Source organism: Nyctibius grandis, chromosome 13 (assembly GCF_013368605.1).
Source record: "Nyctibius grandis isolate bNycGra1 chromosome 13, bNycGra1.pri, whole genome shotgun sequence".
Classification (NCBI taxonomy): domain Eukaryota; kingdom Metazoa; phylum Chordata; class Aves; order Nyctibiiformes; family Nyctibiidae; genus Nyctibius; species Nyctibius grandis.
This window is the reverse complement of record NC_090670.1, coordinates 12,472,925-12,545,013: the sequence shown is the minus strand read 5'-3', so window position 1 is coordinate 12,545,013 and position 72,089 is coordinate 12,472,925.

Here is a 72,089-nt window from a genome sequence, read left to right as displayed (position 1 = left end):
AGGAAAAACAGTCACTAGATCTACATTTTCATCAAGTTTAATTGTAATATGATAAAGGTACATCAAACTGCATAGGAAGGCAGTTTATTGCTAACATTAATTTAAGTGAAATATCTTGGGTCAATCAGTAATCATTTAGATTTTATGAGTAACAGAACATTATACTTCACTATTTCCAAAATAATATTTTTTTTTTTTTCTCTTAGAAATTGATTTTCCCCTCCCAGTTACTGAAATGCTAATATAGTCTGCAAAACAGACAGTCTGAATAATACCAAGTCTGATAGCTTCCAGTACTGCTTCTTACTGATCTTGGATAGAGTAAGGTACTACCAGAAGTACCTTACAGCCAATGCTACACTAACATATGGCAACAAAGTGTTGGATCTGAAGGACCCAATGATAGCAGTTGATTTCACCTGAATTTACCAGCATAAAAGTATCTGGTCTATGGGAACTGTGTAGATTCCCTCTATGGTTAGGTAACGGGTCTATGGGAACTGTGTAGATTCCCTCTATGGTTATGGTTAGGAAAGGAGGTAGTGGGAGGCTCATCCTTCTGGTGATTCTTTTTCTTTGTCTCTGTCCCTTCCCACAATAAGAGAGGACCTCTGTGATCACTCTACAAAATACCTGATGTTTTGGTCTCGTCCTGGGCTGCGTCAAAAGTGTGGCCAGCAGGTTGAGGGAGGTGATTCTCCCCCTCTACTCCACTCTCGTGAGACCCCACCTGGAGTGTTGCATCCAGCTCTGGGCCCCCAGCATAAGAAACACATGGATCTGCTCAAGCAGGTCCAGAGGAGGGACATGAAGAAGATCAGAGGACTGGGCACCTCTCCTATGAAGACAGGCTGAGAGAGATAGGGTTGTTCAGCCTGGAGAAGAGAAGGCCCTAGAGAGACCTTATAGCAGCCTTCCAGTACCTGAAGGGGCTACAGGAAAGCTGGAGAGGGACTCTATCAAGGAGTGTAGTGATAGGACGAGGGGTAACGGTTTTAAACTGAAAGAGGGTAGATTTAGATCAGTTATTAGAAAGAAGTTCTTTACTGTCAGGGTGGTGAGACGCTGGCCCAAGTTGCCCAGAGAAGCTGTGGCTGCCCCCTCCCTGGCAGAGTTCAAGGCCAGGCTGGATGGGGCTTTGAGCAACCTGGTCTAGTGGAAGGTGTCCCTGCTCATGGCAGGGAGGGGGTTGGAACTAGATGATCTTTAAGGTCCTTTCCAAACCAAACCGTTCTATGATTCTATGAATCTAACTCTAAACAACTTCTGAAAGAGGACACAAGCACTTTTGAAAATATTGCCCTTTATATCTTTTGAGAAAATCATTATCTTCTTGTCAAACCTAAAAAAAACAGTAGAAAACGCAAAGTGCTGTGTTAGGTATCTAACATAGTCAACACCACAGTCACTTGGACTGTAATTTCCATTTTAATTTTTCCAGAGCAACTTTCCTGAACTGCCTCTTTCTGTCATTCTTCTCACTTTGAATTAAATAGCTTGAATGACAACCAAATGCTGTGTCCTGTAGAGCTGGCTCTATCCACTCATCCAATTGCTAAGTCACCTGCCACTGCCCCGCCTCTTCTTCTTTCCTGTTCCTTAGTCACTTCAATTTGCAGCTGCACTTCTGCTAAGGTTTTCTGTTCTTTCTTCCCCACTTTCCTCCTCCCTCCCCCGATGCTTATATTTACCTCTGACCCTCATGCTATTTGCTGCGTTTATTTTTTATTGTTGAATTTCAGTCCTTATTTTCTTTTTTTTATAAGATGGTCTTTGCTGAGCCATACTGTGCAACAGCAGCTTTCTTTTCTGCCTCTCAGTTCTGCACTGCTCTTGCTTCTTTTCTGGGAGGGCAGCCGGACTCTCCTTCCTGGGTTAGCATCCTAATTTGTACCAATGTAATCAGGGGTAAATATACTGATTTTCTGTGAAACAGATCATATTTTCATGTGAAAAGAAGAATCCAGTAAGACAAAGAAACCATTTCAGAGCGGTAAAGGAAATTTTCCTGACACTTCTCTTATCCTCTCTTTCATTCTATGAATTTAAGTGATATGCCTGAGATGCTGTGTGCTAGGGATCTCATGCCTTTCCATTCCTGGCACAGAAGGAACTAAATCAGTCAGTCAAGACTATAAAAGGTTCTGGGGTTTAGGTATGAGCTAAACTCAAATATCACTGAACATGCTGAAACCCCAGGAGAAGCTGCATAATACAAACTGTCAAAACGTCAGTCATTTAAGAACTGAAGAAAAAAAATGACACCAAAAGTTAATTGATGGAAAAAGGCAAATTCCCATATTTTCAGACTCCTTTTTAATTGTTTCATTTTATAACCAGAGTGAATTTTTCAGGTTTTTAAAATGTTAAGATTGCTAGCATGAAATGCAACTAGCTACAGATGCTCTGGGTAACAAAAAGTAAGCATTAACTGCCTCCAGACAATTTTTTTGTAACAATTATATGCTCAAAACAATGTAATTCCAGTCAAGACAGAATCTACTGATTGTGCTTCTAGTGTCTTTTGTTAAAGACTAACAGCAGCCTTTCTCTCCTCTATCGCTCCTCCCCCCTTTTCTTGCATGAATCAGATTTTTGGCAAAGGGGCTGCACCCTCCTCCTATCTAGAATTTCTCCCCATGTGCTGAACAAGATTTAACCTTTTGTACCCAGTTATTACATCAGCAGGCCTACATCCGCTGTTGTGCATTAGGAAAAAAAGCAGTACAACACTGAACAGAATGGTAATTACAGCACTGGCTCCCACCCGAAGCCTTTCTACAAACGTGCGCGTACGTGCACATACACGCAGGGTGAGGAGGGAGAGAAATATTGATATTGAGAAACTAGCTGAGCTTCAACAGGAGTGATCCATGGAGTTCATTCTCTTTTGAATTGTTCCCTTCAGAGGGAGTTACCTGCTTTGCCTAGGATGCACTTGGTGGACATTTACAAACTGATGAGTCTGAGACTCACACACTAGCACCACCTGCTCTTTTCATGAGGATGGCGTGTCCCCGCGTACGCACGATTCACAGAAGCTGTTGTTCTGTTATAATCGAAGCACACACACTTCTTTGCATTAGATCAAACCAAAGACTGCCTGTTCCTTGCAAGAGACTGCAGCCCTGAGTGAGCTGCTGCACTGTGAATCAGATCACCATCAGATTCTGTGATTTAATACACCATCTCTTACTCGCAGTCACTGGGCCATTCCCAAGTCAGCATCTCCTTCCTAAACCATGTGGTCTCATAGGTATCTATTGGATTGGGCCTCATCCCAGACAACCAGGACAAGAAGAAGTGTACTGCTCCCTGTTTACTCTGAAGGTGAAGATATGTTCTGAATTACCCTCCTGCCTGGTTGGAAGCAGAGACTTACAACCAGATTTCATGTAAACCACAGTTATCACCTGACCGTGAAGCTATGAGGTAGTCTGGACTGGGTTTCTCTCACTGTCTCCTGCTTAAGTTATTATGGTGCTGCAAATAAATGATTTATTCGATTCGTCTCTCCCATGTCCTAGCTGAGTGCCAACAACTACCCAGCCTATAACTCAGTTTTTCATTTTTAATCTTTCATTCTCACCTGTGGTCCAATTAATGCTTAATTAAACACACATTCAATAGCAAATTACACTGGCAATCAGACTCAGTCTGAAGCCACTGGGAGCTTTGTAAATCTGTTGTTGGGACTCAGATCAGAATATCTTTGAAAAGTCCATTTGTTTTCTCTCACATACTCTTGTATCCTTTCCTTACCAGGAACCTCTCTAGAAAAAAAAAATATGTAAATCAATCTTGCCACTGGCAATTAATAATTTTGATAACTATAAATTCATAAACCCTGTTCATCAGGATCAAACGCACAAGCACACTCATGTGCAAGATGTTGATGCAGAGGAACATGTATAAAGACTACTCACTAATAGTAAGCAAAAATGAGAGATTATTTTTAGACTCTATTTAATAATAAAGTCTGCAAAAAACATTCCCATACAATAAATTGTCTTTAATGTGCAGAATATTAGCAGAATGTCTCATTATTCTCCACACCTTTATCCTTTTAAGAGGAGGAAGTACATATGAATTTCTCAAATTACATTTCAGATGAGAGATATCTTATGCAAGTGAGTTAGCTCTTGACGAATGAGGCAAGGTATTAATTACTGCAGTGTTTTCCCTATTGTGGGAGAAATATTAAATCATAGCATCAAAGATATTATCCAGCAATATATGAATAAAGTTAGGTAAGAGTATGTACAGGTTAATTAAAATAATTCTCTAATTTCTTACTTAAACTTTGATATTATTTAATATACTATGAAAACACTTCCTAATTTAAGTATGACTACCATAATAAAGTAGCCATGAATGCTAGTGGCAAAAACTTTATTTACTATCAGCCTCTCCTGCAAGCTTGGATTTTTTGACTACTCAGACTGCACATTTCATGGAAATTTGGTACAACATTCTGGTCCATAGAAGTCAACAGGAGGCATGGTATTGATCATAACAAGGCCTGGATTTTACTTCCTATACTTCTGGGAGGAGACAATTTAAGATTTTTTTTTTTGCAGGGATTGATGAAACTTTTATCAAAATCAATATTTGAAGCTCATTCCATCAGTCGGCAAACTTGCCACAAATTATTTATCTGCTTATCTTTGTGTCATGGTTTTAACCCGGTAGGCAACAAAGTTACCATGCAGCCGCTCGCTCACTTTCCCCCTCACCCCTCAGGGAATAATAATAATAAAACAATAATAATATAATATACAAACAAGTGATGCACAGTGCAACTGCTCACCACCCGCTGACCAATGCCCAGCCCGTCCCTGGCTAGTGATCCCGGAGGAGAGAAACCCCGAAACTTCAATCACAGAAGAGTGAGAGCCAGCTTCCCGGCAACCCTCATCTATATACTGAGCATGACGTTGCATGATAGGGAATATTCCGTTGGCCAACTTGGACCCGTTGCTCTGGCGATGCTCCCTCCCAGCTTCTTGCACACCCGCATGCTAGCAAAGCAAGGAAAGTTGAAAAGTCCTTGATTTCTTATCAACTAAGAATATCAGTATATTATCAGCATTCTTCTCATACAAATTCCATACTAAATCCAAAACAGCGCTATTCTAGCTACTAAGAAGAAAAATAGCTCTATCCCAGCCGAAACCAGGACACTGCTCAATATGTTTAATAGCTACTTGAATTTCTGATAATACCTCTTGCAAATAGTTATCTTCTTTCTTCTCTTATCAGTGGCATATTAGGCTACCCTCTCAGTTTTCACTAAATAATTTCTTTTGAAACTGTGAGAGGGGAGCAAGGGAAGAGAATGTCAAACAACTGATGAAGTGTTTTGCAAATGTAGAGCCTTGGCCTAGTTCTTGTCAAGAGGAGGATTGTCCCATCTTAACTGGGATCATTCCTACATGTTTGTCAGAAATAGAAGTGATAAGAAATGTTGGTTTCATTAGTTCAATACCGTTAAATCTTCGTGAAAAAAAAACACAGTCTCCAGCACTCTGCCCAACAGAAGAATTTACAATCAAGCACAGACATCTATGCAGACTTCAATTTCAGTTCAGTAATTTCCCATAGCCACAGAAACTGCAGGATGTGCAATTCCCAACAGTATTTAGACCTTGAGCTCATCTCAGTAAGGTATGACATTTTGTATAAATGTTATAGGACAACTTTATGGACTGTAGAAAAGTTAATTTCATCCTCCAATCTAAAAAGAAAAAAAAAACCAACACTCTCCTTACAGCAAGTGACACCTGGAGGACTAATCAACCTGGTAATTTTCTAATCTACGCTAATGACAACAGTGATTAGCTGCAGCCCAGCTGGGTCACTAAACAGTTGATATATATCATATTTAAAGTGAGAGCTCAGAAAACAAAGGGCTTATACTTATCTCTGGTCACCAAAATTAAAGGTTAAACCTGATCTTAGGGTTTGGGGGCTTTCATTTTTTTTTTTTTTTTTTGCTCTTTACTTGGAATACTTGAGGCTCTTCATGGTCTTTGACAATACCATATAGAAGTCCAGTTCCACTGAAAAGAGGAGCTTTGTAAATTAAAGAATAAGGAAAACAGGGAAGCATTTTACTCCTTTACTAAATCTTCTGGTTTATTCTCTTCCTATTGAAATACAAGTATTTCAGCTAATCTCCATGTAGTGGATACATTCCTTCACTTGTTCAATAAACAGAATCCCAAGTTAATGGAGTTCATATTTTCATGACACTAAACTAAGATTAATAGAAAACACTGCAACTTTAAACTGCTAAAAACCCTCCTTCCAGTTAGGCAATCGTAACTAGTACTTTGATTTTGCAATAGGGTGAAAATCTTTGTTCTGTATCTTGGACAGTCTTTTAGAATGTTTGTTTGGATAGTACAATAGTCACAAATGTTTTATTTTACTTTATTATATTGGAAGCTTATGGCATTAAACCAAACTTATATGATCAATGAATTATCAAACACTTAAAGGAAAATAAATGGAAAAACAGGGACATTCATCTTCACCTACTGAACGATCCAAGGAAATAGACTTGATCTGCTTATTTTAGAGACAGAAACGAATAATGAATCTTATTTTAATTAACAGCAGCCTCTCTCTTTCAAGAATAGGGGAAAAATATAAGGAAAAATTTCTGGAGAACTGCAAATATTAAGGCCAAATCACACAACTGCAATGGTGTTTGGTTTACTTATTTTGAAGTTCCATTGGATTGAAGGTAAATTCCTTTTTTCAGCATTTTTTACACACAGTTGTAGAAAAATCTGTGGTAGCTTCTTGGGAGAAGTGACAACATTATCAGAGATATTCTAGACTACATGAGCTTTCTCAAGTTTACCCCCGCTGAAATGAATTAACAAACACATTTTTCCCCAGTGTTCCACATGCTAATAAAATGCAGAAAGTCGGCACCTCTCTCTCTCTCAATGAAATTAAACCCATTTATAACTCTCATTCTTCACCTGTCTGGTCAGAACAGGAGTGCTGTTAATTCAAAATAGAGAACAACCTCCATGAAGAATGATGAGACACTAAGTTGAAATAGTTTTTTGTGTTTTTCAAGATACAACCCCTCTTTTTTTTTTTTTTTGTACCAATATATTTTGCTGCTACAGTATGCTCTTCCATTAATGCACATTTATCAAACGATGTGCAGGGAAAATACAATGATGGCTTTTGCATAAGACAAGGATGTACTCTAGTGCTTTTAGTATGTACAACATAAGGAAGACATGTTATATCTCTGCTCTAACTGCATCAGTAAGAAAACAACCTGACTAAATTATCTACCTAATTTTACATGCTCAAAGTCAGACAACCACATTTCTGCTGAGGTATTTGCAGACCAGTTCTGCAAAGTACTTGATCGTTTGCCAGCCTGAAAAGATGTAAAAAGCCAAATGGCCTATTTAGATATTTCAGGGCAGATGTAAGCTTAAGTTCTGTGCTGAGTAATATTATTACATCCTTGTCTATGCTTCGTCCTCAATCTTTACTGTAACTATCTCATTCCTCTGAAACTAGGGCATCTATTTCTTTGCCTAAGATTTTTGGTTAGGAACAGAAATGCTGTCGTACTAGACTGAGGCAAGGCCTACCTACTTCTTCATCTCCACCAGCACCCAACACCAGAGGCAAAAAAGGGAAGCAATCAAACATGAAACAATAACCTTCCTCCATTTAGCTATCTACAAAAGCCGCTAGGGGTTGAAGCTGCAGGTTTAATATCACTTCTATATTTTTCTTAGTGTTAAGTTTACTATGAATATTCCTATTTTTCATCTACATTTTTGCATTTTACTATTTTTTTTTCTCTCAACAGCTTCCTATACCAGAGTTCAACACTCATCGTACATTGTGTGGTTACAGAGAAATGTATTGTCTTTTTCCAGTTTTAAGCTAAACTCCTTTTTTCCCCATGTGAACTTTCACTGTTTCTTGTTGTCTTGACCACCCAAGACAAACAGGTCTGAAAATAGCAGCACAGACCTCTAATAAATAGCACTTATGATACTGAATCAGAATGACTTGTCTAATTCACAGAGATATTCTGATAATAAATTATTAATACACGTATTCACAGACATGGCATGCTGAAAAGCCCAGTCCCACTTCACTGAAATCACTGAACTTAAATGCACGCTTCTAAGAAATGCTTTGAAGATTAGAGTCTAATATGGTAGAAGTTAAATATAAATCAGCAGCATCTAAATCTTTTTTTAAAAGGAAAAAAAAATTCAATACATGAATTTGATTCCTGTTATTAAAACAGTAACAGTGGTAACAAGTTAATGCCTACCTTCTGGAAATAGTTGATGTTACCATCCTACTATTAGAAGAGATGAGGTCTGGGACCTCAACAAAATATTCCTTCTACTTCAAACAAAATCCCAGTAGCATAGATGTAGACGCACTCTTCCTAACATTGCTAAAATTAAAGATTGTTAATGGTATTCCATTCCTCTCCAAAAGAATGAGACTCAAGGGTAGTATAATCACATAAAAAGAAAACAGTCTTCCATCTGTCTCTGTGGCTGAGTAGGAGGCCTGAAAAAAACTGGATAAATTAAGAAGAATAAAGAAACACATCTACCAACATAACTGAGGCACCGGCACTATTATCAAGAAGATAATCCAATATTATCTTCTGAATATCATTAAAGAAGATGCTCTCGTCTGCAGACATTTTAAAATAACTAAGTGCACTATCAAACCACAAAACCATTTAAAGGACAATGCTGAATAAGCCATTTGGGATTAGAGTAAGCTACTTGGATTCTGTGGCAGTCACAGAGCATTTTAAGTTATGCTCATAGTATTTTTTCCTCAGGAAGGTTGTGCAATGTACCTTAATGGACTGGACATTTGCATACCTAGTATAGAAGTCTGATGACCTGAATAGTACTCAAGCATTTTTTTACCTACCAACAGTAGCCATGTCTTTAAAAAGAGCTACAACACACTACATGCAGGTTCATCTACTGATGAACACGTATTCTTATGGAAATTAATCTTAAATATATATTATAATAGCTGGCGTGGCAAGACATGACATGTCAGGAGTTTTGTAAGTTACTTCCAAGGATATGAAACTTCTCCCAGGTATCAGAATGTATTGTAGTATTGTAACATCGAGAAGAATCTCTGATGAGAGCCCTTGCAAATTATTTTTACTGTAAATAAGACACAATTTCATTGAGAGTACATCTCCAAAACTACCCCAGCGTGATAGAAACTATTATTCTGTGAATTCTGAGAGAACAAGAACGGGTAGTAAAAAACCTCTAAGACAGGGAAAAAACCCCACCACCACCCTGCCCCCGGCATGGTTTTTAATGCTCTTGGGTGCTTGCTAGTGTAACACACAGAGATCCTCTGCAGTTCAAGTGAAGGGGTAAGATGTTCATGCTGATCTCAGCTCTTCAAAAATTAATTTCACTGCTGCTCAGTCAAACTTTACAGTGAGACAAAATATGTCACAGTGTTCAAAAGCTACTAAAATATATGTATCTTCACTTACTACTGCAAAAGAACACATTGAGAAAAAAATTAGGCAACCTCTATTAGGAATACAGACATTTTTCTCATAAAAATAATCATACATCATCACAGAATCCTAGAATAACTCAGGTTAAAAGGTACCTCAGGAGATCATCTAGCCAACACTCTCCTGCTTAATGCCTAATTCAGATGATGTAGTTTAGGACTTTGTCCAGTTGTGTGTTAAGGAATACTTTGGAATATTTTAATCCAGACTGAGACAGGGAAAAATATTCCTGTGTAACTGTCAAAGTCAGATATGGACACTGTTAGTGTGTCTATGGAGTTATTCAAAATTTAGCTAAATCAAAAAAATATAATTTTAATTAAAATTCTGTTTATGCAACCATGGCTCTTAGATCTCTCTTCTTTAGTTACACAAATAGTATTCTGGATACAGGAGAGATGTATAAGAGCATCATGCTAACAATAATTCTTTTTGTTTTATGAAAGAGAATGTACTACTTAATTGTACAATAAGATAATACAGAAGTTAGGTAAGAGGATAGATACAAAAACTATGCAAAAACCTTTGATGGATAAAAATCAATCCCGTAGACAATGATGGACCACCTGACCAGCTACTGTAGTGTTTTAGCTTTTGGGTGAACTTTTAGATCAAATCTACCAAAAGGTTTGATTCACATAGCAAAGAAATCTTTGAGCCCATGGATGAAGCTGAATTAAAAGATAGATCCCAGAAGCCTCACTAACATGCTTTTCACTAATTGCTGTTCAGGCCACAGGACCAGTCTAGTTCAATGCTGAAAACTCTCAGATTACAACATATTAGGCAAAGAATATGATTAAAATCTAGCAAAGCCTACTTTATTCCTCTGACCATTAGAAAACTTCTGATTTACAGTCTGAATTTATCTATGCCCAATTAATGCCTATTTACTCTTGTGGTAACCTTGTTTTTTAGTTTACATAGCTTTATCTGTTATTTACCCCCGATATGTTTGTGGAAAAAAGTCATGTACCCTCTATATTTATGTTTTATATCTAAATTTTTGTAACATCATTAAATTTAACTAATAATCATCAGTTAGTACTTACAAAATCTTCTGAACTTGAAAAGGCATATATAAATGTTGAATATCATTTGTTAGCAATAGCCATTATTGTAAGTTCCCTACCATCTCTCTCCTGAAGCAAATCACAGAGCAGAAATCTTAAGAAATTATGTTCTCACTTACATTTCTGACTAAGCTGCAGGAAAAAAATATATGTAGCTTGGACTGTTGTGCAAAATCTAGTTGTAGGCTATACTATCAGTAACTTCTGCAATTAATTGTAATCATTATGGAATTTATGTTAGTGCTTTGCCTTGGAACGACGGGCAAAGAGTAAACATTGTTTTTAAAAAAAGATACAGATATAAATGAAGAGGAAATAAGAACAAAAAAGTAGTTCCTCAAGCATTTTTGCAGGACACCCAGACATCATGAACAGGACTATTTTCACCTTCTCTTTGACCAGTTTCTCTTTGCTGCTCTCACACTCCTCTGTTCCAAACAGCTGAATGTCTGAGGAAAGGGCTAACACACATATTTCCAAAAGTGCTTCATCATATAGGTATATATTTATTTACGTCTGCCACCATCCCAATGAAGTGTCATGGAAAATACCAGTAATAAATAACAATCTCAGCCAAGAAAGCAAAGTGCTTGTGTTATGATTTTCAAGTGACATTTTTCCATACTGATTATTAACCTGTCAAAAGCATGAAGTTGTTTAACAAAGTAAAATAATTTCTCATTCATGACAGTAATTATGTCAAAAGAAATATTTATATTTGAAGCCTTGATTGATTTTGTTCTAAGAGGACCACCTATTAATATATTTATTCTGGAAAATTACATCACCACCCTCAATGACAATGACCTTGTGGGGAAAAAAGTGAAGCTCAAGTACCTTCTCTCTTCTATATATGACATACATTATTGCAACAGAACTTAAATATAATTTCCTTAATGGAAAAAGGATGTCCTTAATTGCTTTATATGAAAAATCAATTTAAAGAGCAGAAGATGGAAAATGTCAAACCCTTAAAAACGTACTATTTATATTTCCAAATGTGATTTACCATTTACAGTTCAGTTACTGACAGTTTTAGAAGACAGAGATAATTTCATGAGTCCAGGAGGAACACTAGTAACTTGTGTTACAAAACATATAAATGGTATATAATAGCATTTTATGTTAAGAGATACCACAGCACAGTCTATCTAAACTAAGGCATTTGTCTAAGATCTATAAAACTTTTCCCACTTAAAAGGTACTTTGGAGCTAGATGAAGTACCAGATTTGGGTAGTGAGCTACTCACAGATTTTTAAGACCAGATGAGAGTATAAAATTATCTGGTTTGATTATGTACTTTTGCAGGTTATAATACTTATGTGCATATTTGGAAAAACACACACACATATCACTATTATAGCTGTCAGATTCACAGAGGATGACATTCAACTTTGAAATCCTGGCATTTAACCTGTCACAGAAATACTGAGCAGCTCTGGTAGCGTAGCTTTAACTCACTATCATTTTAGTAGTTTCCAGATTCAAATAAATAAACGTTTTCTGTTTAACTGTGAATACCACCGGTAAGGTAATGACCTTACTGGCTTCTGTGTTGCCTATAATGTCAAAGTTCTCCTTCAAAAGGAAAATATAATGTCCTGCTTAATTATATTAAAATGGCTTGTTGTTTTCCTACAGGTTTTCTAACAGCTTCCATAACAAAGGCATTCTCCTTAAAAGAAACAAACATAAAACCAATTCACAACACAGCGATCAGCAACATTAAACTCACAGACCAAATATACTGCTTTGATGAGCAAAGGTAAAGAAATGAGGTGTGAGATAAAAGTTGGATTCAGACAAATTTAGATCAAACTATGTGTGAGGTTAAGTCCAGTGAGACCATTTTGAGTTCCTGGCAAGAACGCAAATAGGTCTTCAAAGTAAGCCTTTTGCTATGCAAAAATATGTATGTGACATTACAAACTCAAGTAATGTGTATATTGGAGCTGGCATGGCTGAAACAGAACTTAACACTGAAGAACAGGTTTTCTCCATTGTACAGGTCTTCTCTGCTGCCAAGAGTTCCTTACATAATTAAAATAAAAAAATAACCACCGCACGCATCCTCCCCATGCATTCTCTATGCTTGAAAAACTCAGGCTATGGGCTGAAGAAAGGCTCAATAACTGTGTTCTTTGCATTGTATGTCATTTCCATCTGATAGCAACTCTACAAGGAAATTCAAAGAAAGAATACAGTGCATCTGAGAGTAAAACAAAGGTATTTTCTACATGGCACAGTCGGAGTCCCACTCTGCTCTTGGTCAGAGCTATGAGGGAGTTCATTCACCTGAACTGGCTGTTGAAATAACAACTGATTCTCAAACTTCCTATTAAAACTAACATCAAGAATGCATCCTAAGAAGTGTGGTTTGGTTTTTTTTCATACTCACTTAGGTGGTACTTACCTTAGAAGGGTAAGTACCCTTCTTCCTTCAACTCCAACTAGATTTTGCTGCTTCTGAAGCATGCTAAGGATGTCTACTTACCACTGCATGTGACTGCAGAACTCTTCCTCCCAAAACTTGGTTGATGCCTGCCCACTTTTGCTTTCAGTGCCACAAGCCTGAAGCTAGACTGAGCCCAGTGGTATCAGTGCCTTCCTTTTGAATCTACTTCAGAGCCAGTGAGCAAACATAATTCAAAGATGGAGGAAGAAGAGCAACATCAATTTTCAATTAGAAACTTCAGAGATTGTCAACTTTTCTCTCACCTAAGCTTACCATTTGAGCAGCCCTGCTGACTAAAAGAGTTTCTTCTGACTTATACTGGGGGAGATGAGGCTCACAATATATTTCATGAGAATGACTAAGCGAGGAGGCTGAAATCAATCATAAATCTCGTCTGGAACAAGAATGAGAGCATATCCAGGGTGCTAAGGCTGAAATATTATTCTTTTAACTTGATTGGTTTTGTGCTGTAAAAGCTTTTGGGTGAGAGTTGTTATACTCTTGCTTTACTAGATGCTCTTCTATAACATAGACATGCCATTACACTCTTTGTTCCCTATAGCCATTTTATATAGTGATTCAGTTCCAACACAAAAATACTTCCCCTCCCCCAATTGATTATGTTCTTTACAGCTGTTGATGGAAAAGACTGTCCACCTAGTGATACCCTGATGGTTGCAAGGCACTTCATAAAACACAGTCATCCTGTCACACCCTGCTATTAGAAAACCTCCTTTCACTTCTACCATAACTGGTTTCCACTTCACTTCATGTCACGATTTTTCCTGAAGTCATTCTTGTTAAATTCATTCTACTACTGAAGAAATTAATGTCTAAGCACTCTTTAATCAAAGAACCTTCTCTTTAATATTTTCAACTTCACATAACATTTCCAATCAGATGTTATTTTTCCTATGGACTGGAATAAAAAAATATCAGAAAAAGGTTTCAGAACCACAGCACAGAAAAACATGGGAAATCAGTCCATTCTCGGAAAGCTTTCTGTTCCCTGCCAAATATGGACTGATTTAAACACAGAAGCATGAGGTTTTAATGTGAATTCTGGTTATTATTTTTATCTATTTAAATTTAAGCATCAGGGAACTCCTCTCAGGTGAAATCCAGTTTGTGTCTCATTCAGTAACCAAGTTGAGCTCATGTCAGGTTTCTGTCTGGGAATTTCTAGAGGAAGGTGAAGATACTCACTGAACGCTGAGTTGACAAGAAATGTACCTTCTTCAAATAATATAGCTGCCTGTATCTCCATTTTATCATTTTATCATTTTCCATTAGCCATTTTTTGGTTGGAAATTAGTTAAGAAATGACCCCTTTGAAATTAATAAAGTTGAATGAAAAAGCAACAGAAGGGTAGCAAATCATGGCCCTTTACTCATATACTTGCATGAAAAATGTCGCACTATACCTTGAAATGTCAGACATCTTTCAAGATAGAACATTTCTCTTGCAGACAGTTTTAAGAACTACATCTGTTTTCCAGGCTATTTTTTCCTGGTTTGTTAAAAATAAAGATGAAATTTCATGTGACCATTTAAAATAAACATCGAAAACCTACAATATAAAAAGTTGCAAAGAATTGCAAAATGGCACATTTAAGTTATCAGATAATTGGACAGTGTGAAGCTTACACAGACTTATGCTCTATAAGCATTATTGCCAGACAGTAGTATTTGAAAATAAATAAAATTATGGGTAGAAATATACAACAAAATAATGCTAAAAAATTTTTCTACCAAACCAAAGCAAATTAAAAGCCAATATACTAAATAAAAACAGCAGAACTGACATTTGTGAAGAAAATGTATCAGCTTGCAGAACTAGAACTGATACTGTTACTCATGTTTTCAAAGCAGCACATCACACTGTCAAGAAATAACAGAAGCAGTTAAAAATCAAAGCAATTCATACTAGGTAATATTTTTAATTACTTTGATGGAAATAGATTAGTGATTAGATTGCAAAATGAGCTTAAACAGGGAAACAGCTTAGAACAGGAGCTATTCCTGTTTTCCCCTTTTAAATCTTTTTTCACATAAGCAGGAACAGAAATGAAAAAATCATTCAAGTACATTGCATCTACACAGTAAAAGAAAGCAAAAATTTACTGTCACTTCCAACACAAGTACTAAAGTTTATTGGATGAAGTCAGTGTGTGACAGGCCTTCAATAAGAAGGAGGTATTTGGTTACACAATGTTACACTGTGAAACTTTTCAGGATATTTTGGATACAAAATATTTTTGTGAGTTCAAGAAGCAGTTGAACCTGTTCATAGAAATATCTGTCCAGAGTTATTAGTACAGAACCATTACCTCTGACTTGGGAAGCACCTAGTCAGGAAATCACTGGAGATACTCTGTAGAGTGTGCTGGAAGAGTATCACTAGATGTTTGTCCTGTGCTTACACACTTCCCTTGGCATTTGCTTTTGGTACCTATCAGAGATAAGACGCTGGGATAGCCATACCTTTGGTAGCTGTTGTTATGTTTTTTATGAGAAAGAAAACACACTACATGGCTGAACTTCTAGAGGCAATGTCTACTGCAAATATCAACTCATGGACATGCCCTGCCACAGGTCAGTGGCAAGCAGTAAGAATTCCCTCTGCTTTCCACCTTGGACGCCAGAGAGCCTCCAGCCAGCAAACACAGAAATATGGAGACTCTCTACTGTGTGGCCTTTCCAGAAATGGAAAGACATTGCCTTGATTATCTATGGATAGGAAGAATAAGAGAAAGCAAAGGAAGAGCCAATGAAGTTTTGTTCAAGATTGCCAGGGTAACAAAGAAATATTTTGAGCAGGGAACGGATAATTAAATAGTGTGTTATATGGCACAAATACGAAATCCAGCTTTGCTCATGGCATCTCTTCATTATCAAGTGCTTCCTTTCAGTACAGTTGTTCTTATTTCATTGCTACTTAACTACAGAAAGTTCAGTTTAAGCAGGATGTGCAATAACTCCATCTCCTTAACAAGCCCCTGTATAGCACGAGTCTTTGCAGACTCTGTTTATATGGACAGCAGCATTTTTAGTTAACCTCACAATAGCTTTACCAATCTCCTGTGAAGAAATCCAAAGCACAGAAAACTGAAAGCATATTTTTTGTGAAAACCTCCATATGCTGAGAGCAACTTATTTCTTAGAGCAAGTGGCAAAACAGTTGGACCATTTTTCTTAAAGATGTGACAGCCAAATGCTGAGACAGAACAAAGACAGCAATTAAAAAGAATGATATAGTGAGTGGGGATGGATGTGGTCTATCATTATGAGCTAGATTCACACCGTGACTGGCAGGTGACAGACCAGATTCTTTGTAGTTTGAATTATTTTGCAAATGTTCATGCCAATTTATGTTCTTTTCATATTACTGATGTTATTACAGTTGCAGTATGTATTTAAGTGTTAAAATTAAAACATGCCTATTTCTCTTTATTGCAACTAGACCATGCTGTCAATGTTTTGGATATGTGTAGAATCGGGAAAAAAATCTCCTTTTCTTCTTCCTTCTCCTCCTCCTGCACCTTTCCATCCCACAGTTTCAAACTTAAGATTTGTACTTTATAAAAGAAAAATCACAGTCTCCATTTATATAAGCAGGCAGAATCCCAGTTAGCTTCTCCTTTGATGATTAGAATATATATTTGCAGTCAGCATATTCACTGACTTCTTGTTTCACTAAACATAGGTTCAGAGGGTTAGTGACCCTAAAGAAAAATACTGACCTCAGCTTTGCCTCAGTTAATACTTCCCTTCCAAGTAAGTTGCAATTTTCTTGTTGGTCAAAATTAAACTTTATACAAAATTGTTATACATTAAAATTATGAAGAAATTAAGAAGCTTTTACACTGAAATAGTAAAATGCAAAAGGTCAGGTTCTCTAAAACTGAAAGTCACAGCTCCTTGGATTACTGATCAAGAACATGTCTTGATGCCTTATCTCTAATTCAAATATATTACCTTGTAGCAAAATAAATGCAATACAAGCATTTGTTGACCATATTTAGTACCATAGAAACAGCACTTCTTGCCTTTAAACAGCTTTGCAAACAATAACTAGTCTCCAAAACTTCTGGGGAGACAGGAAACCACTGCATCTCTGAGGATCTGAGTCAAAGCAGTGAGATGGCCAAAAAAGGCGATTAAATTCTGAATAGTAACTACAGGCAATACAGAATTACTTAGCTTTAAAATACAGTAAAATGAACTTCATTACACAGCTAACATACACAACAGGATGCGTCAGTCTCGTAAACTTACATCTTAAATATGTATGTCAACATTTCAAACAAGTCCTAAGTATTGAAATAACACTAAAATAAATTTATTTATATTTTAATTTCTGGTGCAATTAAACTTCTAAAGTACTGCTTCACATTGGTATTGAACACAAATGTTCAATTACTTGCCTTAGACTAACTATATTTTTGGAATGTATTTTATAATAGCATTACAATATGATTTTGCTTTCTCAGTGTCACAAACATGAATACTATTGGAAGAGCATGGAAGTATATTCACTTAAGAGCACAAGAATTGTGCCATAAGAGAAAAGTTTTAGCTTGGTTTTGTCTCTAACACAACGGCTGTTACAGGAAAATCAAAAAATGCATGATTAAAGTGGTCCTTCATTTCAGATGATTTCTCAGCTGACAAACTTAAACTTTAGGGACATCTGCAACTGGAGATTGTACCTGGACTACCTTATTTTATAGTTTCAGCATGATCTATCCTCCATTATTCTGTCTAATCTTTTGCTTTGAATTTATTTATAATTTTGGCTTCTAAGATTTCCCACAGCAATGCTTTCCATATGCAAGTTAAGTGTTATGTGAAGAAGTATCTCCTGTCTGATAATTTTGGAGGCATCCGATTAAATTACTGTATGTGAGAACTCTGTTCCCTATTCACTTCCCCTACAGAATTCATTGAAGTCTGCTGCATCTCCCGGTTGCATCTTTAATGCAGCTTTGGCTTGAAGCATAGTCAGAGATAGCACTTCATAGGAGCACAGAAGACACAATTTTTAAGTCCTAGATCATTCATAATATAATTCCAGTAATGTTTACCTTTGCCTTGGGAGTCTTTTCAGTCTTTCCCGGCAGAGCAGACTACATTAGTTCCTCAAAGAAGAGGGAGACGATTTGCATAATGTCACGCATTAATATGAAAGCTTTTACTGTTCATTGGAAAATTACTATTACAACAAAAGCTGGGGGGGTGGGGGGGTGAGTTCGTGTTGCTACTGGACTATTAGCAGATATCAGCTTTGGTGGTCAATGTTTCCTTCCTGTGCATGCGACTGAGATGTAGCTCTCCTCTCACCCATCCCAGTGATGAGGATGAACAAACCAACATAAAAAAATCATTGCTTTTCCATCAGTGGAAGAAATGAGTTTTTAATTTCTTTCGCATTTAATCTACACCTTTAGTTTATAGAGCCATGTGAAATTCGTTTACTTTAAGAACACTAACTTTGGGATCAGACCGGGCAGGGGATTCAGCTTTTTTTTTGGGGGGGGAGAAGGGTCAGAAAAGCATAGCATGAGCTTGTGAATTCATTTCTAGTTCCCAGACAGCCGCTTCTCTGTGGACAGGAAGTTGGTGATGCGGAAACCAAAAATGCCATTTCCAAATTAAAATTAGAATTTGTTGGCATAGAGGAATCAGTAACATTAGACATTTCAAGCAAATTAGGGAAATAACAGGAAAAGTCACTCATTGGACAAATCAGTGCAGGATTACAAGGGAAAAAGAATTACTCAGCATAATTATACCAGGAAAACCATAAAATTTTATGAGTAATGTTGACTATGAATTTCACAGTGCTGTGGAAGTCTGGGAGAAAAGATATCATGGCTTACCAGCTCTATTGCTTTTTTTTCTTTTTTAAATCTTTTCTGCTTTCACAAAAGGCATAAAACGAATTTACTTTAAAACATTTATTTGATCTGATAGTGTTATATAAAGAGGTATATTGGTAACTCTGAAGGAAACCTCTCACTAAGAAGTTATTTTTTTTCCTTTCTTCTTAGATTCATACGAACTAAGATGATGATCGTAAAGTGAAAACACTTTCTGTTTACTGACTTACTGATGTCAACACTTTTCAGCATTACTCTCAGGTCAGGCATTATGATAACCATAAAAAGTTGCTTGAGAATCTAATTCCCATATCTACTAGCAAAAATATTGAAAAACTGAACACACAAAGACAAACAGAGAGATTTTTACCTGTGAACCAATTCATTTACTTGATGATGTGATTAGCCTCATAAAAATGTGTTTGCCAGCGACGTAACGGCACATAAAGCATTGCTCTGACAGCAATTCTTCTGACAACACGGCTAAGTGGTGACAGTGGTTTCACTTTTAGTTACCAGTGGTCTGGTACAAACTTATGATCTTTTTAATTAAATGTTTGGAGGTCAGTTACATTTACAACTGGCTTAATTGTTACATTTGCATGTTGAGATGAAATTTGGTTTTGAAAGGATACTCCATTCCTAGACACAGGTATACTGGGCACCACAAGTAGTGATTGTTAATAATATGCTGATGTAGATAGTCAAATGCAAAAGGAGAAGCAGGAAAGTTAAAGCAAATTAAGTATTCATCAGCTATGACTGAATCCAATCTTCACAGTAGTGTGAGGTGAATGCACTACAGCTAAGCAAGGAGCCAAGGCTTCAGGTTGTAGACATCACTGACTCCCTATTTTCTCCTCCTCCTTCTGCTGAAGTAGGCAGTTCTGCCTCCTGTTTTCTTTTAAAAATGTTATGACACAAAATAGCAAAATTAAACACTGCACTTCTATTCTTACCCATTAGACAAGTGTTTTCTCTAACAAAGCCTCTAATAAGAACTGCATGTTAAATTTCAATTCCTCTTCCCATGTATTTAACAGTACTCTGTAAGAATGGAAGAATACAAAAAAAAAGGCCTCTTTTTGAAAAAAATATTAAAGTTCAAATAAGCTGAACTGCTAAAGTTAGTGAAGCTCCCACTGGAAAAGTCAAAGCCCTCTAAATACCGTTTATCCTGCACAGCAAGGACGGACTGGATGACCTGCTAAGCTCATTCTACCTTTTTGTTACTCCCTGATGTACCAAGGAAGCCATTTGCTGTTCACAAGTGGTGTTAGATTTGTAAACTGCTGGCACCACAGCACAATATTGAGCACCATCTCCTGGCAATTTTCAAGCCAGGTACCCAGGCAGATGGACACACACCAGTGTTCCACACTAGGATGGACAAGAGCAGCCTGTTTGATCAGTAGCTCCTGGAAGCACACCGGCTGAAACAGTGACAGCACATCTTATCCCATGCAGCTTCTCCCATCCAACAATCAACAGTTTCTCCTTAGTCATTCAAAATCAGAAATAAACTCGATAGCTAATATTTTACGTATAAAAAATTATGTAGACCAGTTCCAGCAATGTTTCGAGTCATCAATGCGTTAAAATCTCTCAAATGCATACAGTAATTCAATCCAATTGATAGTTTGTTTCCACTTAATGATTAAAAGGACCAAATTTTTTTCTCTGCTCTTCTCGCCTTTACTCTTCTGTGCAGAGCAAACATTTTTGCAATCAGAGGAGACTGCTCTATAACTCAACCAGTCATGGAAACAGCTCTGTCAGCTTCCCATGTCTATATCCTGAAAACTCTCCAGACCACATTTGAGACACTTGCATAAGACACACGCTTTTCCAGTTCCACTGATCAGTCTTGTCAATGCCTACCAAGAACTCCTAACAAAACCTCCCATCTTTGGACCAAGTTAATATCATTACACAGTTGTTATGTGTCTGTCTGTACAAGATAGGCAAAGTACATCCATTAATTTACTTTCTTTTAAGGTTAGAAAGTCATTAAATCATTGAACTGGGCTTTGCTTAAGAATATGTAAGGGTGGTTATGTAGTGTTTTCCTTTGCCATGCTACAAAAACTCATTCAATTACAATTCTGGTCCCTAATGGTTTGCATCTTATCAGAGTCACGCCAGGAATTTGAGTGTGTTCAAAAGTCTCTTTGTATCTCTATTTACACTGTTTCTCAAGGCCTTAATTTATATATTTTGTTTTGCCTTTTTTTAATAAATGTTGTGTTCAGATATGCTGGCATAGGTGAATAACCAGATTTCACCCAGATGCTTGTTCTCAGTCATGTATTTCAAAGTGCAGTACATGAGAGCCATATCCTCTCAGAAGAAAACCTGTCTCTGCAATTGTTCGTCTAAAGCAGGCCTTTAAAATCTATCCCAGAAACCTACATGGTCATCCTGGAGTAGGGTCTCCCTAACAAATACAACATTATTCCAATTTGCATTTTCAATCCCTTACGTTACCTTTTCTTCAACTTTATATTTTACTGTTGACCCTCAGAGATCTATGCTAAAAGAATAAAATGCAAAATACTTACATATGATAAAATTCATGTATGGATTTTTGTCCCATATAATTGAAACCAATTATGCTCTATAAAAGATCCTGAAAGCTGCAGAGCATCAATCACCACAAGTGGTTTCAAGTCCTCTCCTTGGACTAGGAAGAATTCCTGGATCAAAAGGTCCCAGAAAGCATTGAGACCAGCAACTAAGTAACAACAAAATGAAAAAAAACTCTGACCTAGACATGTTCTTCTCAGGCTCAAGTTCTATCACTTATGAATATCCTTGGTTTCTATCTCCATAGGGCATACTAGACAATAGCTGGCTGATCTTTGGAATAATTCTACAAAGCCTAAAAGAGTAAATCCAGAGAAAAGCTATATTTTTACTGCTTCTTTGCTCATCAAGAGTATTTCCCTGAAGTCCTTAAAGATAATAACTAGTAATTCTCTATGAATTGCTGGTGTTCCTTAATGTCTTACATCACAACTATCCAGTCTTGTCTCCCAGCAAGGAGTTTCATCAAAGACAGATTTGGGACAAAATGCAGAGTATATAGAATCTGCTGTTGTGCATATGAAAACTGAAATTGGAAAGACAATTCAGGGACAGAGTACTAATTAAGCATGGACACTTTCAGCTAAGTTAAAGAAAACAGGCAATTATTTTTACTCAGAAAATATACACTTTCAGAGTTTTATACAAATATTTATAAGGACAAGTTGCAATTAGCTAAAACATAACAAAGCCTGCAACTCAGTATTTGTAAACAGAGTTTTGCAAAGTGAGCTGCATTTGCTGGTCAGTCAGATGGCCTGAACCCCTTGTGACCCAATTTATGGCATTACTCTCAACATGTAGAAGTACGAACGTTGATACTGACAAAGTGGCAATGCAGAAAGGTGACTGTATATATGTATGTATACAGATATATTTTTACAAGTGTCAATTAAAGCAAACAAGTTTTTCTCTTCAGGACTGAATTCACCTTATTCTTAATACATAGAAATTTATAGAAAATAATATAAGGTAATGAAGAAACATATTAGCTTTGATATTCTAGTTATGTAGTAATTTTAGTTGTTATCTGTAGGATTACTTTGCATGTAACCTCAAAACGTTAATCCTGAATCTCAAAACCGTTCTCAGATTTACAATCCATCTGCAAATATGCTCTGCTTTTCAATTTTAAAAAGCTGTTAATTGCATGAGTTGGAGCAGATTTCCTCAGTGAGGCTACTAATTAATGTAAAATTATTGCTGAGAGTGAGATATGAAGCTTCATAAAAGCAAAGCTGCCTTTAAAGTAGTTTGTTGGGTGTTCTCCTACAGAACCGTGCCTTGTCCCTGGAGTGGGAAGTTGCATTGCTGAAAGATGCCAAGAGTTTGTAAACTCTGGCACATGAGGGTGTCAATTTTTCTTATGGATGCTTGTTTCTTTTATCTTATACCCATGTTGAGATCCTCCACCAAGCCTTCACATTAGCCATTTGCCAGTGTAAATAGATTTAATTGCAGAAGTAGGGTGGTAATCAGCAGCTTACTGTGTCCTGAAATAAGGAAGCTGAAAGCACAGTCATAAAGCTGTATGCCTCTCCAAAGAACTGGTAGCATTCTTGAATATTTTCATCCTTTTTCCCACTATCACACAGATCAATTTATTCCTCCCACAATATCAATTTTTAAAAATTTGCGAACAGGTACCTTTTGTGATAAAATCAGTCTTTCATCCAAAGTCTCATAATACTGCTGTCTTTTCCACTTGATGGTATAAGTGATCGATAGGGTTCTTGTCCCTTTAAAGCCAGGATGTTGTCGTCACAGAAAGCTGTAGTTTAAGACAATACATACAGCTTCAATACAGTAACTCAAAGGAACAAAATTAAGCAGGTGAATACATACTCATAAGATTAAGTCCTAATGATTTTTACCATAGGGGGCCAAAAATCCATTAAAAATTTGGTATTGATACAACTTTCTGTATGTGTATATGTTTAAACCTAATCTTTTCTCTGCATGAATAATTTTACTACACATTTATATTGCTGGCAATGGTGCTTACTTCTGTAAACATCTTGAACCGCAGCTGCACATTGTCATTAAGGAAAAGTCCTAAGAAAAATTGTATATGTTAATCTTATTATAAACTCTTTTGACCAAAGAGCATTTTGTACTAGGCCTATACAAATTTTCTTTAATTGAATATGCTGTTACACTGTTTCCTGTAGAATCAGTTTCTTTTCTCCTCCTCAGGTTTCATAGACATCTCTGTGAATATTAATCTTAGATGTTGTCCCTAATTAACTGACCCTGTACCCCAGTGTATCCACCCACAGAGAAGCAGCTGCATAAGCAAATAGTTCCAGACTTGGTAATGAAAACAGTAAGTAGCTCTGCCTTATCCGAAGCACAGCAGTTTCTAAGACGGTATTTGCTATTCATTGTTTCTTTTCACCACTTCTAAAAACTACTTCTGGTGTAGGCACATGGAATTTTCAATCTAATTTTCTTTTTCTATCAGCGTATTTATAGGTTCCCCACTGGAAGTGCAGGAGTAATCCAGATGACCAGTACTAGTTGCAGTCTAAAAGTTAAGAGCATATAGAAGGATCTTGCTGAATGAGGATAGCTGAGTACTCCCACTGAGAAAGCAACACAGCTCCTGGAATAAACCCTGAGGCTGGCAGTGAAAGCCAGCTGGAAGACTGCGTTTGCTGTTTGTATCAGAGAGACTTCTGCTCTCCAGAATACCCACGCTACTGAGCTTATTCAGACTAACAGTCCCAGCAGCCTCAGTGCCCCTACTCACGTAACCTGCTCCTCACTAGTGACTCAATCTGAATAACAAGAACATGAAAGAAGAATAAAGGTAGCAGGGATAAAATCCTGTCCCCTTGGAAATGACTGGTTGCATTCTCAACAGCTTCCATGGGGCCAGGGGTACTTTTTTCCCCTTCTTTTTTTTATGATTAGCAGAACATAACCAACATTGTAAATCTACAATAAAAGACATAACTCGATAGCATACTATTTTGTACATTTTAGGAAGACCCTCTATCCTGCTGTCTCTACTAGCTATGCAAAGGAGTGCTTCAACAGGCTCCTAGCTGAAGACACCTTTATAAAGCATATTTAGGTAGTGTTCTACAAGCCTAAATTGCTGGCTGTTCACTTGTCTGGTTTCATCTACCACTTGAGTACCTGGCCCTTGGAATTATGTTTTTTAAGTCCTTTTTCACTATGCAAGTTCTTTCAAGGAAAATAAAAGAGCAGCTGAGATTCTTATCCAATAGCTTACTCTTCACAACTGGTACTTAAAAATACCAGCAGCTTTTAAGGGGCTTGCAACTGCCAAAACTATGGTCACTACTTTGTGCATTGTCAATTTGTAATTTGATGGAGACATGGAAGTTGCTTATTTTTGCAACAATGTGGCTCTTGGAAGTATAGACTTCTCCACATAATAAAAAGAACCAAGTCAAGAAATCAATACATGATTCATACTAATAAAAATCTATTTAATATGATGATACTGAATTGCTGTCAGAGCATAACACAGTTAAACGATGTGAAATACTAAAGGTGATAAATATAATCTATATTTGCTTGTTTAAAAGAAACTCTTTTGCTTGTTTATAATCACTGTTGCTTGAATAAAGAACAGTCAGAATCCAGTGTGCAGTTGTTATCAAATCGTACAAACCTGCCAGCAAAACTTTTAAAAATGGATTTAATGTATTTCAAATTTTGCTTGGCATATGCATATTTTTGCTTCCCTACAAAGAAATTATTTAAATTCAGGCACCTTCCAGTAAGACCAGAAATTTTGTAGTCACTTATGATTACATACTGAGCATACATATTTTTGTAACAATCCAGAGATGCAAGCATAAACAGTTTTTGACTCTTGCACAGAGATGGGATGTTTCATGGCAATGAAAAATGAACAGTAGAAGATTGTACTGGCAGTCCTTCCAATGGAAGTAATTGACATGGTGGCATTGACCTGATATCTAGCCTGAACAGATTGTGGAAGGACACTGAAAGAAAGGAAAGGGGCAAAGAGACAAACAAGTAACTAGCCAGAGACATTCATTACAAGACTATAACCATGCACTATTAAAAAAAAAAGCAAAAAAGAAACTAATACCTTGAAAAGTGTGAGAAAGGCCTATGCTTCAGTAAAATCTCTTCAGAGCTAGAATAATATAACATTAACCTCACATAAGCATATATATGCATTTATAACAACTGTGCTACATAAACAGCTATTTAAATATGCTGCTTTTGCTCTAAGTCAATTTTAAAAATCTTGCAAGCACTAAGATCCTCTAAAATATATTGTACCAGGTTCAGGAAGAGCAGCTGACCAGTACTTTTTCCTTATTAGCTTCATAGGAATTGGCATAGACAAGAGAGAATGTGCATAATTGCAAACTACTTCAATATACCACACAGATCTATTTTAAGCACTCATATTTCAATCAATGGTTCAGAAGGAAGCTGCAGTATAAACACACTCCGTTCAACCAGATTTGCATATTGGTGTCAGTAATTTGAATCAAACCAATTAGACCATGTAGTTATCTATGGAAAACATACGGCAGACTGAGAAAAACCCACTTCTATGTTTAAAATCTACAGTATTTCATTTGCATAGCAAAAAGCAGCTGAAGGAAGATGTTTTTCTTCAAGGACTAGACAAACTGATACAAGGAGAACTCCTTGGGCTGGATCCTCAGCTGGTATAAATTATGCTCAATACACTGGTGAATTGAAATGGAACTACTCACTCTAAAAACAAACACGTGCTCACACAGGCACTGAATCAAGCACTGACTTCCCTTTATTCTCAGTTCCTTATTTGAAAATGGGGCTATCCCATTTTCTCATCCATTCTTATTTCAATTAGAGGAAAAGCTCTTCAGAAAGGGCATTGTCTATTACTTTTGTGTTTAAAAAAAAAAAAAATTTGCACGAAGGACACCATCTTGTTTGAGCTACTGCCCTAACATAAATAATGGCAATGGTACCTCAACCTTTTTATTGCTAAGTTTTCCCTTTCATGATGGCCTAAAAGCTTTTCTTAGCTCATGTTTATCTTCAGCAATAAATCATGTTTTCATTGCATCCCTACCTCATTGGGGTGCAAATAACAAAACAAGACAAATTACACTGTAAAGCAGTTGCTGAGGAAAGAAATAAAGGACAGATAAATGAATTTCAGTGGGAAAGACAACACTGCTTCTAAGCATCATCTTTTACTGTTGCTGCTTCCCATATTAAAAAGAAAAAAAAAAAATCAACCCCTTTGAGGAGTCAGTGATTTAGCTATAAAAATATCTGGTCTGCACAACATGACTGATCATCTCATCAGTGCCATGTTCAGATGACCAGACCTATATGTTGTTCTGGTAATATCCAATAATAAATAAATCCAAAAAAATAAACATTTAAGCCCTTTTTAATAATATGTTCATGGCTCCTAGACTGCTCTTTTACTGAATGAAGCACTCGCACGATTTGTCGGGTGACATAATTTACAAACAATGACATTGCTGTCTGGAATGAATATCAATTAAAAAAAAAGAATGAATCCACTATCATCTATTTGAAATTCAGGCTTAGCACTGTATAAAGTGACAATATATGCTAATTTCTCTCCTCTTCTACACATTCTTCAGCAAGTAAGTCACATTCTTCAGCAAGTAAGTCGGTTCACTGCAGATAAATTATTCCACAACTACTCAGGGAACACCAGGGGACATGACCATAGGCCAGGACAGCACAGCTTTTTCTTTTTTTTTTATTTTGACATCTCCCCTCCACATATATATATGCATATATTAAAAAAAGGAAGAGCCTGGTATCAAAATCATCCACATCTAGAAAGCAGTTAGAGTTCAAGGAGAAAACAAAATGTTGTCTTTTTCTCATTTGTATTCCAATAGCAAATGCTGAAGCAAAGAACTCTGCTAAATGTTGTCCGGTCTGTGACCCCTGAAACTAGCTTCAGTCCCTCGTGAAGATTTTACTCAGTTTCTATGAATTACATTAAATAGCAAGGTTAGTAATAAAAATAAGTTTTGGAAGTATTAAAACATTTCAGTTAAATAAAAAAACCTACCACCTGAATGCTGAAGTTAATTAAGAATCACACGTCTCTGTCGATACACCAGAAACGAACGTTTCATTCTGCATATCCAAATCAAACATACCAGCTGGTTTCTTTTCTTATACATCACAGAATCATTTAGTTTGGAAAAGACCCTAGAGAGATCATAGAGTCCAACTGTAAACCTAACACTGTGAAGTCCACCACTAAGCCATATCCCTAATAGCCACATCTACACATCTTTTAAATACCTCCAAGGATGGTGTCTCAACCATCTCCCTGGGCAGCCTGTTGCAGTGCTTTCGAACACTTTCAGTGAAGAAATTTTTCCTAATATCCAATCTAAACTTCCCCTGGCACAATTTGAGGCCATTTCCTCTCTGTGACGGATCCACTCAACTCCTTAACCAAACTAGTAATAGTTTGGTCCAGGCTCCAAAGGAGGTAAAAGACTAAGCCACAACTGGGCTAAGAATTTCTCTAGTTCTAAACTGTTCTCTCAAAACCCACAAAGGAGCAGAGTGACACAGTGAGCGTCAATGCATACAAGATTGGAACACCGATCATGCAATTAACACATCAGTAGCAGGTGGCTTTTCCAAGACTCATTTATCAAGGACCAAAGAAAGTTGTGGGTACAAGGAGCCTCATGCACACCTTTTCATTCACATGCAATTTGACTACAAACCAACCACTTTATTCCATAAATACGGCAGCCTAAGTGAGCCTTCTTGGAGCTCTCCCTGTTAGGCAGTGTGGCTGCATGTCAGTGATCTCCCCTTGAGCTGGGACACCTCTCAAGGTTGCTCCTCGAGGAAGAGAGAGACCTTTCACCAACAGCAGATCTTCAGTAAGTGACCGGTATTGTGCACAACCTTGTATTATGTTAACTTTGATTTTTGTCTTGGAAACTTTGACTCTGCCCTGATAGTTTAGAATCATTGTTCAAATGATTGTGCAGTACAGTAATAGAGTGAACCTTGCCATGGAACTTTGTTAAGTCGCACTTTTACAACTTCTAATAGCTTTGACTTTGGTTCTTCAAGTGATCTAAATTACCCATTTTTGACACTCTCATCCTATCATTTCTTACCTCGGAGAAGAGACCAGCACCCACCTCGCTACAACCTCTTTTCAGGTGGTTGTAGAGAGCAACAAGGTCTCCCCCAAGCCTACTTTTCTCCAGACTAAACAACCCCAGTTCCCTCAGCTTCTCCTCATAAGACTTGTGCTCTAGACCCCTCACCAGCTTTGCTGCCCTTCTTTGGACTCGCTCCAGCACCTCAATGTCTTTCTTGTAGCGAGGGGCCCAAAACTGAATACAGTGGTCAAGGTGTGGCCTCACCAGTGCCGAGTACAGGGGGACGATCACTTCCCTAGTCCTGCTGGCCACACTACTTCTGATACAAGCCAGGATGCTGTTGGCCTTCTTGGCCACGTGGGCACACTGCTGGCTCATATTCAGCCACCTATCGATCAACACCACCAGGTCCTGTGCAGCCAGGCAGCTTTCCAGCCACTCTTCCCCAAGCCTGTAGCATTGCATGGGGTTGTTGTGACCCAAGTGCAGGACCTGGCACTTGGCCTTGTTGAACATCATACAATTGGCCTTCACCCATTGAACCACCCTGTCCAGATCCCTCTGCAGAGCCTTCCTACCCTCAAGCAGATCAACACGCCCACACAACTTGGTGTCATCTGCAAACATACTGAGGGTGCTCTCGATGCCCTCGCCCAGATCATTGATAATGATATTAGAGAGAACTAACCCCAAGACTGAGCCCTAGGGAACACCACTTGTGACCGGCTGCCAGCTGGATTTAACTCCATTCACCACAACTCTTCGGGCCCGGCCATCCAGCCAGTCTTTCATCCAGCAAAATTTACGCTTGTCCAGGCCACAAGCACCCAGTTTCTCCAGGAGAATGCTGTGGGAAACAGTGTCAAAAGTTGTAGTAAAGTCCAGGTAAACAACATCCACAGCCTTTCTCTCATCCACTAAGCAGGTTACCTTGTCATAGAAGGAGACCAGATTAGTCAAGTAGGACCTGCCTTTCATAAACCCATGCTGACTGGGCCTCATCACTTGGTTGTCCTGTACATGGCATGTGATGGCACTCAAGATGATCTGCTGCATAACCTGACAGACCTGTAGTTCCCCAGATTCGCCTTCTGGTTTTACTTGTAGATGGGTATCACATTTCCTAACTTCCAGTCAACTGGGACCTTCCAGGTTAGCCAGGACTGCTGATAAATGATGGAAAGTGGCTTGGTGAGAACTCCCACCAGCTCCCTCAGTACCCTTGGGTGGATCCCATCAGGCCCCATAGACTTGTGTGTGTTTAAGCAGTGTAGCAGGTCACTAACCAATTCCCCTTGGATGATGGGGACTTAATTGTGCTCCTAATCCTTGTATTCCAGCTCAGGGGTCTGGTGCCCCGAGAACAACTGGTCTTACTACTAAAGACTGAGGCAAAGAAGGCATTAAGCACCTCAGCCTTTTCCTCATCCTTTGTCACTGCGTTTCCCCTCCCCCATCCAATGAAGGATAAAGATTCTCCTTAGCCCTCCTTTTGCTGCTAATGTATTTATAGAAACATTTTTTATTGTCTTTTACAGCAGTAGCCATATGGAGTTCTAGTTGGGCTTTGGTCCTTCTAGCTTTCTCCCTGCATAACCTCACCACATTTTTGTAGTCCTCCTCAGTCACCTGCCCCTTTTTTCCAAAGGTCCTGTACTCCCCTTTTTTTTTCCTGAGTTCCAGTCAAAGCTAAGTAGGAAAGACAGGCAAGGAAGGAGAGGCAGTGGGGTAGCCCTGTATGTTAGTGACTTTTTTGACTGTCTAGAGCTTGATGATGGTGATGAAAGGGTTGAGTATTTATGGGTAAGAATCAGGGGAAAGGTTATTTTTCAACCTAAATGATTCTATCCCTTCTAATGAGTTTATAGCCTGTATGATCAACATCCATATTTTGGCTTTAGTTTAATATTGATACCATTTCACACACACTTCATCAGATATTTTCAAAGTGAAATTTGGCATAAAAAGAAAAAAAGTAATTTTTCTACAAGATCTGACATTGACAGAAGCATTTCATAGTGAGTGGTTCTATTCTCAAACATGAGTTGCAGAATTGAGTTTTCGGTTTCAGCTAGGTAAAGAACTGGAAGTACTGGACACAGAAAAATCTAAATACTATATGGAACTATCCATGTGGTTCAAGTATAGATGTCTGCTTACCTTCCCAAAAAGCAAGCCTGGATACTTATTCAACAATGTTTTAATCTCTTGTCTCTAAAGCAATTGATGGTCAGCAAGAAAAGTCCTATATCCTCTGCCTCTAAGTAAAAAGCACAGCAAATTTTATTCCAGGAGCTTTATCCTGCTTATTGTTCCAATAGATTAAATACTTACACAATTGATTTCTTTTTGTGTCAGTGAATAATGTCTGTTGAACTTTCTTACATCTTATCAATGAACATTAATACTATCTCTTCCTTAGTTATGAATCAGCCATGCAGACCCTAGGAATATCTTATTGCACTAAACAAGTGATTCTGCTTGTCTTCCACATAACCCTACTCAACTTTTTGCAGTCAGCTTGGGAAAACAAACAAAGCTTGTCTCTTGCCTTAGAGCCAAGTCCAGTTTCAGCTTATCTAAAAGGACCTCTCTGTTCCTTCCAGTACAGCTCCCAAAACAAAAACTAGTCTCTGCTTTCCTTGAGGTCTTTGTTAAAATATACAGAAGAAACAAAGCTGAAAGATGTATCATTCACTGTTTTAACCTTTCATCCCTGAAAGGTTACTAATTTTTCTGGAACTAAATAACACCTTATATGCAATTCATTCATCTTTTCGAGAGTGCATAAAAATTATACAGCTAGACAAAATATCAAACTCCTATACGCAAGCAACTGAGTCTGTAGTCAACAAGAAAACTTTGTTTGATCTCATTAGTTTTCACTAGACACAGAATTTTGATCCTACTCTCTATGGAAACCCTGGCCTTTCTCTCCTCCTCCTCCTCTGTTCTTACTCCTGCTAGTAGGATCCGTACAATGAAACATGTTTTAACAGCAGATGTTATTACTTTTCTTTTGATTTTTTTCATACACTGGGTGCTTTTCCATTTTTCATTTGTTAGAATTGCTGACAGCCAAGAAATTCCATTATTCCATTAGGAAGAGCTACATAACGTTGGTAACTTCTGAGCAGTACTCTTTGTTTACTCAGAAATTATCTTTTTCTAGCACCCTGAGCGCTACATCATGTTAACCCTTCATAAGGAAGAAAAAGATTCAGCTGTTTATACAACCTTGTTCCATAATGACCACAGGAGGGGTTTCTAATGTAGGTGTTGAACAAGATAGTACTAAAACAATCTCTAAGCATTTTCTTGATTCAAGTCCCCTTTAAAAATCACTTAACACTGAATGAACTGAAAGAGCAGAATAAGAGTCACCTAAAAAGAAATCAACAAACATTGAGGATGTATGTATTAGGGTTCTGGAGTGACCCAGATCTCTTTTATGCTACTTAATATATTTGAAGGTAGCACAGTGATGAGGAATGATAACAAAGCTGCTACATAGATTGTGTTGGATCAGTGGTTATGCTGTGACCATTTTAATTTGGCTAGAGGAAATGGTATACAGTTAGAAAAAAGGAAAGTAAGACACATAAAGAGGACTGAATTTGGAAAACAGTAAATCCAGAAGTGACTCTTGGAATATGAACCTAGATAAATTTAAGTTAGGACTAAGATAAATGTTTAAATGGGTTGTGTCTTCAAATTTGAAATAATCTTGCAGGGAAAGTCATAAATTCTTCCTTGGGCACCTTAAAATCAACATGGGCTCTATTTGGTATTTGGGCTTTTGTCCAATACAAAGTACTAAACCTAGTAAAGGAGTGACTAAGTGGTTTAGACAGGAGGTCTGACCCAGTCTCATGTCCTTCCAGTCTGATTATTTTTTTTCTTAATTAAAATAGTTAGTACAGGAAGAATGAATTTATTATTCTGAAAACACAGCTAATCCCTGGACTTAAAACATTTGAGCATTGAGATCTCTATATGCGCTGTTCTACAATGGGTGAACTACTGCATCCCTCCTATCTCTGACTCTGCATCTTCAGAAATAAGTGGCTTAAGGACTTCAAGAACCTGTCAGAACTTCATGCTCACAGAATTATCAAAAACAGTGCTCAGTGATAACACAGCTTCCCACCTCAAAACTCTTCAACAATGTCTAATGACAAAAACTTTACATCCTTGCGTTAAAAAAATGTTAAGCAAGACTTTTATTGGTTCAGCTGAGGATGCAAAGAGAAAACACAATTATATTTAAACATATAAGCAGGTAACACAAGGAGAGGCACAAGTTTAGTAAATTTTCTGGAATACAGTAAAAATATATTAAGAATAAATACAATTATTGAACTGAAACCCTTCTTTCATAATTTGTCACCAAGAAAACAACAGAGAAAGCAAAAAGGAAAAAGAAATCCAGGAAACTTACCATTTCTTCACTGCACACTTTGTCAAACAGATCTTTCTAAAATCTTGTAATCCTCAAAGCAATAACACTTGCTTACTCTGGGTGATAGTATATAAATACTTGGAGGAAAGTGAATTTATTTGAGACTAACATTTACAAGGCCATGTACTGTCCTTGCTCTCTAGAAAAATTCTCTGATATCAATAGAAGTTAGATTGAAGCTCACTTATGGCTCAAATTGCTGCTGATGCTATATGAGAAGGATTTACTTCTACGTTATTAATCTTTGCTTTCAAAGTTTTATTTCTTGACCATAAAAAAAAAAATCATTCAAGGCAGCTAGTTTGAAATATAATGTACAAGGTGTTAGGCTGCAAAGTTATTATTTAAAATATTAATATTAATGTAAGAGGAGTGAAAAAACAAACAAAAAAAACCCCCACAAACCACTGAAGCAAGTCTCAGATGTGATCGACTTTTCTAAAAAAAAAGGCAATGGCTTTAATTTTGGTTTCAATAAAGATAATAGGTAACAACATTTTGTAAATTTCCAAAACTGATCATAATTTATCTCAATTATGGCAAAGTACATCATAATAAATGATTCCATTTAATGGATTCTTGAATACAGATTCTTGAATTTCACAATATATTCTGAAAATCTGACAGAGGTGTTGTGAAGTGACAAGTTTTCAAAGAAACTAAAGCAAGCACTAGCTGATGGAAGTCAGAAAGAGTGATCTATTGGAAATGTGGAGGAAAATGGGAAGACAAGATTCCTAGCAATGTTGAATGCAGAGTTTGAACACTAAAGCTAAAGGCTCTGTTTCATGGAAATACCTTTGGACAGCTGTAATAGTTGCTGCCTTGAAGTGCTTCTCCCACTGTCCCTTTCTTGGAATTTCCCTTCCCATCCTTTCTGCTGGAGCTCAGCTCTCTGTAGAGCAGCTACTGAACTGCAGAATTTATAGCTAAGGACATTAAGGTAAATCAGAACTTGTTTCAGATACCTTCCTCTTCTATGCTGCAAGTTGTGGCAGCTCTGACATGTTTGGAAAGGAATATAAACAAACTCACGGAGGGCTGCCCTCAATATGATTAACTAAGTCACCTGCTCCCACAGCTGGTTTCAGATCCATATGTGAGTGTAACATGGGAAAGATGGGTTAATTCCACCTTCAAGTGCATCAGCAACATTTCATTCTCAGCTGTGAAAGGTTGAACTCATTGTTAGTCTCTGTTAGAATATCTAGCAATAGTTAAGCATGGTTTAGAATGGAATTTATAGGGTTTTGTAGTCCTTTTCTTTCTATTTTGTACATTCCCTTGAGTCCTACTTATTTTCTTTGATTTACCTATTAATCTTTTTGTTTTGTTTTGTTTTGAAAGGCAAGCATATCTGAAAAAAAAAAATGACAAAGTTCAGTCTATCTTCATGGAGTCAATTGATCAATATAAATGGGGGAGTGAGCTGTCTCAAGGGAAATGATCTCCGATAGGTGCCTTGAGATAAGCTATGGAAACTGAAGCAGCAAGCCCTACTGCTCTTGTCCTGTTTGAATGTAAAGTGCATCAACAGAGAGCATCAGCATCTGCTGGCTTTGGAGATAGCAATAAACTCCTCTATATTTGCAGACAAAGCTATTAGATAGTTCAAAGGTAAGAAAATTGAAAGTTACCATCACTTTAGCTCTTGCTCTACCTGTAGATTCAGAGAAGTCAGGAAAAGTGCATATAATGTTACTACTTACAGTAAGCAGAGAAAAGGGTACTATGCTGACCTGTTAACCTGATGAAATGATAGCAATCAATGCATTAAAATCAAAACAGATATGCAATTAGTTTCTTGTTTCATAGTATGTCCCACAGTTTTAACCATACACTGCATCTTAAACATGTATATGAGAATTTAAAAATGAAACACCACTAGCTAATGGTTTTAGGACATATTATACAAAATGTCCAATATTCATAATGCAACAAGATTAGACAGACCTAAGCAGAAGTTGGCTGTCCCCTTGGCATGGGGACAAAGAAGCATAACAAACATTAGGAAACTTCCTGGAAACAACTTATTTCTAACAACATAAAGAGGTATGTACATGAATTGCCCTAAAACACCCTAGGCTCTGGGTGAATGTGAGAAAAACAGTGAATATATGTTGTGTGGTACAGAGATGTCTTAATGCATTTTTTAAGCATCTGAGCCTTTGGAACTGACAGAAACATATATTCTGCCTCTTGATGTTTTATTTTGGAATTGGCAAGGGAAGACAACAACAATGAAACAGATGTGGTTCAAGGTAATGAATATTAATTTTTCAACACAATCACTTGTGAATATATATCCATGCTTTCTGTTAATTTGCTTTATGCACAACTATAAGATATGTTTGGACAAGGCAATGACTAATACAGTTTGTGAAGCCAGGATGGTAAGTACCTTTTAAATCCAAACTATGAGATACAGGACAGAAACACAGCAAGGAGTTCAAAGAAAAAACCTCTAGGGAACCACTACCATGCAGGTACTTAGTCTGCTAATTATCCACCACACATGCAGATACTAATGTCATTTCAAGGGTAGCAAGGCTGTTCATCATTCATCAACTCTACTGCTCCAGCAGCCTGCTTTCCTCACCCAAGGTAATGTAGCATAACCAAATATGACAATTCACAACACTGTATTTTAACAAAGAACAACATGAAAAAGCATCTCCATCTGAAAGGCACTTCTAATGTGAAGGATTCTCCGATTTCAAACAGTGAAATGTCACTTGGCATTTTGGGAGAATGCATAAGTATACAGGCACACGTGAGAAGAACCAGTTCCAAACTGTGTGCTGGACTTTAAAAATTTGTGATAAAATTTATCTTTAGTACCTACCTACAACCTCTACCTACCTCAGATTTAAAGCAATGTACTTACAGACAGAAACTTTAGGTAACTAAAGGGAATGTGATTGTGAACTTTGACTTAAAGGAAACAAAACAAGTATACATAAAAAATATTGCCAACTGATATATGTGCATTCACTTCTATTGAAAATAGCTACATTAACATTTAAAGTTTATTTTAAGAAAGTTGTAGAAATTTTTTTCATTGCTTAGCTTAGTCAAACATTATCCCACAACCATTTTGAAGTTGGCCAAATCCCTAAACATTCTAGTAATTTAGAAGCAATTCCTGTTTATTTTTAACTTAGATCACACTGTAACACCCCTGTCCTTTAACTCTTTAGTTAGAAAATCCTAACTGAGGGGTAATTCTTACTAACATAAGAAATATAATTAATTTAGCTGTAAGTCAAAATGGAATTTGTATGGGTTTTCCCATTTGCCTGCTTTCATGTAGTTCTTTACAATATTCTGTGCTCTCTGGCTGAAGAGGTTACAAGAAAAGCTTTGGGTCTAATGCACTGGCATGAATAAAATTAGAAACATCTGGTGAAAAGACACCTGACTGAATATGTGCAGCAAGCACTAAAGTCTTTCCTGAGGAAATCGCTCTGTGAAGGAGGGTGCTGTCCACACCATATTCCCTATTAGATAGCACTGATGGAGCCAAACTGCTTTAAATTATTAATAGTAACTATTTAATAGCATTAGGGCTTTGCTGAGTCAAACTTATTCTATTAAGGTAGCCAACTGTCAAATAATCAAACGTAACTGACATAACACTGTTTGGGTAAACAGTTTCCATTTCTTTTTTTTTTTTTAGATCTCACATTGTTTCTTCTTGTGTTTACCCCCTGAAGACAGGGGATGTAATAAGGAGACATTCAACAAAGAAGCAATGTTGGCCCATATTCTAGTTCAGTGACGAGATTGTGATTATGAAGAAGGGGAAAAAAAATCAGGTTTCTTCACCAATAGGTTCTTGGCATACTTCTCTTTCTCTAACTTTTAGTTTTTTCCTGAAATTCCTTTCACATTATTACCCATTCCCCCATGAAGTTGCATTGTTTCCCAGAAATGTTTATGAGACTCCCCTGAACAAATTATTGAACTTCATTAGCCTGCTGTTTCACCCCTTTTCTGGTTTATTGATGAAAATATTAATTAACACTGATCATAGTTATCATTGATTTCCAGATCATTTGATACCTACTTTCCTGGGCCTGTATGGAAGATTTTTTTACAGCATGTCAGGAATATATCCTGGAAAAAAATATTTCTGCCTTGGTAACAACAATATCGATAGTTGAAGGTCTACATCTAGTAGGAGTGGACAGCCACAGCATATGTTCATTTTGATCATCACTGCTTTGACCTTATTATGCTGTATCTCAATATTAACTTAAAATGCAGTATCATTAACATATGGTACATTAGGGCTTGCAGCAGAGAGAGGGTATTCAGGACTATTTCCTCTTTTTACAGCAGTACATTTGTAATATCCTGAAGGCACAGCAATGAATCACATTCTATTGCAACACTAGGATAACATGGACCTATCAACAATGCACACAATGGACTTGAATATAGACCTTTTTGTCTGAAGTCAGCTGCAACAGTCACGGAAGGGCTGGAAGTTTTTGTGCAGTGATGCAGCCTTTTAGGATATAGGATGGACATTGGACAGCATTTCGGGGATAATATACCTCTCATTTTTTCTATCTAATTTTCTGTCTATTGATGATAACAGGAATTAAGAAAAAAATCCCTTGAAACAAACATCCCCCACCCCCACCACCCCCCTGCTCAGCTCTAAAAATACCACATGCAATGAATACAGGCATTTGTTCATTAACTTCCTTTTCATCCTGTGCAATCTTCTCCCTTTGATATTGTAATTTGGATCACTAACATGGTTTTTAAGAACAGAAGAAGTAGTAAAAAATATTCTGCTGATTATCCCATTTAAAATACAGAAATGATCAGTAATGTGTCACTGATGATTTTCTACCATTTTATGTTTTGACAGAAGATCCTCTAGGTGAAGAAAAGTAAATCATTTCCAAGCTCTCTCAGTCCTCAGTTTCTTGCCGAAATTTCCATAGAGACAATACACTACAGTGGTGGTTTTTATGACGTGAATCTCCTCCACTACTAACTATACTGACAGTACCAACTTATTTCACATAGGCCATCAATCGGTCTTTAGAGAGCAAAACCTTATGGTTACTGCTTTGCCGGTCTGGTCTGTAAGTAGTGATTTAAGGAAAAAGTTTTGGAATATCATTACCAGCTCCCAGGACCAGTTAGACTTCCATTCAAAACACGCAGAAAATATTTCCTATGAAAAAGCATTGATCAAGAATTCAGAAGAGCTAGATTTCTCATGTCTGTCAGACACACAGTAATTTTTATTCATTTTATCCATTACAAAGAGTAGCCACTCACACATTTCTATTAGCAACAACATTACAGGATTTGAATAAACCAACCTTGACCTTTACCAGAGGATAGTGGCAACAGAAAGTTGTTTTCTAGACATTAAATATATTGAGATTGTTATCAATAAAGACATATCCCCAATATTCTTTTTCAGTCTTATGGGATGCTCAACCATCTGCCAAAGCATCAGCTGGTATAAGCTGACATAGCACAACTGATTTAAGGCGGGGGGGGGGGGGGGAATTAAAAATTCCAATTTGCTGCAGCAGAAGCTCCAACAATGTTTTGGATCAGTGCATTTCTGTCTTGCTATAAATCTTGTGGTTCCATAATTATGAAGGTCATTGGTAGGACTGAACAATATACAAGTCCATGCAACCAGATGTGATGCAGCTGGAGTCCTGACGAAGTTGACTTTGATAGGGCACAGTGCTCAGGGACTTTCCTGATGACTGGAGAAAGGCATATAACCCATCTTCAAAAAAAAGCAAGAAGCAGGTTGTGGGGAATTTCAGTCAGGGGAAAAAAGGACACGGGGGTGTTAGTCAATAGCCAGCCGAATATGAGCCAGCAGTGTGCTCAGGTGGCCAAGGCGGCCAACAATATCCTGGCTTTTATCAGAAATAGTGTGGCCAGGAGGACTAGGGCAGGGATTGTCCCCCCTGTACTCAGCACTGGTGAGACCGCACCTCAAATTCTGTGTTCGGTTTTGGGCCCCTCACTACAAGAAAGACATTGAGGTGCTGGAGCGAGTCCAAAGAAGGGCAGCGAAGGTGGTGAAGGGTCTAGAGCACAAGTCTGATGGGGAGCAGCTGAGGGTTTAGTCTGAAGAAAAGGAGTTTGAGGGGAGAGCTTATCTCTCTCTACAACTACCTGAAAAGAGGGTGTAGCGGGCTAGGTGTCAGTATCTTCTCCCAAGTAACAAGTGATAAGATGAGAGGATATGGCCTCAAGTTGTGCCAGGGGAGGTTTAGATTGGAGATTAGGAAAACTTTCTTCATTGAAAGAGTTGTCAAGCACTAGAACAGGCTGCCCAGGGAAGTGGTACAGTCACCATCCCTGGAGGTGTTTAAAAGACAGTAGATGTGGTGCTTAGGGAAATGGTTTAGTGGTGGACTTGTAAGTGCTAGATTAACAGTTGGACTTGAAGATCTTAAAGGTCCTTTCCAACTGAAATGATTCTACGAAGTGAGATGACATCATTCAGAAGAATCCTATTGAGTATACCCAGCCAAAATGATCACTTGCTACCTTGCAGGCTGTGGATGGGGCTTTTGCAGCCAGCACAGGGACTCCAGCACCCTCAGAAAGCAGGCAGCTATCTGATTTCATTAACTGCTGTCACCCAGCAGACCCAAGGCTGCTGGACAATTCAAGTTTCTTTCACATTATGAAGATTTTTTTTATTCCTTTCTAAAAGTACTGCAGACAAAACTAGAAAGAGTAGGACTGTCAATGGATAAACCTTAAATGAAGAAACTTGTAACTCATAGCCTCACAGGTGAGGCTGAAACTACCTATAATGTGAAAGGCCTAATCCAGTAACATTTAGGATATTTGCCTACCTCCTATTAGTGGGCACAGAAGCCTACATAGATAACAAAGACTACCCTTGTACAAAAAGTAACTCTTATGATATTCTGTAGTTTTGAGGTCTTGGGCACAGATTTCTTCTTAAAAATTTATTTTAAAAAAATTGCAGATCTTTCGAAACTAAGCTCTTATTTTAAACTTTATATAATCTCAAATATAGACCAGCTCAAAATTTCTTATTACTTGAATTGGGTCACTGCCATAGTAAGCTTTCCTGCACATGAAACAGAGAAATGAAAAGCTCATATTTCCTTTGTTTATCAGAAGTTTTTAATCACTTAAAAATAGGTCTTTGCTTCTGTATAACTTCAGAAAATAAATATTCATAAAACAAAGTACTGAATGAGTTAATTCCATAGGAAGCCTAAAACGATACATATCTAATATGTACAGCTGATTTTGGATACTGGAAATTATCTTTCATTAAAAAAGGGAGAAAAAAAGACATTTTGGCCTCATATATGATTTTCTTCTACAGTAATCACTGGTCTACCTGTTTCAAATTTGAGAAGTTGGACAGAAAATTGAATACTATGGGAGCAGCTTTTTTTACCTTTTACTGCTGCTAGCACTTCCCAAGCTGTCTGTGGCTCTTAAATTGGTCTGTTGTGGTCTGCTCACTGGATCTCACCCAGTCATTTTCATTGTAAAATATGGTATTTTGGCTGGGCTTCCACTTTCATTTTTTTTTTCTTTTTCTTTTTTTAATGTTCCAAATGAAGATCTTGAACAAATCAACAGCCTTTTATCTTCTGTAGGAAGAGTAGTTCAGTGTAGTCACACATACAAACTTGAGGATAATGACAAGTCTATTCCATTGTTTTTGTACTACCTCTTTCAGAAATGGACAGTTTTCAGTTACTATTCAGCCTACCAGACAATCAAAATGAAAATGATTCTCACATACATGGCTTTCCCTGGGTTTGAAAATCCTGGTTTTTAGAAAAGCATTTTTGATTTATACCTTAAATTCTGCAAATATAGGAAAATAGGAAGATAATTTTTTATTTAAATTAGGATACTTTAGCTGCATTATCTTGGCTGATCAATAAAACCTTTAGAAACCTGGGTATCTCAATATTCAGTCTGTTCTGGTAAGTACCTTATTGCATAATCCTTAACTGAGTACTGTGCAGTAACCATAATCCTGAGAAAGCAGCACAACATGTAATTTTACATAAACATAATTTTCTAGTAATTCTTCACATCACTGTGAAGTCCTAAGATCAAACCCAGACCATTAGATCTGCAAAACTAGAACAAGAGCATGTGCTACATCAGGGCAGAGAGACAAAGAAAGGGGACAAGAATGCCCGCAGCTCTCTGGCAGGTGCTCCACAGACGTACCTGGGCTACCAAGGGAAGCAAGGGCCAGAACGCTTTCTGTGAAAGCGGCAATCAGTTACAGAGGGCTTCCTTCTCTTCTGTGCTGAGGTGATTCAGGCACAGAAGAGCTGGATCATGGAGCATAACAGTTAGTTGAGATGACATCCATTACTTCCCACCATAACAACAGAACCTTTTTCTTTCTACCTCAAGGGTCATAATTCTCAGTTATTGCTGAGTTGAGACTTCTGCTGCAAGTATTTAGAAATACTGCTTGCATATAATGGATTCCGATACATTAGTGAGGCTCCTCTGGGACTCCCAACTATATAGCATGCCCTCTAGCAATTCCCAACAGCTTAGCAGAGCTACAGATGCTGCAGTTTGCAGTGTTTTATTCTTATCTCACCACTGTGTGGCCTAAAATTAGTGCATTGGTACAGGGAAACCCGTACCAGATAACTGGTGCAAGTGAGGACACCTTTACACTGTAGTATGGTGGTTCCTTTCACAAGCTTAAAGAAGGCTGTCAAACACAGCTGTACTCTTGCCATGATGCAGTTCCCTCCCTGATCACATCTGCCTTTAGCTACACAGTGCAGAAGAGCAAGGCTGACACTTCTCTGGACTGACAGTTTACCTTCAGAGTCCTGGATATTACCGTTCAGCTGTTTCTTGAACATAGTGGTAAATTCATCATTACCTCCTGAATTCAAGGGGACTGAAGAGGAATCCTCCCCTCCATCTTCTATGGACCACATCAGAGCTACATAAGACATGGGAGAGGAAGATGAGGATACGATACCCCATAAATTTGATTTCTATTCTATCTCCAAGATATCAGCCAGTGCTATATCAGTTTCAGGGGAGTGCAGCAGGCAAGAAAGAAAGCACAACCCAAAATTCAGTTGAAGGACACTGGCACAAAAATGATTATATTTTATTGCCACTGGAGTTCCATTCTGATTTCATTTTTGTTTTATCTTGGTCTCCCACATCTCTTCCTTTTTGGGAAACATTTTAAAGCAATAGTGCTATAGCACAGCAAGCCTCTTCCCATGAGGCACAGTTCTCCTTTGTCAAAATATGTGCAGGGTATTTTTTCCAAGGTTAGTGAATGGAACGTAACCTACAATTCCTACTAATGGCTGGAAACCTACTGTGCCTCTGAATTAGATTCCTATGACAGACAAGATGTGTCTGCCAGGAAAGAGGTTTTTAAAATGGGCCATCTATTATTTTTTTAATTTACAGAGGTAACATACACAGCCCTGCAGATGTATTTTAGGAATTTTTTTTTTCTTTTTTTTCAGGAAAGGAAGAGAGAAGTGAGAGAGTCACAGAGACGATGAAAAGCACAGGGAAAAGGGTCCCCATGACTATTTCACTATCTACATTCACCGTCACATCCTACCAGGACCTAGCCCTTGCAACAAGACAGGTGCTAAAATGCTGTTCAGTCCCCAGGTCTTGGACACATCTACCTCCTTTGGTGGGCTCAGAATACTGCATTTCTCCACTCAATCTTCAAGGCTACTTCCAATTTCAAACCTATTCAGTCAGTAAAGTAGAAAAAATGAAAGCAATTTAATGCAGCTGTTGCCAGGGCTCCTAGAAGCCCCCAGCCTGCTGCAGTTCACAGTAGGGGCAGAATATGATTGTTTTGCTTTGAAAATTTTCGTACATGCTGCCACAATTACATATTATGGGATTTTCACAAAAAAAAAAAAACACCCTTGAACTCTAAACAAAAAACAGCTCCCTAACATGCACACATGCATGCACACACACAGAGTGCATTTTTTTTTTGAGGGTGGCAGTAGAATTTGCTGACTGGGATTTGGAAAAAAAACACAAACCACAAAAACAACTTCCTGTCCTGCCCCACCAACACACACCAAACAAATAAATTCCTAGAGATTGTTATTCAGAACCCTGTCAACTTCAGTCATAAATAAAAACTGAGTGAGAGGCAGACACAGCCTTAACAAAAAAATAGTCTGCATTCCAAAAAGATCATTATGAGAGAACATAAGATGCCCTACGCATGGATATTATGGATACAGAAAGAATATTCCTAGAAAATCACAGGAAAAAACTGATACCAACACAGGCAATCTGTAACTTTAACCAAACAGTCATGCACTACTACCAGTCTTCCTGTCTTGCCGGTCTTAGCCTCTAGTGTCCCAGGCTCGATCCTGTCTTCTAGAGACTCAATGCCAAGGTGTAGCGATATGATGTTCTACAAATATAAAGAGATGACTCCCATGCTCATTTTCATTTCCAGCTACCAATTTTTTAAAGCAGAAGAGCATCTGCCATTTCTACTAGTTCAATTAATTTGGATTTCTGATACAAGCAGAAGACATGGCACATAAATTAAATATTTAAAAGTAAGGGTTCTAATGTTTGATTCTTCAGCCGAAGTAATCATTTCCATGCACAGCTGTTTGGCCTCTGAACATCTTAATTAAAACCTTTTGTGAGGATAATAAAATTTGCCATTCATTCGAACATTGGACAATTTTAGAGCTGATACCAAATGTTATATGATAAACTTAGAGTTGAGTTTCAAAGCATTATTGGCAGTAATGACAATTAAAGATGCAGTTGATCTAAAAAAAATCTCAGTAATAAGTTTCTCCTGCACTCATTACTGAAGTAGAAATATTTTTATAAACCAGTGTGGGACTTTTTTCTAAGGTTGATATAAAAGCTAGCTCATGTGCAATCCACCTGAAAGTTAGTGAGACCTGGGCATTAAACTCTGCATGATCAATTCTTCATACCTGCTACAGAAAACAGTTATTTTTAAAATGGCATTCTGAAACTGATCAAGTCTCGCTACCTTCAACACAAACAACCAACAAGAGGATAGCTTAACAGAGAAATACAAGCTGTCATTAACACCCAGAATAATTACAAGGCATAAGGATGGAATTCTCCACTAACATGCCTACCTTTCAATACACCCTCAAAAAATAATTAAAGAAAGCACTTAATTATTATACGATTTGTGTAACACGACACATATACAAAAGCTTTTTAAAACCTGAACATCATATAGCTTAAGAGATGAACCAGTGAAATTAATACTTTGCTTTCATATTGTTCTTTGAGAGCCTCCTTACTCCAGGCTCTGGGGTATTTGTTTTAAAGTGCTGCACCACTGCCCTGGAGAGAGGGCCACACTTCCCAGAGCTGCTCACACCACCTTCACCCAGCCCATCTTAGAGGGGGAGGTAAAGGATCTGGTATATCCAGACAGACCCACTGTAAGACAGACTTCGGGGGAAAACATCTTTCTGACCTCAGCAGAAGGCTAATTTATTTTCCTACATGTTGCCTTTCCCTACCAAGGCAAAGCTAAAAGGAACATTACAGAGGTTTATGGATTCTTTCAAATACCTCTGCACCAAGCAGGTGCTGCAGAAGTCTCCTAACACCTGGGCTAGCGTCTCAATTGCAATTCCAGCAGTGTGGGGTTTTTTTGTTCAGGGGTGTGGGTTTTTTTCTTTCCCATATTTAACAGACATTATGCTTAGCTGTTTCTTACTCAAAGATTTGTTTCTGGTGGTAGGTACTTAGTCATCTAACACAAAAGAGAAATTAGCTTTCAATGTTTAGAAGAAAGCCTACTTTTTGGTTGGTTGGCTTTTTTTGTTAATGTTTGCAGATGATTTAAAATCGGGATAAAATTGCTATCTAGCACAACAGCAAAACAATTCATGTGAAACCACATCTGTTAATTCTTTCTGTGACTAAATGAACAATTCAATACTTCAAAGTCATACAAGTAACTTTCCTGCAGCCCAGTTCTTATTGGCAAGAAGTAAGGAGAAATAAACTGCTGCTGCTTTAGAAAACGAGGTCACAAGGAAATTCATTAGATAGACAGAAATCCTCAAGGCCTCAATTCTGCAATTAGATGCATGATATTGGAGGCCTCTGTCTCTGAAGAATCCCATTACTTTGAAAGAGAGTTTCAGTTGATTGTCATAGGGTACCAGACTAGTGTAGAGGGTCTGTCTCCATCAGAAGAACTGATGAACAGGACATACTTGAATCACTATAATTTGCAAAGTTTTATATCCAGTTTAAATCAAGTAAACAGACTTTCTTTAAATTTCTGCCATAAAGAAAAAGTCAGGAAACTGTTAATGAACAGGAAAAGCAAAGACAGCATCTTAATTTCATGCTCTGCAATAGGAAGAATTTTTTCAGTTTCTACACACTCTTTTTTACCCTCCTAAATTGAACTGTCATTTACTGGAAGAAAAACAAAACAAAACCACAAGCAGTCCTTTATACTTTTTCTGCCGTCTGTATAACATATACATTTAATGTTATCACCATTGAAAGCCCAAGGAAGTGTCTGTTCCTTCCCGCAGTGAACTTAGGCAGCATTACACCCTGCTGCATGCATGGCCTCCATGAGACCAAGGACCACAGGAGAATCTGTGTACACTGTAGACAGTAAAATCTGTCATTTGAATTGCAGTATAGAATTATAGATTCATAGAATATCTCAAGTTGGAAGGGACCCATGAGGATCATGAAGTCCAAGTCCCTGCTCCTCGCAGGACTATCTAAAACATATGATGAGGAGCATTGTCCAGACGCTCCTTGAACTCTGACAGGCTCAGTACCATGACCACTTCCCTGGGGAGCCTGTTCCAGTGACCGACCTCCCTCTCAGTGAAGAACCATTTCCTAGTGTCCAATCTGAACTGCCCCAATGTAGCTTCATTCCATTTCCTCATGTCCTATTGCTTGTCAACAGCAGGAATAGGACAAGGCCCAGATAGTGGAAATACTTATCAGAAATTATTTTTTTCTTAAAGAGCTCCTCTTTGCACATAGTGTAGCCACAGAAAATTGTTTCACTGTATGCTATGAAAAGAACTTCTGAGTTTGCTCTAGGGTGAGAATCTCCCTTCTCAATTTTAATTTCACACATTGGAAACATAAAGAGTGATGTTACTCACATTTTAAGGACACGAGACAAGCAAGGAGGGTTAAGTGTTTATTGGCTGATAGTGATACTCTGAGGACCTCCACAGAGCCTGAATGTTCTGAAAATGGGACTTACAGAGAGCCTTCAGGCCCACATAATGAGGACTGCTCACAATAAGGCCACCGTAGCATTGCAAGGAAACCTGCAGAGGAAGGGAAAAAATATCTCTACATAATTGTATTGTCTTCATCACGGACTGTCCTTTTTCTCTTTAACAATCTCCTGCTGCACATACTGCCTATCTTCTAGTTTCTGCAAGTGAGATGGCAGAAGTTAATATGAAAAACAAAACCACCTCAACTATACTTAAACTAAGAGAGGAAAAATCTTGCAGTCTTTTTTTTTTTTTTTAAACACAGATTAGCTACCTGGAAAATGCAATTAATCTTTTCCTAATTGCTTTGTTTTGACATTTGTAGCAGCTCTTTTTTAAATGAAGCCCAGTATGTATATGTCCTCTATGGAACAATAGGTTGTTTGCAGGTATTTTCTTCTTAGAAAAATTCTACTGTCTAGGAAGCTAACATAAAAAGGCAAGAACTTTGCACTTTTCCATTTCTCAGAGAACTGAAAAGAGACCACAAAACCATCAGATTCTGGCTAAGAGAATAAGGTATTATTTTTAATTTAGAAGGGAATTATTCTGGACTTTGATAAATCAGCTTCATAAAAAGGTTTAAATTAAAATAAAGTAAAAGGGAGCCCTCAAATGGCATTTTGTTGAGAGAGAGAGATTGACATTGACTTTGAAGAGATTAAATTCTGATTATTATAGGTCCATATGCTAATTATGAAGTTCAGATTAACTTTAAAATCCCAAAGGATAATCAGGCAGCTTTATTTCCAAGTCGTGTCCTCTAAGTTGCCTGATTCAGGTTTTATAAATTAGCTCACCTTGCTAATTCTAGTAACTGAAAAGAGCTTTGCCCATTGCACTGGAAATAACTAAGGGATCAGTCAACACTTGTGAGTGGGAATATTAGAAATTAGCCTTGAGGGGAGTGAAGAAAAATGCATGTAAAATCTTGAATGAGATCTTGATCCTTCAGTTTCTCATGCATCAAGCAAGAAGGCTACCCTGCTGATACAACACTCCCAGGCAAAGCACAACTCTGCATAAGCAGGGCTCCCCTTGAAATCTGGACTAGTGAACCTCAGAACTACTTAAGAAAGGTGACTAAAAGTTAATTTCTTCAGAGAGGCTAATTTTCACACTAAAATAATGTCGTAGAGATATTATATATAAAATAAATGCAGTTAAAAACATAAATAAATTTAAAACATACTGAATTAAAGTAAAACAGTTAAATTTCCTTACGAAAATTCTGACAAATGTTAAATGACTGCTCACAGACTTTGAATGCTTGCTTTATGCTGGTTAATACAAAGACTTTCTGGGAGTCTCATTAACTTAAGACAAAAGAGAAACTTCCTGAACTAAAAACACAGGAGTAAAAAAGATTTTGTCCTTCAAAAGATAACTAGGAGAAGCTGGGCAACATATTGGGTCAGCACAGTACAGCAGATGAATGTATAGTACTTTCAGTACTCAAGGGAATAACTAAGGAAGCAGACCTTGAGAGTTTAAGCTGCTTATCAGCTACCAGGTTAAGCTTCTATCTCTTCTGAAGAATACAACCCTGTCTCTCACTATGCTCCAATTACAGGTCATACACAATCTCAGTTTCTTCCCCAGATTATGATTTACTTAACCACAAGCTGTTTTACTTTTCCCCCTTTCCTTCATCCATCATAGACATTACAAATTTTAATTACCTCTTTGAGAATTATTTTTTTGGGCCCCTGCATAGTTATGTTCAACAGTAAAAGAATACAATCAACAGCAATTTCCCCCTTTGACTGTACATTTCAGAAGCTGTTACAGAAAGCAATGACGTATACCTTGTGAAGTTCTGCCACTTCTTGAACCACAAAAACTTTTTTTTCACTTTTTCTTCATCTCTGTCACTAGACATATTCACAAAGTTGCCCAGTTGTGTTTTTTTTTTTTTTCATCAAAATTGTTGATAAAATACTGTTGTTAAACTATGGAAAGAAACTTTTCAAACAGTTTATTTCCATAAAAGAGATTTTTTTCAAAACTCTGGGGGTGCTTTGGAACTGCTGCCACTGGGCATTATTGTGGTTCCAGTTTTCTTGTACCTTCCACAAATCTGTGTGCTCCTCCTTCCAGTCAGGGATACCCATTGTACATTGGCTTTGCCCTTCAAGTCCAAATTCCTAATGGAAGAGCCGATCTAATCACGTAACCCAAGGTGCAAAAGAGGAAAGAAATATTATTTCACAACTTCCACAGTTCCGAAATAGTAGAATGGAGCATTTCACAAATGAGATTTGGAGCATCAACGGGTCTATTTTTAGTTTTACATAGGAAACAAGATTACTAGGAAAATCTTATCTTCCTTGTTTACCAAATAACTTCATTTTAAGGTACTCCTAGTCTTATTACGAAATTCCTCCTTAAAGTATCACCACAACTTGGAGCCCTCGATGGGGGCCACAATGCACTGAAATTACTGGCCTTATTCCCAGACTCACCACAATAGCCCAAAGATTTGAGTACAGTGATCTGGGGTCTGTGCAAGGGTGGGAGGAACTAAAACAAACATCCATGTGATATTTGAAAGATGAACTACAACAGAAAAAAGGATTTAAACAAGAATTAAATTGGAATAAATATTGAATATACATAATATTCCACTGCACCGAACAAGTGAGCACACTAAAGATTGTTTCTTTCCTGTTTCTAACAGAATTTCATTGAAGCAGGTCACCATATCAAACAGTGAGCACTTCGTACTACCTTGTGAAAACACTGCAGATCACTGTGTGGTCAGAATTGTCCTTCTAATTTCATTTAACAACTGGAATACTGTGTTTTTTTCAGTTGACAAATTTTTTTTTTAAATAAAATACTCGCAGAAGCAAGGTGAAAGGCAAATATATTAGTAGCAGAACTTCATTCCAAAATACATCATTACATTTGGTATTTAGACTCACTTATGACCCCCGGTTGCAAAACTTGCATAACGTCCTTTGCCTCTAATCACATGCCAGGGTGGCAAAAATTCAAAACATCAGGAACTTGCTGCAAGCTCATTATTTCTGCAAATAAAAATAGTGTGAAAATATATAGCTATCTTTACTCAGTCTACAGTTAAATCCTATTATGGACTGCAAACCTCACTTATATTAATGTGTACTTCGATCTGGGACAGTTAGTGCTATTAAGAATAAATAACAGATTCCTGTAATTTCTAAGAATTTGCTACTAGTCACGAAAATGTTGATTAAATTTGGCTTAGCATTCATTAACCCAGCACAACGAATAGAGTCAAATGCAGGGAGAACATTTCATTAGCTGCAGTTCATCCTCAGACGGTGTCATGCCCAGTTGAGCAGCTTGCCCATCTCCGCCTGCTCCAAGGCCACAGTTCTCCTTTGGAACACTTGTGAGGGGAAACAGTCTCCCAGCCTAAGCCTACAAATTCTTTTCAAGATGTGTGTCCTCCCTCTGGAGTCACTCATGGCTAATTAATACTTGCTCCATTTGTCATCTTGTCTGCTCTTCCCTCAAATAATCAATTTCCTTTAAAAGGCTGTGTTCTAGAACAGGGTGACAAACCCTGCCCCTCACTCATGCTCCTCTTTAGCAGATGCAGCCTACACAGACTTGGTCTCAGTGTCAGTAGTTGGTGTTCTTTACAGGATCTTTTTCTCTGGTGTCACGGCAGGATTATCAAAGGCTACTTGAAATGCTGATAGGGAAAAAAGGCTCCGAATGATATATAGAGGAAATCCTCACTGCCTAAAGTAACGTCATGGGTTAACCCGGTAGGCAGCTAAGCCCCACACAGCCTCTCACTTGCTCACTCCCCCACCCCGTGGTGGGATGGGGAGAGAGTTGAAAGGGTAAAAGTGAGAAAACTTGTGATTTGAGATAAAGACATTTTAACAGGTAAAACAAAAGCCACCCACGCAAGCAAAGCACAACAAGGAATTCATTCAATATTTCCCATAGGCAGGTGTTCAGCCATCCCCAGGAAAGCAAGGCTCCATCATGCATAACAGTGACTTGGGAAAGCAAACACCATCACACCAAATGTCCCCCCCCCTTCCTTCTTCTCCCCCCAGCTGTTTTTATTGATGAGCATGATGTCATATGGTATGGAATATTCCTTGGGTCAGCTGGGGTCAGCTGCCCCAGCTGTGTCCACTCCCAACTTCTTGTGTACCCCCCAACCTACTCGCTGGTGGGGGGGGTGGTGTGAGAAACAGAAAAGGCCTTGACTCCTGTGTAAGCACTGCTCAGCAATAATGATATCAACACTGTCCTCAGCACAAATCCAAAACACAGCCCCATGCTACCTATTATGAAGAAAATGAACTGTATCCCAGCCAAAACCAGCACAGGTAATATTATGATGACATACAGTATTAAATAGCATAAGAGGAGTGACTGTGGGAATTACACATTACTTGAGAAGGGCTGAGACACTATTCATTCAGGCTAACAAGACATAAAATTCATGCAGGCTTCATGAAAAACACTATTAATTCCAGTGCAAGATAAAAATTAACCGAAGTCCTCATCAAGACAATAGTCAGTCTAGAAGAGTGCCGTACCTGCAGGCACATGAAGGTAATGCTTGTACTTAGGGAACGCTTACTGAACTTTACAACCTTCACCCACTACTATTGCAGTACATTTAGACATAGAGGCAAAAACTTCAGCAACTGCAGGTCTTTGCAAAGCTATTCAGTGCTAACCACAGCAAACAGAACATCCCTCTGGTGCCCGAGAGGAGAAAAAGAAGGCCTATCTGAACCTACAGTAATTGCAAGCCTAACATTAACCCAATATTGCCTGTGGATCAGTATAATAATGGACAGACTTGTCTCAGTAGACCATACCTAGCATTTCTAGCCTAAATTTCTACAGAAGCAGATTTTTAAGGAATTGAGAAGTATTGTTGTCCATTACCAGACAGAAACCTTCTGTATCATCCTTATTTTCTTCCTTCTCCTCCTTTCTGTATCCTGCCTCCTCCTCAGCTGTGTAGGTCAAAGAGTAAAATGACATTCCTTAAAAGCAGAACAGAAAGATTTTTTTTTTTCTGATCTATTGTGCTGTAGTGCACTTTAATCCAGGCATTTGAGGTAATGCATAACTGAGAAAGCAGTGTGGAAAAGGGATCGGAGCCAATGGGCGCTGGAGCTGTATTGACATAGTTGCCAGCAAGGATACCTGTGAACTGATGGCCTCACTCTGTCTGCCCTTAGCAGTTCACTAATATTTATTTGAGTGGAGCAAAGCTGACACAACTGTATGCACTGCTGACATGCTAGGGAAGAAAACTAATTGGGCAATCCAGTCATTACACTCACTAATCGTGTTCAACTGAAACATTCGTAAAATGAGTCTGGAAAAATACTACACTGAAAACTATGCCTCAACATGAGTTTCTAGAAATGCAGCTCTCTATTCTCTGTCATATTGCTAGATTGGTCCAAGCTGCTCCAATTATCTCCAGGAACATTTTGTATTTTGAATAAACATTTTCCCAAGCATTTCTAGGTGAAGTAGCTAAAATTTCTTCATGGTTTTAATTCCACATCTAAGCACAGGCTTTTCTGTTCAAGTAGCTATTGGAGACCTAGATAAGGGTCGCTAAGAGAAGCATATGTCAGCTTGTGGCTATTACCAACAAGGGCAGTATTAAGATGAACATACATTTGAATATTAAAGATGCTGCAGCATTCTTTTTCTTAGCAGTAAGATTTTGCTTTTGCAAATACCATTGCTAGAAGAAATATCTACCAACCCAGTAAGAATCCTATGAACAATATTCCATACACTGGGAGAATGACATCTAAATTGAGGAAAAGTTCACATATTCCCATTAAAGGCAAAATTAGCTATAACCAGAGGTTAATGAAATAATACAATAACTTCCTTTTACAGCTTCTCCTGAGAGTTAACAAGATCTTATTTCAGAGGAAATAGAGAAAGAAATGTTTATATTACTCTCTTTGCCTTCCACCGTACATTTGGGTTTGGAAAGACTGAACATTACTTATATTGGGCAGTTTTATTAGGCACTCTTAGAGAGAGCCTGAAACATTAGTCACAAAGTTTATGCCCTTTCTAGCTTCCTGTTCTCTTTCTAAAGTAGAATGATGGGAAGAAAATATCAGTTGAGACCCATTTCGTTTGAGTTAGCCTATACCGAACATTTAGGAGTAATCTGAATAACTACAGCACAGAACGTCATTACTTACATGACAGCCACAGTCAGAGGCTGAACAAAGATCATATCATGCTACGCCCTGTACCATCATAAAGTGAGATAAAACTGTCTCTGTCCAGAAAGACTAAATTTGGGCTACAATCTTGCACGTCTTTGGATATTTTAAAAAGGGAAATAGTCCAACTGGTTGCAATGGAACTTCTTGGGTACGTCTCTGTTGCACCAAGGAGCCTGGCATTGCCCTGGGTAAGTTAGTGCTCTGAAAAAAAATCCGTGAGCCATCCTTACACAGTACTCAACTCAAGCTAGTTAGCAAGCTTTGCTGTTCTGCTTCTGAGGCCAGGCTAGTGTTCACAGGGACACCAGACTGGAGATGTGCCATCTTGCTGGCCTTGTTTTTAAACACAGATTTTGTGTAAGTGCTGTTTATGTGTACTTGTGTGATCAAAGGTAGTCATAGTTCCCTAGAGTGCTTCAGGCAACAGGCTAAATATATTTTGCACCACCACCCCCCCTTGCCCCAATAGAAGTGTAAGACACCCCTGTGGCAGTCAGTCAAAAAATGATTGAGTACATATAGATAAAGTGCTGCCACCTTATTCCTAGGCAACTGTACAATTTGTGTAGCTGACAGTCTATACCTGCTTTGTGGAGGTAACAGACATATCACTGATGAGGACAGCAGATACACAGCCATGTTGCCACATACAGGTGAGAACAATTTGAATTCAAGAATAAGTGTCATGGAGTTCAAGGAAAGCATGTTTCTGTACTTCTCACCTCTGGAAAGGGCACATCAAATTCAATGGAAGATCCATCAAAATAAGTAAAGGTTGGAGGTCTGAAAATCTCATCTTTTTTCTTGGAAGGAACAAAGCAGAAAAAACATACAACATTTCTCAATAACTCAAAGTTCTCAGAATGTTATTTTCTGATCATCTTATTATGTATGAGATTAAAAATGTAGTGCAGAAAACTCATCAATGACATCTCCTATGGCTATAACTGAATATATCTAATGACTTTTGAACTCCATTATGCCAATTTTGGAAAGGTTATCCTGCAGGACCCAAGTTATCAGAGGAAACATATACAATATACAGTCAAGACTCTCAGTAGATACAAGTAGTATTCACTATCATTGTTGGTGGCCAATGACTAATTTTGTAGCAAATAGATCAATCTTCAGCCTATTTAGAGAAGAACCCTTTACTTCTTACAGCTTCTGAAGGTATATGCAGGGAAGGAAAGGCAGTGGGGTAAATCTGTATGTTAGGGAGTGTTTTGACTGTCTAGAGCTTGACAATGGTGATGATATGGTTGAGTGTTTATGGGTGAGAATCAGGGGAAAGGCCAACAAGGAAGATATCATGGTCGGAGTCTGCTATAGACCACCCAACCAGGATGAAGAGAGAGATTAAATATTCTATAAGCGGCTGGAAGAAGTCTCACAATTCCTAGGCCTTGTTCTTGTGGGGGACTTCAACTTACCAGATGTCTACTGGAAATATAATACAGCAGAGAGGAAACAGTCTAGGAAGTTCCTGGAGTGTCTGGAAGATAACTTCCTGACATAGGCGGTGAGTGAGGAAACGGTCTCAAGTTGCATCAGGGGAGGTTTAGATTGAATATTAGGAAAAACTCTTCACTGAAAGGGTTGTCAAGCACTGGAACAGGCTGCCCAGGGAAGTGGTGGAGTCACCATCCCTGGAGGTATTTAAAAGACGTGTAGATGTGGTGCTGAGGGACATGGGTTAGTGGTGGGCTTGGCAATGCTGGGTTAACAGTTGGACTTGATGATCTTAAAGGTCCTTTCTAACCAAAATGATTCTATGATTCTACCATGCACATATTTGTAAGCCGTTTAGTTTTCCTGCCAAGGTTTGTTTTTTTTCCCCTTTCTGTCATAATTTTTAAAACCTATGCATCATTTTCACAGATAAAGCAAAATGCTGTTCTTAGACATATTTCTCGGATTTTACTCTAAAATTAAGAGTTGTATAATAAATAGCAACACCTAAACCACAAAACAAAACCGCAAAAATTATTACTCTCCCATTAGGACTACTTAATTTCAGAATCTTTTATCTTCTACTGATAAAAGAAGGCACTATGTCTCACCATGCCCAGTGTTAAACTCAATGATTTTAAGAGGTATTACAGTCAGTCTTATTTTTACACCCAGTCTTTACATGTTGAAAAAAACAAAAAACAAAAACCAAAACTTTTCATTTCAACTGGACTGGAACTTTAAGAGGGTGGATGCTACACCTCTTGCAAGAAATTGTTTTCCTTCAGTGCTTACAGAAGCCTGACATGGTCAAGGAACTACTCAGACTGATTAAAAGCAAGCTGCTAATAATTAACTACTCACAGATGTCTCCTGCAAATCTGACATGACTGATGCCAAAATAGGAATATTCTGGCAGGACACCTATGAATCATTTCTATTGTCATCTGCTTGAAACTTTAGACAGATTTATTATATTTAATATTATAACAGGAAAATGGAGACTGAACACAGTTATTATCCAGCGAGTGTGCATACTGTAAACACTTAGCTTTTTCCCCACTTTATTCAGTCTACAGATTGAGTTAAAAAAAAAGAATTTAAAAATGTAGCATGGGCACAGAAGTAAATGCCAAAAAGCTAATCTGAGAAAGGTCAAATATTTGTTTTCAACTTTGGTCAAGACTGAAATGTACTTCCATTTTTGGTATGTTATTAAAGAGTGTTCTACTGCAAGAAAATTGAGATTCCAATAAAGACTGGTGTACACTGGGGATCTGACACTATTAAATGATTAGGGGACTTCTCAGTGAAACTGTATTTAACCCATCTCATTGTACTAACCTTTATTGCATACTATAGTATAGGTAGATCTTAACTTCACCGTGATTTTCTTTTTAAGACTGTCATTCCTATACTTCAACATTCACAATCCATTTTTAGTAACTCCCTCATCAGAAAACTGTTGGGATTTTGAAATTCAAACAACTAGAGTGTAAAAGTTTTTTCCTTATCCCCCAAATTCAGCTCAATAGGTGTCACTATTTGTAACAAGTGCTTTTCTATTTTTAATTGGGTCCTAGTGCTCTGAAGAAGCATCAGAATTGCAGCAAGGTATAAGAACCATGGCAACAGATGAATGCACACTAACAGCTCAATTTAAATAAGGAGTATTTTATACAGCCAATAAGGGAAGGGTCTGACGCATATTTCTCATTTCAGGAGTGCAGCAACAGACTGACTGACATAGAGCACCTGTAGCCTCCCTTTTGTGTAATCCTCTGCAACCTCATCCATCCCAGCCCCAGAAGCCCAGCAGCTGGTGCACAAAGTCTGCTCCAGTATGTGCCTCATCATTAGCCTTCTCTAGCATTTTCTTTACTGCCAACTGCACTGTTTTTTTTCCTGTGGGCACTGTCCTGGCCGCCTTGCTGCTGCCCTTGGCTCCTGGCTCACCACCCTTTGCAGAGCCCCTCTTTTGCTGCTCCCTGACACCTTGTCCATGAAAGAAATGCAAATGATTCCCCACTTCTCCTGCCAACAAGAATTGTCATTTCATTAGAAAGAGTTAATTAAAACCTGAAGGAAAATCTACTCTTTGTTTTCTTCCTCAAAACATCCTTCATCATTCTACTGACAAACCCCAAAAAGGAGGGCAATTGTCAGAATAATATTTTTGGACTGAGCTTGGAAGTGCACAAAAAATCATTTCACACACAACAATCTACGATCACAGAATACATACATTTGTTGTGACTACAAACTATTCTGGACTTCAGCTCAGAGGCCTGAGGTTGCCAGTTTACACAGCCTCCAGAAGGACGGGCCTCTAACAGCTACCATGCCATACAATGGCTGACAGCAGGCAGCAGCTCTATTCATTTCACAGTGCATCGTCCACCTGTTCTCAGAGTTTTCTGAACAGAGGTGAACAAACAAGACAGAGATAGTAGACTACTGGAGTTTGAAAATGAAATAAAATCTTTTTAACTTCCAAAGAAAAGATATTTTTGTAAAATTACCCATAAATGTACTTGAGGCAATATTTTGACCCCCATTAAAATTAGCCACAGAATTCTGTCAGCTACAATAGAAAGAGAACTTCAGCCACAGCAAAATCTATTATAGTTCCTTCAGAACAGATACTTTAGTAGAAGTAATTTTTCAAACTATATCATAAAGTCTACTCTCAGTTACTTATATCATCTTCGTGACATTACTGCTGTGAGCAGAGGTCCTCAAATGCAAAGTGAGAGCATTTAAAAAAAATGTGATTCTTTGTAAGGAGCAGTAAAGTTTTAAAGCAAATTTGAGTGCTATAAAAATTATTTAAATCCCAGCATTCTTTGCAGAATGTTTTCACTCATAATTCAGCATTCAAATCTCCTTTTCAGAATTGATGAATGAAACTGGTCAAAAATTATCTAAATTTATCATAGCAGCTGGTGTCTGAGGTAGCTCAGTGTTGTGGTACTTGCATTTGCTGAGCACAGCATGGAACATCTCATGAAGGCACAGATACAATTTGCCTCGTGTACTGAACAGCTCCACTATATATTCTGCTTTTAAAATAGGATATGATCCCCATAGAGTTTTTAGGGAGCTCTGAGTATTCCTGACTTCTGCTGGCACACTGCATCCATCCATCCATTCTCACTGTCCTTGGGTTCCAGTTCCTTAGCAAGAGTTCTGGCTCAATAAAATTCAGTTCAGCCCTTCAGAAAGGGCATGGTACGCTTTCTAAGGTGCAATTGTCTTACACACCAGAACTAAGAGTTTGTCAGATTATGTGAAAATCATTTTGGTTCATACAGATGAGGGTGAGTAGATTAATGAAAAAGCTGAGTTGGATGCTCCTCAGATTTCAAAAGGTGAATGACAGAGAATTAGCAAAGATCCTGGATTATCCCAAGCAGAGTCACTGTAATTAGGAACATATCCAATTCTTAAAATGGTGAATAGAAGAGTCTTTTCACCCAAACGTTGACCTGGGATTACAGGAATAGACCATCTTTCTTTTAAAAGATTGAAAATTACTGAACTGCACACAATCTTGATGAAAGCTGAACTTCATTAAGCTGCTGCAGTATGAAGTTGATTTGACCTACTGTGTAGGTAAGACACTAAAAGCGATGAATATAATCACGACATCATTGAGAAGATTACATTAGAGTAGTTTTTAGTTTTCTTTGACGTATTCCTGTGTCCAAAAATGTTGGACAATGTTCTTCCACTCCATCAAACAAAACTGTTGAAGAACTGTCAAGTGCACAGCCTATTTTAGTAGTAACAGTTCAAAAGCAAATTACTCAGCATCAGTCACTCAAAATCTATCTAGCATCAAGACCTTTAAAAATTATAACTATGACTAATTTAATAACAGTATGACATTTTTCAGCAGACAAGTTACCTAGGTGAAAATATCCAAAACATGCAATCAAAGACAAGTTATAAAATGTGTTTGAAAGTGACCCATGTGCCTTTTGAGCATAAGACAATTAGAATAAATGATGGGAAAATGTCTGCCTCATTTATCACTGGAAACATTCTATTGCTACAATAAACATGAAACAATTTAGAAGATTATGTGAGACAAAGTCTTGTAAGACCTGGTGCAAGTTTCAAAAAATTTAATTGAAAAGTCATGAGAATGCTTTTTCAAGCTCAAGGAGTCTCCTGAGACCTTATTAAGGCTGAAAAACCCAGATATTTGCATGAAGTCAGTAACCACATCCTGTTATGTTTTATAACAATCACACTAGTAAGAGTTATTGCTGAAATTTTATACCACAGTGAAACCAAGAGATATGGGTCTTTAAGGGTCCAAAGGGTAAACAGAAATATAATTAGTTTTGAAGACTGTCACAGCTTTTTGGTCTTTTTCTTGATGGAAGTGTCCTACAACAAAAGTATTTCTACTATTTCTCTTGAACTATACGCTAACATCTATGATCCTAAATAATAACATAAATTAGATTTTTCTCTACATTTAAAAAATTAAAATTCTTTCAGTTCACTAGGAAATTTATTATCTTTCCAAATGGTACCTTTCTTTGTTTTATCATTTGCACATTCACCATAAATGAAATAATATAATAAAACTTGAATAAGTAATAAAATGAGTATTAGAATTACTAACAGTAAACAGCTTCAACAGTGAAAGTGTGGCTGATAGCATGCCTTTGATGAACACATTACATTTATGCAGCAATTTACGATTTTTCTTTTTTTTTTTTTTTTTTTTTTTCCTTGATCTTCATCTGTGATTTTGTAATCAAAAGTCTAAGGGTGTTCAGGTTCTCATCAAAGAAAGCTCTGGAAGCACATTATGTTTCCTTTTCAGAACAGGAGTGGATGGGCCTCAGTGAATGCAAAACAATATTCATGATAAAATTCACCTTCTCCTGAGTCAGGTCTGCTTCTTTCTTCTAGAGCATTCAGAGTTCTGCCTGGCTTGAGAAATGGCAGTCAACATGCTTGAACTTCAAAGAATTTTCACTTTTGCTCTATATCAGGCTCTGGGACCTTTTTGTTGCACTGGGTCTAATCCAAGACTTACTGTAACTAAGGTCAAGGACAGTCTTTTTAAACAGAATTAGGTTCTGGAATCCCTCTGTCCCTCAACATTTCTTTTTCCCCCACAGAAAACTATTTATACACTGAAAAGCACAAAAATACCTTCTGAAAGCAATCACACCACTTGTATCAGCTAGCTATGCATGTCCCAGCACAAGTAGCTTTTCTGGTTTCTCTCGTAAGTGTAACTGCATCTTTAGTTGCTTAAATTTTTTTGAAATCTGCCCTTCGTGACTGAGACGATCTATTCCCTTTTTATTCTCTAAAGTTATCCTGTCTCAGCTTCCCTATCTCTTGCATCAAACTAAAGTTTCTCAGAACAAAACAATAATGTACCATAGTGCCTCCTGAAGAACTTTCTTGGGTACCAATAACAAAAGAATAACACAGCAAGTCACTTTCTTCCAGCTCACAGGTTAAGTTTATTAAAATTAACAGCTAGACCCTAGCACTATGCATCTCTCTCACTTGTTGTACAGCTCCATCTGCACACTTGAAGCGTCATCTTTCCTGATTTGCTGCTCAGGGTGAAAGAAACCATATGCACATTTCACAAGCTAAAAATAGCAGTTTTCCCTTTTTTCCCCATAAAGCCTCAGGCTGAGTTCAGTGTTTCTCATTGCCTCCCTGTCTCTGTTTAGCCCACACCCAGGGCTAAACAATAACCAGTTGTTCTATCACCCAAGACCCCTCCCCAGCTAAGAAAGGGAATTGGGAAAAGGAGGGAGAATCATGGGTTGAAATTTAAACAGATTTAATAAAATAAGAAAACCAGTATCAATACTAATACAAAAGACAAAAAGTTATACTCAGCCCATAGAGTGGTAGCAAGTTCCTCCAGGGATTACAACCCTTGAGAAGAAAGGAGAAGGAAAAAGAGCGAGAAAAGAGCAGAGCAAAGAGCCACCCTCATCCCCAGTAGCTTTCCCATTTCTAGTGAATATGACATTAATGTTATAGAACACACCTGTGGGCCAGCCTGGGGCAGCTGCCCTGGCTTTCACTGCTAATGGCCTTGATCACCATACCACAGCTGGCCACAAACTGAATGAAAATGTAACAGAAGAGTCTATGAATTTTGTCCCTACAAAACCAGGACACTCCCTATCTGAGCATCTTTATGGTCATGTACAAAAGGAGAAATAGCAAATATGTCAATTTTTCACACAATTCTGATCATAAAGAATACTTCTAAGGAACACTTTTCAATATACTTGTTTTAGTTGCAAGCATTTCTGAACTATAAAAATGATTTGACTGTCGGATGCAACAGGCAGGAGAAATCAATTGTATTGCTATGACTGAAACAGATTAGAAAATATATCATGTTGCATGCCTCAAACATTATACTTGTAATATTCAATTACATCTATTTTCTCAGAAACCCTGTGCTTCCAGAAACTGACTTCATATTTATACATCTTGAGGTTCTCAGTATGTTATCATCATCCAGGCATAACCCTCTAAATTACAGATATTCTTTGAAAGGGAAAGAGGCAACAGCTACAAGTTACAGAACAGAAAATTTTGTGTGGAAACGAGAAAAAAAAAAAAAAAATATTCTTCACCATGGCAGTGGTAAAGCACTGGAACAAAAGCCTAGAGGGGTTCAGGAATCTCCATCCTTGGAGCTCCTCAAAACTGCAACTTACTCTGACTTTTAAATTTGTTCTGCTTTGAACAGAGTGGACTAGAGATCTCCAGACATCCCTCCTGAATTAAATTATTCTGTGATTCACTGATATGATGTTACCACGTATACAAATCATGAATGTATTTCTCAGTAAGCACTGACACACTGTAATGAATGACCATCTTTTGATAACTATGTAGATATTTGCTGTTGAATAATCACTCACAACTTGGGTATTCAGTGAATTCCTGTTTCATAAATTGATCAGCTGGAATTGAGACATTACTGGAAAATGAACATCTGTTCATCCTATGATACTAAGCAGTGTAAACTACCGCTTAAGAAACCCTTTTAAGAACTATTTCCCCTTTTCCTGTCCTGAATATGAGAATAAACCCTCTGGGTTCATATTGCTGTGGGCAGATTTATTTTCTTCAGAGTAGATCACTCTCCTAGCCCTTGTGGCAAAGTGTGCTGTCTTGGAAGGATTTTAGCTTTCCTTGTCCCTCTTATTCTCTGTGGTTTTTGTTGGTTGCTGTAACATGTAACATTTTTCCCTGCTGCAGCTATTACTTCAAGTGATGCACCCCTTTTTGGTTGTTTTATTTCTTGAATTATCATTAGAAAAATCTAAAATGGATGGTGTTGAGTACTATGTTCTCACCACACACCATATTGGTTTGCATAGCAGATGAACTGCTTCAGCTCGTTCTGGATTTTTCAGTATTTTCAGGTGCTTTGTTCCAGACCACGATCATATTATGCTCTTCTCAGGAATTTCTGCCTTGAAACTTGGCAAGTGGCTGATGAGTCATAAACTTGCACATTTTTCTTATATTCCAATGGTTGCTTGCACATTTGTATATAGAACATAGGAGAGTTCACAAGTCCACAAAAGTCCCCGAATTTTCCTTTTCCATACTGCAGTCTTTTAGATCACTTTCTCTGAGTTAATGGTTTTCATTGTCTTTGCTTTATTGTTCAAGCAATATAAAAATTAAGAAATAAAACTACTTTTTCTTATTTATTTTGATGTCACCCATTGATTTCAGCCAAATGGGAGAAATTCTGCTTTGCAGTCACCTGCTGCAGTTCAAAAGTGATTCACCTGACAGCACTTTTCACTGTGCTCAGTAATTTTCTGAGTTTGTTTTACTCTTGGCATTATGTGTTGTTCAAAAATTACTCAGAATTGAAAAGATCAGAGGCCTCTTCTATCAGTCTGTTCTTATGTAATAAAACAGCCAGTTCCAAAAGGCTTATGCAAAAATCTTTAAAATAGTCTTTTTTTTGTGTGTGTGTCCTCAGAACTGTGACATATTTCAGAAGGAAGAACTGATATTCATCTTTGCATGTCATTAATGTTGGGTCAATCATCCTACCTGTAAGTCAGTAGAACAAGATATTCAGTATGAAGAGAGCCAAATAACACATTTTGGGGCTGTTAAAAATGTTATTCTACTCTACCACCTGTTATCAATTTACCTGAAGTAGAGGTAAGAAATAGTTGAAAGACTGAACTGCCAGAACTGTTTTCCTCACAAATGCTCGACTGTGCTCAATGTTTTTTTTAAACAAATCCAAAACCCACATAGGAGTGGGAGCTCCTGGCAGAATATGCTGCATTGAGTCTCTATTGAAATGGGACATCAGTTTTTATACTTGTTAAAGTAGCTGTTTGTGCTGCTTTTTATTAGCAAAATGAGTCTTATCTCAAAGATTCACCTTCAGAATAGAGAGAAGTATTTTTAGTTCTAATTCTCAGTCAGCGGCTGTCGCTTTCTTGCTTTTATTGTATTGAGAACACATTCAGTTTATTTTTCCATTCTTTTGTCTCACTCTGTGCAGAACACTGACAAGCTGTGTGGGAAGTAGCAGCAAGAAAAGAAAAAAAAACCAAAAACACCAAACTCACAAAAACCCCACAAGGTAGACAGCATTTTGGTCTAGACTTACTTAAAATCTTGGGGCCAATGGAAGAGGTCTGCCTTGGTGAAATTCCCTCAGTGAGATCTTAGTCAAACAAACAAAGCAGTTAAGTACAGTGTGATTCCACGATTTAATTCAAGCAGTCTCTTCAATTGCTTCACTGAAAGGAAAATAGTGCTACTTATGAAAAGCAGCCTAATAAGACCTCTAGTTCACATGTTAAGGTGTCATCTCAGGTACTGTGGCTCTGCAGTGGTCAGGGACCCATACGTAATGGACAGGACAGAATTTGGTTTCTATTATCCTACCAGAGCCTTAGGGAATGAAAAAGATTCTTTCAAAGTGTATTACTAGTAGCTTCAAAGGAACAATAAAAGAAAGGACAAATCTGACTTATCATCATCAGTTATGGTGGGGATAGTGCAATTCTCTTCTGTAGCACTTGAATCACAACCTACAACGTGCTTTCCATCTCCCGAAGAAGCAGGAGATGACTCTCTTGACAAAGCAGAGTTTCATTTCTCTCCATTACCCATGTCCTGAGATGAAAGTGATCAGTCTGGGTAACGGACCATAACCAGAAAGCAAGCAGCTCTAAACACAGAAAACAGATTTATAGGCTAATAAATAAAGTAACTATATCCTAAGCCTCTTTCAACCAGAGGGATATAAAAACCCCTCTTATTTTTTTTTTCCTTGCCCTACTATCCAAAGATATGAAATTTTAAAAATCTTTGTCTCTGCAACAGAAATAAATATTGGCATAAACATAAGTACAGCAGCAAATCTTTTATTGGGAAACAGAGACAAGGAGATCCTAGACTTACTGCAAGCTTCTTGCTAGTTACCACCACTTTAATTGTCGCAGTTTTGGATTTTCACAAGCACAGTGATGAATATGAGGATATTGCATTTATATTTGTATACTACATTCTATAAAGCAGATGTGCAGCATCTGATCCTTCACTGCTTATGTACCTGCTACTGTTACTTCCATCTGTGCCTCTACCATTCCTCTGATACTGTAAGATACAGCATGATTACGACAAGCTCCCTGTTGGTCGTATAAACATTGTGCAGATTGCAAAATCGAGGAAATGTAATCCACAATCTGCTGCTGAAGGACTTCTGGTGTAGAATAGAATCTGGTTTAGAATACAGCTGAACTCTCCACTCCCATCTAGTAGCAATGTTTTATTCTCAACTTGTACGTCTGTAAATAACACATTATGAGGGCCATTGGAAATGCAGCCCAAAAAAACATCACAAAGCAAAAGCAAGTATAATGTAGTGAAAAATCTTAAAATTCACTCTCAGAAAAAAGGTCCATTTTGGGGAAAGGGAGATGATATTTTAAAACTCAATAAGATAACAAGCAAATACATGAAAACACATTTTAAAAAGTAATTCTTAAAAAAAAAAAAAAAAAGAAAAAATAGAAACCCAAAAAAACCCAGCATTTACCAACAGCCACCACACTGTGGCATCCTATGATAACACAGTATCTGACTGCATATTCAAAAGAAATTAACACTCAGAAGAACAGAAACACTCCTGATAATCTACTGCAAGATACACTGATAAATGTTGACCTTTTAACAGCAACAAATCTAAAATGGTAGATTTTTCCTCTCTCAGAAGGTTGGGTAAGTTACTGTCTTTTCATTAAGGAAGCGCATTTAATCTATAACATTTTGAGTTATCTATGAAGAATTTCAGAGTTCTCAAAAAGAAAAAGTCTCGGTATTGACAATGAAAAATATTATTAGTTAGAAGGAAATGGAAAATATGACTGTCCATGTAAAGTTCATTTGGCTATACTGAGTTATTCCAATTTTTTTTAGTGATATGACAATATTCATGCTTTTGTCTACAGTTTTACTCTAAAATAATGAGCAGTATTTTGTTTTGGCTTTGTAAATCAGAAATATTACTGCATCTTCTGTACACATAAGCCATTAACATTGGGATAGATACTTTATGGTGGATGTTGAATGGTGTTAGAATAAATTGAAAAATCTTCTGACATTATAGAGCACAGCTGCATTAATACCTAAAGATTTCATCATGATTAATGATATTATAATGCATACTCTCCAGGAATGAAAAAATAATTTGTCTCATATAGTGGGTTACCACCTTGTCAGTTCAGGAGACTCAATTTTGCTATGACCTTCCAATAAATGCAATTCAGTCACAGGTTTGTTAGCCACATTTTTTTTTAATGACCTAGAAAAATATGGTGGAAATCCAATTTTGAAGTCCATCACAAGTGTGTTACAAAACCTTTCTCAATTTCTGGGCTGACAGCAATAATGGAATGAGTATATACTGGAACAGGTGACTGATCAGTAAGAACCACCCAGTTCAGTCCTATGGCTTTTCATTCAGGCTTGTCAGTTGTTCCTGACACCTGCCAAATCATTGATTCATGAATCATGAAGCACATGCTTCCTCAGAAGAAACATATAGGTATGTACCCTTCCGTTTTTAATGTAACGTTCTTACTTTATTGGAAGCCATCTGCCAGAGTGCTGTATTCTAGGACACTGAGACGAGTTTGACTGTGTAGAATCTCCTTACACTTCAGCACAGCAGGTCTAGAAAAGCTACGACCTAAGTCCTTTGTTACAGGTAAAGGCTTGCAGGTTGGATAATTTGTTCAAGTGGGGGGTACTGTTATCCCAAGTGCTGTAGATGGTTATCGCAGACCTATGAATTTGTTATCTCAGCTGGAAGAAAATGACTTTCTGTAAAAATGCTCATCTCTGCTATCATACCTAATGCAATGTGGATTAAGACAAGGAGAGCTGACTAAACCGTAAGAGGAGCACAGCTAGATCTGCCACCAAGAGCTTAGAAATGTGACATGATGCATTGTACATAAGCTGGGGAGTAACAGTAAGACAACTTGGTTAGCCTGAAAAATACAAGCCTCTTTCCCCGAGGTCTGCTTGACACCACGTCACGAATAGCTATTAAATTGCTTTTAGGTTTATTCAGTGCACTCAGCAGGTATACAACAGAAAGGATAAAAGATTGTATGCCAAATTAGACGCAATGGTCTTTCTCTCAATGTGTGAATGACTCTCTGAAACTTACTGTCTGATGAAGTACAAGGTCACAGAGAACTACCCCAGCCAGCTTCGAAGCTAAGATTGGGTTCAAAATAGTACAGCTGTAATGATGAGACGCTCTGCCCATACTAATAAAATGGACACACTTAGTATTACTTCACTACCTTACATACAGTTGTACTGATTTATACCTTAGTCTCCACCAGTATACGAGAATTTCCTCAGAGATCCTGATTTCAATATAGTGCTTTGATAAACCAGATGCAAAAAACATACCCCTCCAAAATCCCCCAAACATCCCCCCCCAGCCCCAAGAAAAATTAAGTTTGAGTGGTTTTACAATGGCACAGAAAAATGACCAAAATACACACCGCGTACTGGAAAAAGTTGTCAGGCATATGCCTACAGCATATGTTACTATGTTCATTTTGATTTTATCCTGCCAGCAGAGGAAATCACAGCCACAAAGATGGAGCAGCATGGGAGCTGATCTCATACTAATCATCAGAGCAAGTACTTCAGTAGCTTGGGGTACTTTCATTACTAAAATTCATGCAAGCCATAACCTTGTAAGTTCTCCTTATAGATAATGATATATCCTGAGGTAGCATATACTATATTGGCACCTTTTACATATATAGAGAATATTGCTCCTGGCATCTTTTTTCCCCCATTTGATTGCTCTATTCAATATACCCTGGTCAATGAAGGCTGGACTTTCCAAAAGTGCTCAAGATCTATAAAGCCTAGGGAAGATTTTAAGAAGTACCTACAGATGTTCCCAAATTAAGGTATCTTCCTAGGCTTAGGTAGTTCACATGGGAGGTCTGTCTTTCAGTTTCATCCTCTTATCTTATTCCTTTAATTTATTTCCTTATGTTTCAAAAGTTTGCTGTATTCACCTAACAGTTGTGTATCCTTTAAATCCATCCCAGAGTCTTCAAATTCAAAGGAAAAAAAGAAATTATTCACCCCAAATCTTTAGCTTAGACAAGCCAAAAATTTTTCCTCAAAGGTCTAAAAAAAAAAAAAATTTGAGGGAATCGTCTTTCAGTCATTAATTCATACAACGATCTCACTGATCAAAAAAAAAAAAAAAAAAGGTCTAAAAAAATGTAAAGACTAAACAGATTCAGGTGGCAGGAGACATCTCTCTGAATTCAGACATTTTACCCTAATCACTCTAGGCCATTTCTTCCTTCTCACTCAGTTGTTTGGACTTTTTTTTGTGTATTTTTTTTTAAAGCAATCAACTTAATGTATATGTCTGAATTTTAGTGCATATATAAAAATATGTATAATCAGTGAAACAGCAACTTTATTTCTCTGCACTCCCCCTTATCCCAGTACATATTTTTTTTAAAAAAAAACACAGTAGCATAACCACTGATAATAAGGTTACTCTAGCTCTTTCAATGTTGAGAAATTTAGGAAAAAAAAAAAAAAAGTTCAAGATATGATTTCTCTATCAGAAGGAGGGATCTGAAAACAATCAAAAATACATTAGGATGGATGACATGTTCAGTAAATTGAAGGCAAGACCATTCCTGTAAATCATTATGATGTGGTAGATTAAATTTAAAGCTTCCCAGGATATGGACAACAGACTGTTCTAGCTGGGTTCTTATAGACTGACATCAATTAAGACTGTATATTTGTTTTTTTCCTCTTGCTCCTAGAATATGTCATGTCTTTCTGATAAGTTGTTTTTTCCAGTTGGGGGTCAGAACTATACTTCTAATAGAGTATTTCTTCATGTAGCTCAGAAAATTTTCTGTTATTTCCTTAACTTCATCTCACAGTAACCAAATAAAGTTTAGCCAATTAGTGAAATTCTAAAGCGGAGATGTTACTTAAAGAAACATTGTAGAGAAGGAAGCACATTTGGGCTATATAACAAAGTAATCTTCCAGTGTTGTCAAGAAATTTAAGTATCCATAAAGAACCTAAGTCTACCTTGTGGCTGAGGTGAAACAAACAGGTTCTAAAGGAGTCAAAATAGTGGATGTCCTCTTTTGGTTAAAGTAGACTATTCCACTGGCAACATGTAGGGAACACAGATACACCAGATTACATTTTGTTTCATATTAGGGAGCTGAAATTTAGTACAGCACAGAGCCACAGCCTAACTGCTCATATTGTTTTGGTTTAAACTCATTCACTGAGTCAGTAATTATTTTTTTTTAGGATCTGATCACTGTTAAGAAATAAAATAAAGTGTTGCTATTTGATAAAATTTTCTTATCACCGTCGAAGTGGCACTCACAACAGCAATAGCGTCTTATTTATAGAGTTCTCTGCTCAGGCATAGCACTTTTATTAAGGGGAAATGAAAAAAAGATAAGTCAGTGACCCCTGCACTGCCTTCTAAACCATTCATGAACAGACATGATTTTACCTGAATGAGACAGAATTTTGTAGCTTTCCCTCTGTAAATTCCAGACAATACAAAAGAGTCAAGAACAGTAGCAGAGCATAGAAAATGCCCTAAAGAATCTCAGCTGACCTGCAAACTGGCAGGCAAGGCAGGACTGTCACTGGCCTCATCCTTTAAGACCCAAAGTATCTAGGATAAGAGCACAAGATATTGACAAAATGACAGCTTCTGCGGTGGCTTCAACTCTCTGTGGCTTTCCCACGCCAATGATCTTGCCCTGCTAACCCTGCATCTTATTGGGGGACACACTCCAGCACCACCATCCCATACCCCAGCACCACTTCATTTATAACCTAAGTCAGATTGTTTAATGACAAGTGCCAGAGATTACTAAAGACAGCAGACCACACAAGACCAGGAAGAGAACACCTCACTTGAAAACTTAAAAGAGAGAGAGAAAAAAAAAAACCTAGCTTTTAATTTGATCTAGCAATATTTTCTCACTTGCTTTAGTGAGATTATGGCTTCATCTGAACTAATCCTGCTTCTTGTTTTCCAGCCCAGTCTGTATATTGTTATGGCCCTGCTTGTGCTATAGCAAAAGATGGAATACAATCAAAGAACCCAATTTAATAAATTACTCAGTTTAACAAATTAAGTGGTATAGAGTAAACGATATCTGAATCCGAGTTACAGTTACAAGGAGGGGGTATAAGACAACACTTAGGACTATTGACCTGTAGAGCACGTGTACCAGTTACTAGCAAGAACAACACCAGCCGCCTCTGTGTGGTAAAGGATGATAAAGAGAAAGAAGCGTTAGATCACCATACGAGGAAGACTGTGCTTATACTGAGGGTAGCAAGAGTCTGGATGTCTTTTCAAAGTCATATCTCCCTGCAAAAGTGGAAACCTTTGGAGGTGGAGAAAACACTATTGATTCCCTCACTTCCTAAACCTCCAAGGAAAATCTAAATAAATAGTTTAAATATTTTTTTTAAAAAATCCTGAAGTGATGTCTGTCTTCATTCACCACTTCCAGCGATACAGGTGTAACTGGCTGGGCAGCAATATCAACTACCACTCATTTCATTTTGTTCTTAGTCCCTGTCTTCCTACACCAATGTCAATAAGCAACTCAAGATAAACAAAAGCCAAGGTGTCAGACCTTCTGAATTAGCATTTTCTGTCCATTTTGTGGAACTAGAAAGAATATTTCTGGCCAGAGTTAATCAAGAACAAAAGGACTGTGCTTAGCTACCAAGGGTACATTCTGATAAAGCAAACAACACATGCTGCTGACTCCCATTGCCTCATTTTTTGCTTCAAAACTCCCAGGCATCAAAGTAAAGGTCCCTGAGGCTTCATAGTTATAAGCAAAGCAGAAGGTATTGTGTGCACCACAAAGTAAATTAATCCAGTTTCAGTTACACTGATCCAACATATAATGACAGAGACATTAACAGGTGTCCCTGCAGAACCAAAAAAAATAATTCTATACCATCTCTTGCCTAATTTGCAAAATCACCAAAAATTATATGCTGAGAAGGATTTATGTTCACTCAGCACAGTATAAGTCTCACAGATTGCTTTTTTCTTTAGTCAGTGCTATTGTAATAAAGCCTTCTGGTAGCTGTAATTCCATCAGTGTTTGCTGTAGCGATAAAGTATACCACCTATTAGTTTTAATTTGTTGCCTAATTTCATACAAAACTACTCATAAAACTAACAGAGAATGATCAGTTATTTTTATTTAAACACACACTCACAAAAACCCCCAAATTTATCAAAACACAGCTAAAAATAAGAAATTGTATAAAACTATTAAATCTACAGAAAGGTTAATTTTATATACTTTAAAAGTAAGTCTTGCAGAACACCAATGCATTTCTCTTTGAGACTCAACCTTACTACATTTGTAGGTTCACTATGTAATGGTACAGGAATACTGCCTTTCATTATGCTGACGATGAGTGAAAGCAGGACTTTGGTGTTCAGATAGCCTCCTTCTACAGAAGCCAGAAGCAAGCAGGCAGTTCCAGAAGGTGTCTTATTTCACCCTAGTGAGGAGACACAGTCCAGCAATCAATGCACCTGAAAAGCAAACACTGACCCTTTCTGCGTGTTTGTAAGGGCTACCAATAGTATCTCCATAGTATCAGTCTAACTCTTCTCACCTCTGCAAGCAAAAGTTCACAATGTCTTGATCTCATTTTTTCTGTTTGTGATCACACAGAAGGGAGAGACCGTGGGGCAAAAAGGGCCCCAAAAACCTCAGTATATTCTGACCTCAGTAATAGAGGGGAAGTGATAAAACTACATTTTTATCACATTAGGGGGAGCTTGTGTTTCCTTTCCTGTTTTTCGAGAGGTGGTCTGTTACTGGTAGATAGATCACAGGTAGAACCAAGCACACAGGTAGTATAAATTGATTGTAGTTCACAACACTTCTTCCTACAAACAATGTTTAGCTTAGAAATAAAAAGAAAAAAAAATTATCTAGTTTGTAAGATACTTTCAACACCACCCCCCTAAAAGCAGATAAGTACAGCACACAGCATGCTGAAAAACATGTTGATATGACCATCTCTGATTGTAGAGCTGAATTACAAAAACCTATTTATGAAAGCCACAGAAAGCGTTAATTATTTTTTCTTCCCACACCATAATGAGGTAGTTCTATTTTTACATCAGAACTGGTTCATAGCTCAAAATAACTAGTCACTGAAACTAAAGGAACATGAAGTTGGTGGTTTTGTTTTTTTAAGAACAGATTGGCTTGAATTAGTGCCATCAGAAGACGGATTTTAGAATAAAGATAGGCAATAAACGACAACAGTAAATTATTCAGTTATACCCTAAGTAATCACAACAATATATTGTGAAAATCAAGTAGATATTTAATTCAAAGGAAACTTTTAAAGGAGCTTTCTACCTGAGTGCTAATTTTGATCAAACACTCTGAAAAATGCAAGACATCTTTGATCCAAGGAGTCCTTGAGCTAAAGATACATCCTGCAGTAAAATCTGAAGTTACTCATCTGAGTGCGTTTCTCAAATCTACTGGCTTACTTTACAGATGCATCTCAGAGACTGTCAGGTTAAACAGAGAAATCTTTCAACTGATTTCCATGGGAGGTTTTCTTCAGATGGGTTTTATCAGCTGCAAGTTAAAGAGATTCTTCAAAGTGTCTTGGTGGTTCCTGAATTTCAGAACACACACAAGCAAATAAGAAAGGACTAAAGGTTAATGGGATCAAATGAAGGAAGGAAGAAAGAACACAGAAAAAAAAAAATCATAATAGTGGCAAGCTTACTCACCACTGATCAAGCATGAAGATGTCTGATATTGGGGAAATGAAAATCTACCCTCTGAAACACACTTTCCTGGGTTTCAGTTGACTTATTTCCAAAAAATTTATCAGTACTTATAAAAGTGCTCCAGATGAAAAAGGCAATGTGAAAGTAATCTATTATCTCTTTACGGAAAGGAAAAGTGAAACAGAAAGGAGACAACTTATCTGAGATGATCTTTTAGGCCTGGGACTGCCTTCCCCATGTCAACTTCACATTCAAACCTAGCTCTAGTTCCAGTTCAGTCACATTGTGACTACTTGATCCACTCTTCCCTATCTACATTTAGACCAATAAACAGATCTTGTTTCAACTGGAAACTAGTGTAACATCACTAGCTCTTTTCATCAATACCCTACCAGATGGACACCCATAATTAGGGTCAACAAAAAATACATATACATTTCTATGTGCCTATGCCTCCATACTACATTAATAGCATATTT